This window comes from Sesamum indicum, linkage group LG3, assembly GCF_026168435.1.
Source record: "Sesamum indicum cultivar Baizhima isolate 11 linkage group LG3, ASM2616843v1, whole genome shotgun sequence".
NCBI classification, from domain to species: Eukaryota; Viridiplantae; Streptophyta; class Magnoliopsida; order Lamiales; family Pedaliaceae; genus Sesamum; species Sesamum indicum.
Genome location: NC_142659.1, coordinates 19,563,748 through 19,633,696, shown reverse-complemented (window position 1 = coordinate 19,633,696; position 69,949 = coordinate 19,563,748). Strand labels below are relative to the sequence as shown.

Genomic DNA, 69,949 nt, shown 5'->3' with positions numbered 1-69,949 from the left:
ATCACACAAAAGCTTATAATTAAAAAAATAAATGTGAAGACTATATAATAAATTTAAATAATATTTTAACTAATAACCATAAAATAATAACCTAAGATGATAATAAATTAAAAAAATGACTTTAAATAAATTTTTGAAAAAAAATTAAATAAAGAGCACTAATGAATTAAGGTACTAAAACGTAGAAGTAGAAACAAAGATAATTTTTTTTTGAAATTTCAAAAATTTAAAAAATTATTGGAATAGTCAATTTAAAAGAATAAAATAAAAATGCCATGTCACATATCATTACAAAAAAATATGATTCTCAATTCAAGGTGCACGATGGTCCTAGGTCTCTGAGTGGGTCCCAATTGGGTCCATTGTTATACTCAAACTCAGCCCATAGACCGGTACGATTCAGGTCTAAACCAAGCCCATATTAAGCCTGCATCAGTCCAAAATGTGTTTGTTTTATTTTTTATTTTTATGATATTAACTTCTTCTTATAAATAATTATTTAAATTTATAATTATTAAAAAAATAAATAAATAATAAATTAAATAACATAAATTTTATATATAAAAATAATAATTACAAATATTTTAATGAACTTAAATAATAATTTGATTAACAAGCTTACAATAATAAATTTAGATGATAATAAACTTAAAAATAACTTAAAATAAATTTTGAAAAAAAATAAAGATTATTAATGACATAAAGTATTTAAAATTTAGAAGTAGAAAAATAAAAATAAAAGTTTTTAGAGTTTCAAAAATATAAATAAACTATTAGAATAGACAACTTAGAAGAATAAAATAAAAATTATAGAATATGCATTATTGGAAAAAATGGCTCAACAGACCCGATCTAGGCCCGTTTTGAAATCACGTCGTCTTGGGTCACTAGACTGGGCTAGCCTCAGATATTGATTGTCAGAACCGATCCAGAATCAGCCCGATTCTAAATAGGCTTCAGCCCAACCAATCTATTCTTTTAATTCTGGCTTCAGCTCGGCACAGCGCATCTTGATTCTCAACCTATTCTCTGTCTCTGCAATCAAGAATCAAGCAGAAAGAAGAAAGGTAAAGATGGCAACACTAGCTCGTATAGGCAGAAGATTGCCCCGAGCCCTCTCAATCACTCTCCCGGGTCGGGCTTTCTCTGCACAGGCAGCCCAATCGGCAGAAAACCCGACCCCTCCAGCGCCAGTCATAAGGGAGTCGCCGGATCGAGTGAAATGGGACTATAGGGGCCAGAGAAAGATCATACCTTTGGGCCAGTGGGCTCCCAAGATCGCCGTCGATGCTTATGTGGCGCCTAATGTCGTTTTGGCCGGCCAGGTGGTGGTATATGACGGCGCTTCCGTGTGGAATGGCGCCGTTCTGCGTGGTGACCTTAACAAGATTACAGTTGGGTTTTGTTCGAATGTACAGGAACGGTGTGTTATCCACGCCGCTTGGTCTTCTCCTACAGGTCAGATTTTTGATTCCGTCTGTTATACACTGCGCATTGGTGGTTGTACCTTTGGTTTTACATTTTTGGTACTACTAAAGTTATGAGTGATTTTCGTTCTCTTTATTGGAGATTTAATTGCTTGTTTAGATTTTTGCTCTTGTAGTTTAGATAGATGGAGTACTGGGATTGCAGTTTCCAATATTCTTGATGCACAATCTCTAGCACCAAGACTTCATTTTCTCCCGGGAAAAAAAAAAAAAAACTTTCTTTAATTTGCTTGTTTGCTTCAAATATATTGTGGAAGCTATATGGAATTTATCTTTATGGATCCTGGTAGAAGAAGTTTTAAGATCTTATGGATGATTGCTGCATCTTTTGATCGTATCCTATGCTAAAGATGTTTCAACCCGACTTCTTCCATTGATTCCCTATAGTGGTTTAGTACTTTTTCCTGAGAGAAGTTTGAGGAGGCAGGAGATTAATTTGTGTTTCACCCATGGGAAGATGCAGAGGTTACATTACGAGGTTTATATTTTTCTGGATGATCGAAACCTTGTCATGGTTAGGGAAATATGAGCAAGTGGGTTTTACTTAGAATCATCTTATGCTTTTTAGGTGGCTTTCTTTTTTCCTTTCCTTTTCCTGTTGTGGAATGGGAAGGCATTGTAAGAAGAAAGAAAAAATAGTCAAATCATGCTTATTCACTGTCTGAGAGAGGTATATTGTAGCTTGATACTTGATTATAACTATAGAATGTATTTTGCTTATGGTTTTGGGTAAGTATTGGTTCAGGGTCTCACAACTGTATTTGGCATTTCTGAAATCAATTCAAGTTTGTAGATGTTTCCTACTTCAAACCCTGATCTTGTACTGGCATATACTGATATTACCCAACTTTAATTGGAGGGAACATCTGAAGAATGTTCCTCGTGGTGAGCTTTTTCCCCTTTTCTTTCTGATGTCTTTTAGGACAAAATGAGGCTGGATTTTTGGCTGAAGTTCCTTTGAGTTTGTTTCGGACTTGAAATGGTTCTATTGGTGAGATATGTAATTCTTGAAGTGTCCAACTACAGAGTCAATCCTTCTGCAAGAAGCCTCAGATTTCCTGATATGACTAGGATATTTGGTCTCAGTGTCAGAAACATATGTGTCATAACTACTATGTTAGGTGCTTCTTGAATCTTGATAAGAAGAGATTGATATTTAAGAATCTTGTAACTACTTAACAAAGAATGTGAACCAAACAAATCTTTGTCTTGGCATTGACTCTTTCATTAGCTTAAGGTAATATTTGCCTTTTCAATTGTAACATGTGTAAGGGACTGGACAAGTACTACTAGTTGTTGATGAGGGTTTCACACCATTGGAGGTTGAGATAATATATCTTGAGCAACATCACGAAGTTACCAATCAAACTTTATGTTGATGAGAAAGAGTATCCAGATAGACGACGTGTTGAAGAATATCTTGAATGATGAATCAAAATTGTACTTCATTGTGAATCCTCAAAACCTATTTCTTGTTCCAAATCCCTTTTCTAATTGGGTTTGTTAATCGCAGTGAACTAATGAATATACTTCTGATGGTCTTTAAGTTTGTTTATGCGGGTCGCACACCTTGCTTTGTGATTGAATAACTAGCTACTTATGACGACAACAAAATAGGATAATATCTTCAGCTGCTTCTTATGTTAATGATGGGACTGTAGTTTATTCATTCCCATGGTTTTTGGAAATGAAATGTGACTGTAAGGATTGGTCATATCCAATTTTCAGCTTTAATATGCTTTAACAGACCTTATAGAGATATATATGATAACTCCAGCAAAAGTGCCACTTTGAGGTTTTTGCTCATAGTTCTTGTATTCGTCTAACTACATAAGGAGTAGAATTTATGATGGTTTCGATTTTCTTAAAAGATTAGGCTACAAGAACAGCTTCTTAGGTCTAGTAGTTTGACTCTCAAATACACTAGATGATCTGGCCTTGATTACTTGCAGCATTATGTCATAGGATGACAGGGATAAGATTTACGTTTGAAGGATAACACGATTCTCAGTAGGTTCCACTGTGTGATATGGATTGACCCAACTAGTGCAGATAATGCTAATTTGAGTTTGAGTTTAACAATTTGTTTGTAAGCTTGAAAGCAGATGGAACTTTATCTTGAGCTTCAAATTTCCTTTCGTTTTCGCCTTGGCAGCATGATTTGGAGCCTGTAGAGAACTAGGGGTGAGAAAGAAGTATCTTATGTTTTCTTCTCTTTTTAATCTTTCTCTCCAATTGTAGGCTGTTTCCTTTACTACGAATATGAGTAGGCATTACTTTTCATATGACAAGCAGATGAGGGCAACATGTTTCGGTTGCTTGGGGCATAGCATAAACCTAAAACCAGTTGTATGCTTCATGTGTTGATATGTATATGTTAGAATATTAAGGGGGGAAGCATAGACTTAAACAAGAAAAGATCTACACTTATAGAATTTGTAAGATACTAATAGTGTCATTGCTTTTAGCATTCTAATAGAATAGTTATGGTCTGGACTTTTGTCTCAACTTTAAATAAAATTTATGATTTTTGTTTTAAAAAAGCCTATCCATGGGAAATTAGTTGAATTAAAAGAAAAAATGGGCATTACAATGAGAAGCAAATATGTTTTTCCCTAGCAAACCCCTGAAAAAAAAAAAAAAGAAAGATTAATGTTGAGGACAAAAGAAAAAAGTAGAAGAAAGATGAAAACAAAGACTATATTAGGAAAAAGGTATTTCAAAGGATAAGAAATGACCAGGAGATCAAAGTGCAGATAAACTTGAGGAGGATTTTCTCCTTTTAGTTTGGACTTAGATAAATTAGTGTACTAAATGGACCATTTAACTTTAAATTTGTGATGCACCCAACAAGGATGGCGCGGTAGGTGATAGTCTAAAACGAGAATCTAACTTTCATTTCAGGCCTTGTGATGCTTGCAAAGTAAGCATGCTCGTACAAGTTGGCATACACTCCAGAGTACCCAAAAGCACTTCCCGTTGAGATAATTTTATCAGCTATGCCTTGAGAGGTTCCAAGAAAAAGCCTTTTAATACCCTGTTCTGAATTTAAGTTAAGAAACTCATCCATTAGCAGTGAATTTTAACTGTGGTAGAAACAGAAGTCAGAAACATGGTCAAAGCCAAAAATCTATCCAGTGAAAAGGTTCAAGCTTAGTAATTTATGGGCCTGAAATTTTCATGTCATGAACAGAGAGCACAGAATAGGAGCTCCTCACATACTTCAAGGGGCATTGATTCCTGCAGGCCCTTCGTTTTGGTCGTGCTCAAGGAAGAAAAGTCAATTTTCAGAGCACTGATTTGTAAATTGATATGCAGACAATATTATGTGATGAAGAACCAGTTGATATGCACTCATAACTTAGTAAACTAACAGGAAGTTTATTCATACTTGTGCAAGTCGGATCCTGGGCAGTATTTTAAGAGGTGTTTCTGTGCATGGCTGAGGTAGGGAGGTTAAAAGATGCCTTGAGGTGTTGCAACTAAATGCTGTTATTACTTGGAAAAATTAATATTTTGACATGTTATCAATTAGAAAATGAGGTAGACCGTATTTTTGGTAATACTACCAATTTCTACTTTTCCAAAAAGGCTGCTCTAAGTCCATATGGTAGTTTTAAGCCTAGTCTGGCACAGAGTAATAGCTGCTTTCTGGTAGACTTTTCATTCCCCAAGGGCTCTCTAACATTAGCCAGACGTCCTTCCAATCAGGATCCTCCTAGAGCGCAAGCTCAGCTGTTCTCAACCATCACATACAGTCATCCTTTACCTTGAATCACCTGTCAAGAATTGGCAAAACTTTACATTCAGGTGCTAGTAAAACCTATTGTTTTTTATCCTAATAATAAACTTTCAAACTAATTGCTTTTATTAATGACTTTTCCCCGTTGAACTAGAAATTAATTATATACACCAAACAGGTCTCTCGATATGCTGCTTTTACTTTGGAATGTACACTATGTAATATTGAACTTGTGACAGTTTATTGTGTTTATGTTTAATTTGATTCATTTATTTGCAAGCGTTTAAGAGACATGGGCAGTGTGTGCTCCTGCTAAAATATATATAGATCGGAAATATGACAGGGCTGCCAGCAGAAACATCAATCGAAAGGTTTGTCACTGTTGGTGCATACAGTCTCTTAAGATCCTGCACAATTGAGCCCGAATGTATCATTGGGCAGCACTCTATCCTTATGGAGGGTTCTTTGGTCGAGACACATTCTATCCTTGAAGCTGGCTCTGTGGTTCCTCCAGGAAGGAGAATACCAAGCGGTGAGCTTTGGGCCGGAAATCCAGCAAAGTTTGTGAGGAAACTGACTCATGAGGAGACACTTGAGATCCCTAAACTTGCAGTTGCAATAAATGATCTGAGCAAAAACTACTTCTCAGAGTTTTTACCTTATTCGACTGTGTATTTGGAAGTAGAGAAGATGAAATCGTCCCTTGGGATTTCCATCTGAAGCTTTTGTAATGTTAATTTTTTCCATGTACTGCTGTTTCGTTTCGTGAAACAAAATAAGCAACGTTAGGACTGATGCAAGCCCTTCGACTCCCTGTTTTGGTTATAATCTGATTGTGACGAAGCTAAATCAGACATGAATTTGCCGTGTGAGTTCTTTATCCTTTCATTCTTGGCTTTAAATGTGTTAACATCCTACTGTTTCTTAGTGTTTTTGAGCTGCAATGTATCTATGTTAGGTGGTTCTGTAGGTTTTCTGAATGTACGAACCAATAAAAAAGGAGTAAATTAAAGAAAATGTTGGGCAGTGTGGCTATTGAATCTGAAAATGAATATGAAGAATACTAAAGAAATTTAGGACATGATCTTGAAAATAAAAGAATGCAATTGGGTTGGAAGCTGCAGATGCAGTTGTATGTTTATATTATTTGAAATAAAATCAAAGTAAATAGTTTAAATTGTCTTTATTTTGTTTGTTAGTTATATTATTTTTAATTGTAAATAAAAAATTTTAAAAGGTGAGTGATGATCACAATATTGCTTTTCAAAGTCTACCTAAGTCATTATCAAGCACATTGATTAACGACCAGCAACTATAGTTGGAGACAATTGGAGGAGCAAAGAAGGGTTGAGTTTAGGATATAGGCAAGAGGCAACGGCATGCACTTGTTTTATCACGACTAACAAAATCACTCTCAACCCAGTGTTGGAACACAATGGATCAAAGTTGATACACAAAATTGCTTCGAAAAAATAAGACCATGCGTCGGAAAATAAGACAATGAAACGAGAAATGAAGGGAGCAAGTAAAAAAATAGAAAAGCAATTATTTTTGTTGCAAATGTGGTTGTAAAAAAAAAAAAAAAGATTTTGCAAAGAATTGTTGCTAAAAAAATACATTGCAATTTTGAAATGGCTTCTGTTGCAAATGTCGTTGTAAACAAAAATGGTTTTGCAACGTATTATTATAAACTTTTTCATTGCAAAATTTATAACGAAATGTCATTGCAAAAAATTCCATTGCACTATTGCGACAACTTCCATTGCAAATGTCGTTGTAAAAAAGAATTATTTTGCAACAGGTTGTATAACATTGCAATGACTTTTTGTTGCAAACAAAAAATGATTTTGCAATGAAATTGCTATACACTTTGCCACAAATATACCATAGCAAAAGTCGTTGTAAAATATGAAAAGTCAAATCTTTTAGCAATTCATTTTGCAATAGAAATTTATCACGGACAAAAACTCGTGGAAAAATTTTGCAATGGTAAAAAAATTCGTGCTATGACAATAGTAATACCTATAGCGACAAATAATATTCCGTTGCAAAAGACTGTGGCAAATCTATTTCATGATGAATTTTTTATGAAACTCATAAAAATCCGTTGCTATGAACCTATATATTTGTACTGTTGTTTCATTTCCCTTTAGTACAAATTACAGTTTTGGGATATTTAAAGGGTAAAATACACTTTACAATTTAATGTTACATGACAAATAGTTCAAGGGGGCCAAGTGTATTTTACCCTATTTAATACTTCACCATAACAATATTTGGTGTACCAAAATTTCAATTTAATTAAATGATCTCAACCTGTAAACATTTTATAAATTTCAATAATAATTTAACCAAAACCTGATATTATCATTTAGTTCGTCGCAGTAGGCATTCTACCTATTTCTAATTTTTAATAACTAAAATTCCATTCTTGTGCATAAAATAGATGGTTTAAATACAATTTATTCTCTTGTATTATTGAAAAGGTATAAAAACGTCCTTGTGAAGAAATAAAGTACAAAAAAACTTCCTTATAATTTAAAAAATAATGCAATTTACCATTCTTGGAACATCATAATTCCCCTTTTCTCCCACTGAACCAAACGAAACCTTAAAGCTGTATTCTGCATTTGCATAGTTAAATATGAAATTTTGAATCCAAACATCACAATCACTTCTTCAAAAATTCATTATTTTAAAATCAATTATCAATTATGTAAATGATTATCTATAATCAATTATGTAACCACATTGGCAAAATGGCCTTAAGGTTAGTGTAGTACTTGCAATTTCCAACAAACATATCAAGATGTGTAGTAAAATATCCAGATGAAGAAACCATTGCAAAGTATGGCTCATCATTGGACTCTCCCAATTCTAGTGATAAGAGCAAAGAGATGAGAATAAGTGCACTTCCTCCATGTATATCAACCATAGTTACAGACGGAAGAAATAGCACATTCATAACAGGCGTCTCTGTTAACATCCTCCCGGAAATGGCGAAAACACGATTTTGGCCTAAAACTCCGGGATTTCTACTTTAAGAAACAGTCGATCTTTGCACATAAGTTCACAAGATCATACTAACACTCCATATGGTCTATCTACTTCTAAAAGCATTTACGAATTACACAGGAGCTCTATTTCAGGAGCACGAGAGAGAAACAGCACCGAACCTGACCAAAAGCCTTTAATCTGCAATGAAGCCTTCCCCACAAAACTTTATTGTTCTAGTGGTGGTGGGCAGTATGACATAACTAGGTAAACAGCGCTGTAAACATGCTGACTGCATTTGACGGAGCCGCCTTCTTCAATGCCTTGGTCATACAAGCTCAATTTCCCACGTCCGATTTCCCCAGCACAATAAGTTCCCCCAAAAGTAACCCCAGGAAAGTTCTTCAGAAATGGGGAACTATCAATACCGGGGTGTCCAAAGAAAGAGTCGCCACGACCACAGCAGGAAAAGATAATGCCTCCGAAGACTTGTCTTTTGTCACAATGGGTAACACTGGGACTTGCATGATTGTTCATGGAGTCACAATCTAATTTCAGATCCTTAAGCATATCGAAAACTCTATTGCAAGAAGACAGAGCAGCTCTGGAGTCTGAGATGTAAAAGCGAAAGGGGTCTCGAGTTTTGATGCCAACAGAATTGACAAATAGGTATTCTTCATCTCCCCTGAAGTACAAAAGAAGTTACACAATGGGTCGATACAATTGCAAAGGAAGAGGTAGAAGCCAAGAGAAGTAAAGATTTTAACCTGAAAAATAAAATGTTATTGAGCATTCATCGTGTTCAAGCAACTCAAATAATGCACTTCGTCACAAAGGTAACGTGTCTGTTTGTGAAGTTAGCTTGATAACTTTGTTATAAGACCTCTTTGCTTTCCAATGATTCATGTTTCTTTACTAAAGAAAGTAAATTTGAGAACCACAATGTAGGTTAAAAATGGATGGACAAAGTTTTCTAATAGCTGAAATGGTTAACCTCAAGTATTTTTGTTTAAATTTTCACCAGTAGTTTTACGAAGTTTTTGTACAAGCACATTGTGATAGCATATTCCAGTACAGAACTGTAGTTCGTAGAAAATTGTTGTGTACAGTCTTTATTAAACCATGATATGTCATGTGCCACATGATTTAGAATTGGCAAGAGGGAGACTCGATCTTCCTATCAGCTTATTTCTTGTCATACATTTTCAGCTTCACAATTTTTTCTCAACGAGGATTATTACAATTTCAGAAAATACTAAGTAGATCAAGATAGGTGAATTAGACCTTAGTATTCGAATAGCAATCGTTCAATCACAATTCACACATTACGTAACAGCATAATAGTACTTTGCTCCACAAGTAAATTGAATTTAGATCGAGAAAGAGAACTTGTAATAACAAGATTTGTATATTACCCCAGAACTTCATGAAACTCATGAAATTGCATCCATCTTGCTTTTTCCTTCACAAATGAGCACCGTCTTCTTTTTGTTACTCCAATGTAGAACGCAGGATACTGAATGCGATCGTCTAGCTGTCACAATGATCTCCTTCAGAAGAATAATTAAAAGAGTAGTAATGACAAATTTGGATGTCTAATTGCATTTCCTTTTACCTTTGGACATAAAGCAGTAATATATATAAGAGCAAGCCAGAAATTGATCCAGAAATACTAAGAATACTGTGACTTCTGAGTAGCAGTTCAGCCACAAAGGCAAGGAAGACCGCAGTCTTGACACTGTCTACTACCATTTAAATACCACCACGTGTGAATAGTAAAAGCAAAAGATCTCTTGATTCCTTTAGAGTGATTGTTGATTGCTGTTAATTAAATGCTTCAACAACGAACCATGCCAAAAATTGTCGAGTACTGACACAAAGTACAGAAGGGCCCACCTACTGTAGCTGAACCTACAATGCAAATCTATGACAACAACCTCACTAGGAGTGATGTACAATACAAAATAATCCAAGCTTCTAGTACAAATTTACCTACAATGCAGAACTATGAAAACCACCAAAATCTACCCTCCTCTTTTGTTCTCTAGCAGATGTAAGCTCGAATTAACAACATAATGGTATGTTAGGTTCAAACAGGGATACCTCTTCATAGATATCCTCTAAAATAGCTTGGCCATCAAGATGCTCACGAACTGTTTCTCTCGATGCAGTGAGCCAAGTTGAATTTTCATTTGATTTAACAGAAACTGCCTTATACATGTTACCAAGTGGTGATATGCCGGTTGATAACATGACATGAAATTTAATTTCCCCAATACCTGCAAGTAAATATACACCCAAAACAAGAGAGAGAAAACTATCAACTAAATAAAAAATAGAAGACAAGTTTTAGCAATCCTCTAATTGATACAATAGTTTTTGTTCATTTCAAGTCTGTCATGAGAGTTGCTCACAGGGCCAAAATGATGGATGAACTTACCAGGTTTGTTCCTATCCCTTGCAAATAATAGGGCAACTGCAGCACAAGTGGAACCTGGCTGCCACGTAATACTGTTTCCATTATAACTTTTATACAAGAATTGACTACCTCCATCACCCACAATGAAAGTGTCCTCAGAGAAGGCGCATTCTGAATAACACACGATAACAAAGAACTGTAAAATGCATTGGAATTTATGTATAAATTGTATATTCGAAGTTTCATTTGATTCTTAAAACTAAGTGCCATCAACATATAGCACTTCTCATCTTGTGGATAGAACTACAGATGTATGCCATTAAGCATTAAACACATTAATTTCATGTGCAAGCACAATGTCTAGATATAGTTACTCACCAATTGTTTGGAGAATCGGCTTGATGTCTGTTTCTCGGTCCTAGCACATCATGTATTCAAATATGAGAAACAATTGAAGAATGATATCTCTCAAAATACATAACATCTAAATATAGCATCTAAAACCCTCTTAAAAATTATCAAAACTTCCAGCTTTCAAAATATACTTAAAAATTCATAGCAAAGTGGAACGATAAAGAAACAGTCGGACAATCTTTTGATACCCAACATTTCCATATGCAGAGCTGACAGTTGAAGGGAGGAAATATTCAGAAACTAAAATGCCCAAGTAAAAGTTACCAACTAGTCTACACTCTAATAAGATAGAGGAGAAACACTAATCAATTTTTTTGGATAAAAAGTTTGAGAAGAAGAAAGAACATCCTTTAGAAGCATCATGCAAAAAAGGGCAAGAAATGAATAAGAAAATTTCACTCACAGCCAAAAGTATAATTCCGGCAGGAGATGTTGAATGAGAAACAGCTGATGCAGATTCTCTAATATCCATCACAAATTCATCAAGGAGAAGACTTCCAGGTCCCTGATTTTTGCATGCACCTCAAATTAGCTCCTTATACCACAAGTCAATGGTTCAAGTTTATACTACAAAACAATATTAAACTACAGATTGACCAACGCATAGAAAATTACTTCTTTTTTCTTTAAAAGTTCAAACAAAAGAAATCCATTGTAAAAGCTGATAGATAAAATTCAGGTTCCCCACCAACATTTTGTACAAGTATTGAAATCCATTAGACATGGCAAACTTAATAATGTTGTTTCTGAGAGCTACACAAATCCCATTTACCTTATCTCCGGAAAACAGAGGAATTATATGGGCCTTTAATCCAGGTAGAAACCCAACTGTCAATATAATTCCCCGGTTCACATTCTCCACCATTGATACAGCACCAAGATCTTCCTCTTCCATAGTTACTTCCCATTGTACCTACACCAATAAATCTGACACATCAGAGGAGTATTCTCAAAAAGGTAAGTGCCTTTGCCTCAACCTCCAATTAAATATTACGGAGACTAATTCAAGATCTCAATGATAGTATTTCAAAATTCAAGAGCAAGGAACAAGCACCACAAGAAAACCTACTTCTAAAGCTTCATGACTGAGTGAAATTGTAACAAGAATCAACATTTGGATATTACCTCTACAAACTGATCAGTTTTCACATCCCTACCAATGACTCCCTCAGACACATTGACAATTACAGGAATCCTGGAACCCAATTTCTTGTCAATCTGCAAAGTATCATCTTCTTAGCTATCTAATAAAAAGTAGGTACATACACCCCCACATTCCTATATACAAACAAGGAAGCAAGGAATCATACCAGTTGCAGAGCTGCTTGCAAGCTGAAGGATGGACCAATAGAGGCCAGCGCAAAATGAGGTCGAATGGGTTCGGATAAGACCTTTTCAAAAACCTCATTCACAGCATTCTATCACCACCACAGAAAAATATATTATTGTTGGAGAAGAGCCAAGAAAAAAAGACAAACATATCTTGAAAATGAATAAGAGAAAACAATGAGTTCTGTTTCATCCATGTACTTGCATCATGTGGCTGCACTTGAAATCTTATTTCCAACGAACCAGTTTTCATTCTCGTCTTATTTCTTATTGCTCTTAGATAGTTGTCTACAATCATACACATGAAATAACCAAGCCAAGATACAACTGCTTATCAGAACTTATTTGAAACAGGGCTCTTACGATTGGCATGAGTGATTTAGAAAAATAAAAAATTCTAAGGAACTGTAGGATGTGGATGTCAATCTGTAATTCAGCTATTAATTTAGTTTCAAATGATGATAAATCAACAGAAATAACACAAACCAGAAATATGCATACATATTATCATAACTTTCGAAATGCACATCAGTTGAAAACCTTAAAAATAAAAAATCTTAGCTAATGATTCATAAGAAATAAAATTCCCCAATCAAACTACAAGTCAGCAAACATGCATGCCAATGAATAGGAACCAAGAACCCTTCTCTACAGAACCCAAAAACGGGTAAAGGAACAAAATAAAATGTCCAAATACCCAATTTCAGTAAACCGTAGAGAATATAAGAATCATGAGCAATAAACAATCTTGACTTTCCCAGATTAACTAACTCCAAGAAAGAGGAAAACACAAAAACCTCAAGAGAAGGGTTAAACGAGACAGCAGAAGATAGCCTAGGAGAAGACAGGAGGCTACTGCACAGAGAATTCCAGGAGCGGCTAACACACGCTGCCGAAGCGAAGGATGAGGCCGGCAGCCGGCCGAGGATGTTTTGCATGAGATCATCTCCTAAATCATCGATTCCTGAGATATCTCCATGGGAGCCTCTCTGGGTTTCCTCCTTAGATTTCGCCATTCTTCTCAGTGATCGAATGGACTGTGCTTCCATGGCTTCCTGCTACATCAGAATAAAGGGCGGAAAATCTGCTACCGACTGATAAAAGACCGTATAAAAATACTTTCATTTATTTTTTATTCAAATCTCCTATACGCCTATTCAACTATGATTGTATTTATAAGATTGTAATTCTCAATATCTAATTTCTATTTAACTTGTATTTATAAAATATTTGTATCATTATAATTTAATTTTTTATGCTTCTATAATAAAAAAATATGTTACTTAATATTTTTTTTGTCACACACATGGTTACTAATTTTGTACGAGCATCGAGCATTTACAATCATTAATTATTATTGTTATAATAAAATCGTCGGATCGTTCTAACTGGTCTACTCAATTAGATCGTATTACAATCAACGGGTTAAAAGGTTGTTTGGTTTTGGATTGATTTAAAGAAAAAAATTGCATTTTGGAGATCAAGTTCAGTCGTATACAACAACAACAATAATATAGTAAAACTTTTATAAATTTGTGATGGACTTTGGTAATACACTTTAATGAAAATATCGTAGATAGTAATAGCAATTATTAGTAAATTCAGCTACCTCTATTAAGATTTATTATAATTAGAAATATCTTATTGTTGTTTGAGAAATACAAATACTATCTATAATTTATTGTCCGTCTAACATTAAGCTCATTTATTAGGCCCCATTAGGTTTTCATTAAATTTTTATAGTTGATCGGACAAAATGCCCTTTTGAATTATGAATCCCAATCTTACACATTCTTCATAATTTTCTAAAATATTTTTATGGCTTAATATGCTATATGAATTATTTATTTTGTCCAACCTCAAATTCGTTTATATTTTTTTTCAAATATACTTTTTTAAGATCGGCAAGGTAAAGTAGTAATTTCACCTCACCGTTTAGAAATTACATAATTATTTTACATTTAAGGAGGGTATTTATAATGTTACAAACAACAAACGGTTATTGGATGTAGGTTTACTTGTATTTACCCTGACAATTATGATATTTGATGATGTCTAACGCTTTTATTTTTCCAAGTCCAATGATTTAATTGAAGCCAAATCATGTTACAGTGTCAAGATCAAATTACTCAAACATAAATTTTCCATGCTGGCCCACTCACTATCAAGAGACTGGAGGACTGCTAGCTTAAGCAACCCAACCTTGTCGCCCTGTTGACAGGGCAACACTCAACTCAAGTCTGGTATCAACAGATCTAAGGTCCATCCACCTCATCAGACACATTAAATGCCACCTTATACTAAAAGTATGCTAGCAGGACACACATATCAGTTGGATTTGTGTGGATAAAGATCACATGTAACTAATCCCATGATTCTAGGCTATTTTCTTGTTGCTCTAGCCTCTAGCAAAATCTCTTCCTCTAAATGACATGACAAATAGGGAGATTAGCATAATTCCTCCAAATAGACATCTCAAGGATTTTTGGGATATCTTAATCTCCCTTAATCAATTTTTAAATTTTTTAGAACCTACTTAGATAAATAGGAGCACACTTAAGTCAAGAAGGTATACAAACTTATTTAGGAAGTCCACTTGCGTTCTCTTTGTTTTCTACTCTATTCACATGAGTTTGAACACTTTTTTTCAAAGTTTCAACACTCCACACTAGAATTACACAGTTTAGCTTATTAAATCTTATGTTTTATCTTAAGTTCCTTATTTATTTCATTCCAAAGTCATTACTAACTTCAGTCTCACAGTGGTTCTTGTTTTGCAAGTTAGTCCTTTGATAATTTTAAATTTTCAAGAGATTCTTGTAGTGCTACTGAATCCTAGTACACATTATTAGCATATGGGGTTTGAGGGGCTAGCTCTGGCACCGCCTGCTGCGTTGCAGCAACACAAGTTTAACCCTATTGGTCTCGCTAATACTAAAGAAGATCGAAAAGCGATTATGAACACATGGCATGCCTTTGCTAGAGAATGGACAGGGAACCCCCATTCGAGATAAGGAATCCCTTTCAGTGGGAGTAATGGTTGATGAACTCCTAGCTTATTTCAAATTACCCTCTCAACTTGTCACCCTATGATGATACTAGTGACCCTCTTGAACAAATAAATTCCATGTTGTTACACACGTATATCAATGGTATTAAATGCCATATTTTCTTACTATGCTAACCAAATTTTCCTCCAATGGTTTGACCTGCTCTCGCCTGGTTCAATACACTCTTTTGCAAAATTAGCTCTTTGTTTTTGCATCAGTTTACAAGCAACCAAAATTACTGAAAGACGACCATAAGCCTCTTCAAGCTTAAATAGGTGGAAAAGGAAACCCTGAGGCCTTACATACATCGCTTCAATCGCAACTCTTAAAGTAACCTCTGCTGATCAGGAAGTACTAATTAGCGTCCTCATGCAAAGCTTGGAAATACAAAGTTTCTCAAATTCCCGACCAAGAAACCAACTACCAGTTTTAATAGCTTATTGGTCCAAACTGAGAAATATAACAACCTAAAAAAACCTCACTGGTGAGAAGGAGTGGTACTTGCAAGAAAAAGAGGGACCAAAGAAGGGAAGATGTGTTACTCTCTCTACGAGACCCAAAGGGAAGCCTAGAAATAGATCTCAATCCTCCATCGTACGAATGAACATTTCACCTTGCTCATCACAAACATTGATGCTAATGATCATAGATTGACCCTCTACTGCCCAGTGGCCTAAGATACTGAGAAACGTCCACAACTTTCCAAATATTGCTTCTTTAGCAAGTACCATAGGGAATGTGGACATGACACCAATAAGCGCCGCCAGCTCCTCAAGAAAATAGAAAGCCTTATCCAAGCGGGCTATGTCAAGCAAATGGACAAACCATCCCACAAAAGGGCCTCCAGAAGAAGCAAAGAAAGACCAGTTGATCCTCCTATAAAGGAGCACAAAAGGGAAAAATGTCCATCATAGCTAAAGGTCTAATCCACGTGATAGCAAGAGGACCCACTGATGAGGACAAGCAAAGGGCCAAATATGCTCATGCCCACACTATTGGAATGGTGATTAGGAATTGACCAAAAAGCCCTAGTAGGGGATTCCAAGATCCAATTTGGATTTGTTGAAGCACAGAGAGTATACTTACCTCATAATAATGCTCTTGTTATCTTTGCTACCATATGTAATTACATTGTACAACACATATTTGTAGATTGTGGTAATTTTGCTGACATTACTTTTTACAAGGTTTACTAGGAGATGAAACTTGGGAGATATCCCGCTTTAGCTAATAGATACATCGCTCTCAGAGTTGCAATGGATGTGGTCCACCCCCAAAGATAGATTTCTCTTCCCCTCTCATTGGGGATGAAACCTAACAAGAAGACATTAGGGTAGAAACCTAACAAGAAGTCCAAGATGATCCTTCTTCATAGTGGACATGTTTTCCATATAAAACATCATTCTAGGGAACCCTCTGAACATTTTCCAAGTTATGGTATCTACTCACCATATGAAGATAAAATTCTTCAATAGAGCAGGAGTTGGAGGAATATAGTAACCACTATGTAGCACGAAAGTGCTATATTGAATTGATCAAGGGAAGAAGTAGGAAGGACATGGAGGGACACTTGCCTCAACCTAACAAGGACAAGGGCAATCGACCAATGTAGTATGACGAGCAAGGAAATGCGATCCTCACTCAAGTACGACTTTCTAAAGATGTCAATAAGTTAGTTCTAAGTCAATTGGGATTAAAAATAAAATGTGTACCTTTTTGTCTTTTTAACTTTATACTTTTACTTTTTCACTCAATTTTGAACTAAAATAAAGTTGGACACAGGAATGATTTTATATATCCAATTTTACTTCCCCCGTCTATTCTCCCTAACCAAACACCTAACTTTTTTCTTATATGTCCCATTTTACTTCCACTTTTATACACTCATTTTTCACTCCAACCAAATAAGTTCTAAGTAAGAGTTTTATTAGTTCATATATTTTACAAAATTTATTTTACAAATAAATTCAAAGTGTTTGAATAAAATAAGATAATAAAATTGATAAGATATCAAAGAACAATTTTGGGATTAATTTGAAGGAGTTTATCTAAATTTTAAAAATAAGTTAGTAACTCCTTATTTTATTAAAAGAGTTTACTAAAAATTCTTTGCATCTTACTTTTTAAGTTATAAACTTTTTCTTTAAAAAGAATTTTAAATACTTTCTAATTCTTCATCCAAACACTCTCCAAATTACACGCACTATATTTGAAACTAAGTGTCTTAGTAAATTATATATGCAAGATATATACTTACTATACACTTTATATATTCGGGGTGTTCAAAGTTTGATTAACATATTAAAAATTGATCGAATCGAAATTTCGATTCATATCAAAATTTGAACTGAAGAATCAATACAATCCATCGATATGATTTGGCTGAGTTATATTATATTATAACATTATAATATAATTTTTTTCATTTTTAAATTTAAAACATAAAAATAAAAAACTGTTAAACTAATTGATGGAGGCCAATAAGATATTTTTTTGGTTATGAATTTAGTAATTCAGTAATTACCCGCATTGAATCGAAAAAAATATTCAATTTTTTTTTGTTACGAATTCAGTTCGATCTTAGATACGCCATTTTGATGTATCAAATTTTCGATTAATCAAAAAATCAACTCGATTCGGCTAATTAAACATTCCTAATATACATTTTGTTTCTACTTTATAAATTAACAAGTTTCAATAAGATAAATTTAATTGTTCATAAATAATGTTGGAACGCATCCCACATCCAATGGTACTGACACTTGAGTTATAGTCTGTTACTGGACTGGACTGGGTCAAAGGTCAGCTTTGACCCACCAATTCTTATTTATTTATTTATTTATATTTTATGTTGTTATTGTTGTAGCCCATGAACTAACTACTTCATGATTGCCATAAAGAAACCACAGCAGCTTGAAGCTTCTAAGGAACACACGCAGCTGCAATATTACCACAATTTTCCTTAACTCCTGCAAAAAATAATTTCTTCCATTTTCCCTTTAAGACACTTTGGCAGTGTTTGGATTCATATTTTTGTATTTTATCAGATAAGATAAAATATACTTAATGTTTGTTTTTGTGTTTTTATACCTTATATGTGTACTTTTTTATTTTTCAACTTTCTATATATTATATATATATATACATTTAATAATATAAAAGAGACATAATTTGACAATAAATAGTAATTTTTTTCTATAAAAAATACAATATTAAATATATAATATTTATATATAAAAATATATATAAAATAGATATGATTTGACAATGAACAGTGATTTTTGTCTCATAAATCCCAACATCAAACCTACATAACTTATTTTAAAATATTCTAAATTACCTCAAATCACAAATTCAAACATATGATCTATTTCCAACACAAACTTACTTATTTCTATTTTTCTCTCTTTATCTCCAAAACACAAAATAAAACACTTAAAACACAAATCCAAACATAAGGTTACTCTCCATCATTTAACATCACATAGTTCCACCTTTCATTTAGTAAAAAAAAAAAATTGTTCGATCTGTAATTTTCTCAACCTAGATTATAATTCTTCTTAAAATTTCTATTGCTTTTATCTTTATATTTTTTATTGATTTTTAATTTATATATTTTGATTTTCAATCAATTTATTCTTTTATTGGTTTAAATAAAATAAATTATAGTTTCTTCCTATTGTTATATTCTTCTTTCTGGACAAATAAACAAGCTTAGATATAAAAAATTGATTATGAAATTTATGGTTACATATATATAGGTTTTAATTTTCAGATAATGGATAAATTTAAGATTAAATGATGAAGAAACAAGACCGGACGTGAAAAGAAGAATATATATATTTCTAGTTGTTATAAAAGTACAATAATCCAAAAAAAAACTCGTGTCAAGTTTTAATTCAAATGAGATTGTTGATGATCTTGATTTTTGAAAATTAATTAATTAGATTGATATTTCAATTAGATATAGGCTTAGGAGAGAGTATTTGCTAAAAGGTGCGCATCGACCAACTAAAAAGAGTAACATGGTGTTAACATGTTAGCGATACTTCAACATCTGTAAAAGGAGTTTTTTTCGCAATGAATATCATCAAAATTGAATTGCGAAATAAAATAGATGGCAGACTTGACTGAATAACTTGATGATTTGTTATATTAGGTTGGAGATATTCATTGATACAAAGATGGAGTGATTTTGCAGTATTTTCAAGATATGCCGACTCTTATATTTCAACTCGCCTCTCCTTGTCGGATGAATGGTTATAAGTATCAGTTCAATTTATGCCATTGTATGTATTTAATTTGCAATAATGTTGTATTAATTATTAAATTTTCATAGGACTAAACTATGTTTCTCGCTTCGCCACTGCCCATATTGGTTACAGACAAGAAGCTTGTATGATTTACGATTTTGAAGCGAACAATACCTCATGTTACAGGCCCGATCAAGTTACATGCTGCAAGTTCAACATTGTTTGTGAAAATGAAATTGTAGCTCCGTTCAGATAAATTCGTACGGCTTACAACTCCCAAAAAATTTTTTCAAGAACAAAACAATAAAAATTGGATTAAAGATAATAATACCTTATATTATAGGACCCATAAATATAATTAAAAGAATTATTAAAATTTGAAATAGATTGAGACAATGAAAATAAATTAGAATACTCAAAGTAGTAGATCCAAAACCAAACCACACCCACTCTTTAAATCATAATCCCTCTTTTCTTTATTAAAAAAATGAATTCCACGGTCAAGATATTCCAAAGTCCAAACCCTATAGGTATAAGGCAAGTACCACGTAATTAATTAATCTTGTTTATTGGTATAATACTAATTTAATTCCCAATTTCCGGTTTATCCAAATCTGATTCCCAACCGCCCGGCGCTAATTTATGAAATCAAGCCGGTCTAAACCACCTCCCGAATTGATTACACCCTAAAACCAAACGCCCCCCACGCGGCTTTTTCCTTATCCCGATTCCAATTTTTTTCCGATTTCCCAAATCAGTCAATCAATCGCCAAACAAACAGACGGAGTAGAGAAATGGACAGAGCAATTGCTTGACCGAAGACGAATTCCCGTCCATTTCGCCCCCAAATTCCAAACCCTAATTCACCCAATCTCAATCTATATACTGTCATATACACTCTCACTGACAGAGGAGACAGTGGAAGAGAAGAAGATGGCGGCGACGATCGAAGGCCAGGATAAGGTGTTGGCCACCGCACAGCGGATTGTGCAGTCTCTGGGGAACACCTCCGACGCTGACGATATGCTGTTGATTCTGTCGGCCTTTGACAACCGCCTCTCTACTCTCTCGTCCTTCGTCTCCTCAGACGAGAATTCCTCCTCCGGCGCCTCGGTTGCCCCATCGTCGGCAGTGGATCCCCGACTTGAAGCCGCTGAGCGGATCATTTTGAACGAAGCCGATTTGTCTTCGTTTACTGAATACTTGAACGTGGTGGATGAGATCATTCATTTGGCCGAGGAATTGAACCTCAATGCCGTTGACGCCAGTGATGACGTCAGGGACCGTGCGGAGAATACCCTGCAGCTCGCCATGACTCGGTTGGAGGATGAGTTTCGTCACGGGCTGATCCGGAACACCGTCCCCCTCGACCCTGACCGCCTCCACCGCTCCTCACTTTCTTCCTCCGCTGCTGCTATAGCAATTGCTGCGACTGAGTTCTTGAATGACGAGGAGACGAGTGAGAGTCTTGAAGATGTGAGCAGCGCGCGCTACAGCCACCACAGCCATGGTAGGGGTGTGAGCTTTGGGGGGGATGAGATGTCTCTTGAATTGATCCACCCGGATGCTGTGATCGAACTGCGTGAGATTGCGGAGAGGATGATTCGATCTGGGTATGAGAAGGAATGCTGCCAGGTCTATTGTAGTGTTCGTCGTGATGTTATAGATGAATGTATGGTGATTCTTGGGGTGGAGAAATTGAGCATTGAAGAGGTTCAGAGGATTGAGTGGCGATCTCTGGATGATAAGATGAAGAAATGGATTCAAGCTGTTAAAGTAGTTGTTCGGGGTCTTCTATCTAGTGAGAAACATTTATGTGAGCAGATTTTTTCTGGGTCTGATTTGATTAGGGAAGTTTGCTTTCTAGAAACATCAAAAGGTTGCGTCATGCAGTTGTTGAATTTTGGTGAGGCAGTTGCGATTGGGAAGAGGTCTGCAGAGAAACTGTTTAGGATTCTTGATATGTATGATGCGTTAGCTCAGGTTTTACCTGATCTGCAGGACCTATTTATGGACGAAGATGCAGGTGATATGGTGTGTAGTGAGGCCAAAGGTGTATTAGATGGGTTAGGCGAGGCTGCTATTGGGACTTTTGTGGAGTTCGAAAATGCAGTTCAGGGAGAATCTTCGAGGAAGCCAATACAGAATGGTGAGATTCACCCACTTGCGCGATATGTTATGAATTATGCAAAGTTGCTTGTGGATTATAGTGATACTCTCAATTTACTTCTGGAGAATGTGGAGGTTGTGTCAGACAAGCCAGAGAGGGAGAACACTGATAATCCAGAAGAGGAAACCATGTCCAGAATTGCCCGGCGGCTGCTGGCACTGATTACTTCTTTGGAGTCAAATATTGAGGAGAAGTCGAGAATGTATGAGGATGCTGCAATGCAGTATATATTTTTAATGAACAATATACTTTACATTGTAAAGAAAGTGAAGGACTCTGAGTTGCGAAACCTTTTAGGTGATAACTGGATTAAAAAACGGCGGGGACTGATTCGACAGTATGCTACACAGTACCTTAGAGCATCATGGAGCAAGGTCTTATCTTGTTTGAAGGATGAAGGTATTGGTGGGAGCTCAGGTAATGCATCAAAGGTGGCTTTGAAGGAGAGATTTAAGAATTTTAATGCTTGCTTTGAGGACATTTACAGGATTCAGACAGCTTGGAAGGTCCCAGATCCTCAACTCCGTGAAGAACTTAGGATATCCATTTCTGAAAAAGTGATTCCAGCTTACCGCTCATTTATGGGAAGGTTTGGGAGTCAACTAGAAAGTGGAAGGCATGCAGGAAGATACATAAAATATACTCCAGATGATTTAGAGAATTATTTGTTGGATTTATTTGAAGGATCACCCCTTATTCTGCATCATATGAGAAGAAAAAGTACATGAAATGCAGGACTCTGGCTGCAGGTATGCTATTTGTCTTCATCGAGGAACAGAGCGACTTTGACTTTCAGCTTGGTGATGTACTCCTCTTGTTGGTTTGGATGTGTTGGACACAAATTTTCGTGAAAGATATCCACACCCTGCTACACATACTGTAATAAGTTTGTAAATGTACCTTATTATCTGTGTGGAACTAGATATGTGTCATGTATTTACTTCATGAATCACATCTAGAGTTTGACTGGACGACATCTTGGGCACGATTTGTCTTTTCTGAAAACTATTTTACTTTTCTTCATGTGTATTGCTTTATTGCTGTATATGAATATGATTCTGTTGTAGGCTGATAGTTGGTTAGTATTGCTAGAATTCTTCCAATCCTGGCTCTCGTCGCCGGTTTTCAGGAGTTCGACTACCTGGGGCTTGTTTCTGTTCATGAAAAGGAACTCAGGATATATTTACTGAGACCTGTTCCTCGTGCTGTTTAGCCTGCACCAAAATCAGACTACTTTGTTTACTCATTTTTCTTTACTAGTGCTTTGGCTGGATAAATTGTGTCCTTGATTGAAAGTGGAAGAATATTGCAACCAGTATCCAGATAGCTCAGTTTGTCTCTGGAGCAAAAGCTCCTGTCTAATTTGGCTTGGGTTCTTTATCATTGCTTGCAGCTGTTTGCTTGGTACTTACTTTCACACAGGTAATTTCTTTCATTTGGTGAAAACCTATTATCATAATAGAATGCCATCTTTGTATCTGCCCCTATAAGTAGTTCATTATCCCATATTTTGCTGGATCCTAGCTATACAATGCCCTGGGTTGGATCCTTAATGTGTTTTGCCATATTTGGATAGTGGAACAGCCCAGGCTATAATTTAGAATCTTCTGCTACAGGATTTAGATTCTTGGTTCGTAGAAGTATTCATGGGATCCAATATGAAGATATACTATCAACTCTCTGATACACTTGTGCACTCCTGATAGGTGTCAAAACTTCGGGATAGTCTCTCCGTAGCGAAAGGATAGTACATATAAAACACATGTACAATATTGATAACTGGACAGCATATTTGATAGTTTTATACTTGTCAATGGTAATAGAATGTGTATTTGGTTATGCTGAAGCTTTCTCTTGTATACTTATGATAAGGTCACAAACACAAGGTTTAAAATTTCCTTCACAATATTTCGTTCTCTTTCTTGTCACTTTCTTGCTACTGTAATGCCAAAGGTTTTGTTCAGAAATGAATACTGTATATCTTCTTTCGTGTTGCATATTCTTTTTGAAGATGACGGATTTGGTCGGTTTCAAAGAAGATACGTGTAGTTTGAGGGATTATTCAGGAAACATGAAGGAAGAGGTGTATCTATCTTCTTTCTGTTTGAGTTACAAATCCTGAGATTTTGATCTCTTTCAACATGCTGCTGAAACTCCATTGCTCGAACTTGTTCTCTTACGGAGCAATGTTCAAAAGGCTACCGGCTGCATAGGATCTGTGCCTTTCACCAACTAAACGCTACTCTCCTTTGACAGATTACAATCGTCCTTAACTAGGACTTGAAAATGAACCAAATTACCAATTAGAGATCGAATTTTAAAGACACGTTTGAGCTTGATCTATTAAGTACAACGAAACTAAACTTAAAGACCATTTCCGTCTAGTAAAGCCTATTAGCCAATTTGAACTCGATTTCATGAGTCAAAAAATGATAAATTATGTATAAGAATATAATAACCCAACTCATGTTTGGCTCGATACTTCCCAAGAAGAAACTAAGCGCTGAACAAATTTAGGACAACGATGCAAATCATATGAGAAGACAGAGCACAGTCATTCAAGAACTCTTCCTTCTTCTGTCCCATGCGCATACAAGAGAGTGATAAAACAAAAAGAAACAAAAAGACCTTAACCTACAATTACAAGAAAGGTCTCACATCAAATCAGTTAAACTCCACTTATTGATTAAAACGACAGAGCACTTGCCTCCAAACTGCAATGTCGGCCGGGAATATGTTTATTCGCAAGTGGTTTAGACCCTACTATTGGCGGGCAGCGGCAGGACGCCGTCGAAGAAGTCTCCAAAATAACCACGAGGCTCGTGCACCAGCTTCGAGATTATGTCTCTGAGTGTGATGACTCCCTCCAGATTTCCAGTTTCGTTTACCACATAAATGCGGTGGATCTTCATAGAGTCCAGTTTCATAATGACTTCTTTCAGTGTGTCGTTCCTGCGGCAGGTCAAAATCCCGCTGCGCAACGGTGACTCACTCTGAGTCTGCTCTAGATAGCTTCTAACTGCTGTCAGGAAGTTCTTGGCTGTGATAGATCTGGATTAAAATGCCAAATGAGAGAGAACAAAGAAGGTTGTTGACTTTGTCATTGATTGACTAGACTGAGAACTTTAAATGAATGAGCATTGGATGCAATATTGCCACGACACTTTCAACTAGGTAAAGTACCATAAGAATAATCACAAAACTCTCGGATGCGTAACTAACAAAAGTAGAAGCACGCAACAAAAGAAAAGAACATGTAAATTTCCTCATCAACGACTAGACCATGTGATGTTATGTGTAACTTTCTGTTACTGGAATAATTCATCTGGCAATTCATTTTCCATTCAATGCCGATATTAAACTGAAGAGCAACTAATCCTCGAATACAAGGAAACTACAGAATTTTAATTCCTTATACTAATAAGATGAATAATTGAGATTCAAATGAGTGATTACGCACACATGTCTACATGAATAGCATCCCACAGCATCAGAACTTGATGACTTCAATCCCCATTGAAGATCTACATGAACTACATTTATTATGACTTCAAATCGGTATTTAAATTTGCAATAATCAAGCATGTATGTTAGCTGTGTATGTAGACCACGGACCTGTATTCCTTGTAGATTCCGGGCGTGATGAGAAGGAATTGGATATCTCTGATGCTTATATTACCAATGGCCTTACTTCCATCACTTGCGACAACAGGTACAGCTCCAACTCCATCTTGTCTCATTAGTTTAAAAGCCTGCAGCACCGGCTCATCCTCATATATCTGCAGATGGCAAAGACAACACATGCACAAAAAGTCAGTTAAGAAAGCAAGTGAATTAGATGTGAGGTTAAAGTGCAGTAAGGCAAACTAGACAAGTCACTAAAAGGAGATTTTGCCAACAAAACCCCCATAACCTGACGGCCCAACCCCCACAAGCAGATGAGCCCCAAGTGGAAATGAATGATAAGTTTATTTTCATCTCATTGCTTTATAGCTGTTGATTATTCGATGTCCTCTCATCTTTCTTGAAAACACCTGACCATATTTGCACATAGCTGCATTTGCAATTTAAACCAATCCAAGCTGCAGCAAAGTGTAATAAGGAACAGATTACCCTGAAATCTAACCCTAAATGTCTATTTAAGCTATCGTCAACTCAAAAGAAAAGATAACACAAAAAGAACAGAGAAAAGTCTCTTGGTGCGGGCACGTTTAAGCTACCAAATGACACATGAAAGAGAAAAATGTAAGTTAAGTTACAGTAGATTTGGACACGAAAATAGAAGTCAACTTATACTATATATGAATTCATTTGGTAAACAGAAAGCAGAATGTTCAAGTACGTCTTCAGGTTGACCAAACAGATTACGGTAAACTTTATCTCAATCAGAAAATGATTATGTTTAGAATGAGAGCTGCAATAATAGAACATTACCCTAATACCCAACACCTGGAGTCCAGTTAAAGCCTCAAATTAATGCATAGAGTAAATAATATCTAGATAACCTTTATCATGTGGCTTGGTTTCATTAAGGGGAGACCTAGTTCAGACAGCTTTTTTGAACCCCAGCTTTCGAACCAATGAAGCCCAGCACATTCTTCTAGCATGTGAATAACGGCACTTTGAGTGATAATGGTATCAATCTTAGCATCCCCTAAATCAATCACCGGAACGCTCTTCATTCTGTACTTTGACAGCAGCAGCAGCATTGTCAAAAAAGAGTTAGATTTCTGCAAAGCAAGAAATGGAGCCCAGCGAAACGATCCTGAGATATCTCCAACCTGTTTTTCATTAATAAATAGTGACTCAGTTCAGGCAGCAAAATATTGGAATGTGAAATGAACTCAATTCGATTAATGCGAAAAAGCAAGTTGAAAGAGTAACCTTTGTATTTTTGTAGAAGTCAGATGAAGTAAGAGTCTCAAAAAATTTTCCACAAGTGGCAGTTGGAGAGTCAGGGTGCATGCTTCTGAACCTTGGAGAAGAAATTCCGCTAGCCGCCGCAGCGACAGCAGATCCAACATCATGATCTAAGCCATTCATGGCTGAATCAAATGCTGAGCCACCTTCCATCTTTTCAGACTGAAGTAGGAGATAACAATCAGAATCTTAACATAATTAGAAAAGTAGAATCTACTCGATCAACTTTACAGGCCCATCGTAGACTATAGATAGACGATGAGGTATATAATAACAGCAATAATAATGTCTCAACTGATGTGACTCTCATCCCTCATCATTGAGCTGATACATTTCTATTTTAGTCAAGACCAGAACAACTTCTACAGTTGGTATTATAGTGCGATTAACCCATCGTAGAATCTTCCACATAATCAGAATGAGAACAAACACAGAAGAGGACAGAATGATTCACAAATCATAAACATAAAGAGTTCAAGAAAAGTGCAATCTGCCCAAACTAATGCTTTGTATCTGTTACATTTTCTAATTTCATGAGACAGATGAAATGACAAAGGTATAAGTAGTCCTTTTTTAATTCAACCTTAATCACTTCATAGGAGTCATTAGGAAATGTAATTCTAGCCATCTAATCAAAGTTATTTAAGAACTTCCAAGTTCAATTATTATAGGGGAGCGGACCTGATGCAAAATCCATACAACAATGCCAGCAAACTCTACAATGCCTATGTATCTGTCAATCCAAGTGGCATCTTCAGCTGCTTCGACATCCACCACAGGAACACTAAGTATTTTGTGCCGGGCCAGTAGCTTCACAGCATCTGCCAGACTTGTATCGGATCTTATCTCAATAACTGTACCGAAAAACTCCACAGGATCAGGCTGAGATATCTAAATAATAGCTCAGCAAAGAGAGAGAATTATACAGAAAACAGAGATCAAATAACTTGTCAGACCAACTTCACAGAGAATTTTTAAGGCATTATTTGCTCAATATACAGAAGTACAAGGAGTTCACCACACTAGTCTATCAAAAGGAACCAATCAGCCAAGAAAGCCGCAACAGTGTAGGATTTCTTGGGTGAAATCAAATGCTGCTATGAGATAGGTTTCTACAAATTTTAAAAGAACACGCTTCCAACTGTCAGGAGTACATCAGAAATGATTCTTGATGCAGCTCTGACCTATGCACAACAGATAATTTTTAGGCGAATTATACAAACACAAAAGTATTTGTTTAAACCAATTTTCATTCTTTCTGTCCTCAATATATTTTCCCCCAACGAATCTTTGATCGATCACCTCAATTTGCCACAACCAATCTACCCCTTTTTAGTGGGTAATCCCAACTCTTTTTCTTGATCACCTAAATCGTCATAAGATAATGCACCAAACACACACACACTTACACACAGCGAAACAAAATACTAGACACCGAAGCCCACAAATAATATAACAATCAAGAACAAGAATCAAGCCAAATTCTTGCATAAAATTAATCAATTGATGGAATAGAAATATTGCCTTGTGATGGATCAGGAGGGAAAGCAGATACAGGAATACTCTCAAAACAAGCATTGAGCTTCTCAGTTGGGCTCAGCTGCGGTTCCTGCACATCCCATAAATCCTCCACTTGCATCCCCAGCTTAGCTTCTGGGCTCCTCGGCGTTTCACCTTCTTCCACAACCATATTTCTTCTTCCTGTCCACTATTTTCCACACACAACCTCTCACTCTCTCTCTCTCTCTCAAAAGTTAGACCAGAATGAATAAAATCTGCCTACTACCACAGTGACAAAATTTGGGTTGCTTGTTTAATCACTCTCTTGAAAGTTGACGCATACCAAAAACCAATCATGCTACCGATATCATAAAATAATATAAGTATACTTGTGCGAGGATTCTTGTTCTGGTACCACTCTGGTGCATGGTTATTCTATGGTCCAGTGTTGAATGATTGATCTTGGTCGTTTTGTCTTGATCTGTAACACGTGGCGACATGGGCCTGCAGGTTGATGGGATTTGGCGCAGTCAAAGTTGGACACGGTGAATTCGGGTCATTCCTCAGTTCTTATCCATTGAAAGCTCTACATTGAAGCTCAGACTTATCCGAATTTCCATTAAAGCCACTTGCAATTAGTTATAGACAAGTTTGAGGATGTCTTTTTCATTATATTTTTTTTATTTTTAATTTGGTTAGTGTGATGACTCAGCTTGTAGATCTTTTTTATTTTAAATTGAATTGGAGACAGAGGGTGAGACCAAAACTTGAATACAATATGGATAATGCTAATTCAATTATTGGAAGTCAATTCAAAGAGAATAAAATTTTTAAAAGAATTAATTTATTATTGTAGCATCATCTATATCAGTATGTATACTATATAATTATTGATCATCATTACTCTTTTAATATTTTGATCTATTTTTTTATCTGCATAACTAACTTTCGATATTTTCTCTCTCTTTTAAATTTTTGTTATGCATTTTTCTATCTCTTTAATATACTAAATTATTATCTTATTTTGTGAAAATATATATTTTATATTGATCCGGTTGAAATCCATGACCTCCCTGGTCAGATGAAATGATCTTCTAGGGCATTTGAGATTGTTATTCCTCCCAAACAAATGCAAGGACCCTGAGAAAAGAGAAACATATCGTTAAGCTTGCTGGGGTGGTCCCTAACTAAAATCCTCCGATGCTTAGATCAGTGTTTGGTATCCAGGTTTTCAATATGTAGGTCATTAGCAAATAAGCGAGCTCAAGCAATCTAAAATAGAATACTGAATGTAATTAATGTCTTACCATAAATGCAATGATCATGGAGTGTTTATAGCGTAGGAGGGGGTTCAGTTGTCCAATAGTTGTTCGCTACGTGTATCGGGTCATCGGGGTGGGTCGCGAGTCCCGATCCGATTGGCAATCTGACCCTATTAAAAAGACACGGATCCTCTGTGTAAACTTACAATTTTAAACTCCTTCAAGGGCAAAATAGTCTTTTTAGATAAATTTAGGATTATACTCATCATATATATACTTTACTGAATAATAAGAATTATATAAATATTTTATTTTGAATAATTTTAAAAAAACACACACACACACATATAGTGTACTACAGATTACCAGTTATAATATAGCAGATCAATGCCCTGCTAGTGTTTGGTCTGTAAATAACTATCTTATCAGTATATTTGATAGTCTGTTTGGTCACCTATTCTAGTAATGAAATCCTTCGGTTGATACATATAAATCTCTTTCTCAAAAAGTTGTTGAGGAACATTATTTTTACATTCATTTGCCATATTTCGTAATAAAAAATACGTTGCTAGGCAAGTAATATCCTAATGGATTTGGTCATGACTACTAGTGAATAGGTTTTCTTGAAATCCACCCAGGGTCTTTGGGTAACCCTTTACCACTAGTCTTGCCTTGAAAGTCATTACCTCCCCATCTACCCCAAGTTTCTTTCTGTAGACCAATTTGCACTCCACAGGCCTAACACCTTTAGGTGTATTTACCATGGTCCATACCTTGTTGGAATACATGGAATCCATTTCGGATCTCATTGCCTCAAGCCATTTTTTCAAATCAATGTTGGAAGCCCTTGAATCATTATCCAACTGATTAGTCAATCCTATCATATCGCATTTCTCAGACAGAAGAGATACTCTAGATATCCTTTAGAGGGTTCGTATCTCGTCAACACAAACCTCAAAAGTTAATGATGAAGTCACTTCTGCTTGAGGAGTTGCTTCGCTTGATTCTTCAAGCAATAACTCTTCCTGTTGAGTATTCGATAGAAAATATTTTTTGAGGAACACTGCATTTCTCAAAGCAAATACCTTTTATTCTGAGGTATTATAAAAGAAGTATCCCATAGTTTTCTTTGAATACCTAATAAACCTTCATAAACTAGATCTTGAATCCAACTTATCTCCAATTAATCTTTTAATGTATGCGGAACTTCCCATACCCCACGATATTCATAGGAAGGAGACTTGTCATGCTATATCTCCATAGGAGTCTGGGTTACAGTCTTAGATGGTGTTATGTTTAATAACTTGGCAGTGGTCTCAAGTGCATAGTCCCAGAACGATAGAGACAATTCAATAAAACTAATAATAGATCGAACCATATTCAACAGGGTTGGGTTCCTCCTTTCAGGAACACCATTAAGTTGTAGCGTTCCAGAAGAGTCCATTAGGAGAGAATCTAATTCCCTTTTAAGTAACCCAGAAAATCACCATTTAAGTAGTCACTCCCTTGATCGGATCGAAGGACTTTGATTTTGCGACCAGTTTGATTCTCTACTTCAAGTCTGAACTCCTTGAACTTTTGAAGGCTTGAACTTGTACTTCATTAAGTAAACATAATCATACTATAATCATCATAAAGGTTATAAAGTAGTTGTTAGACTCCACCAACTTCTTGATCTTATCTTTGGATATATGACCTAGTCTAACATTTCAAGTTTGTGCTTTTAGTTGGTTATCCAGCTTTCTTTTCGATTGAATATTTATAATCGTATTATGGTGTGGAACAATATATAAGACATTATGTAATTTTTCAAGCATAAATGAGAACTATTCTTCATCAAATAAAAGTATTTTTCATTAACAAGAAACTTGCGGTCCTCCTAATCAAGAATGGGGATCGAATACAATATTCCTGATCATGCTATGTACAAAATAGAATTTGTTTAACACTATCCTAATATCAGGGTAACAACTAAATGGACTTCTCCTAGAGCTGTGGCAGCAACTTGTTTGCCTTCTCCTAGCTAGAGGATCATATTCCCTTTATTTTTACTTCTTGTCGTCACCTGCAAATAATTGCAAATGTGAGCTCCACACTTGGTATCCAAATACTCAAGAAGTATTGTTAGTAACCATGTTAACTTCAACAACAAAAATAACTTGGACAAAAGACAAGGTACTCCGTGCAATTCCTCTTCTAGTGTCCTTTGACATGGCAGAAGGGGCATTCATCTTCCATCTTTTTGGCCCTTCACCACCATTTTTATTTTCTCTTTGCCCTTATCTTGAACTCCTTTACTTCCACTTAAGCCCTTAATCTTTTTTTTTTCAATCCAATATTGGGTTTTCTTTGCCCTTGGACTTAGAAATCAATGGTCCCCCAAGCATGACAAGAGTTGGTTTCTTAATCGTCGACTCATATTGAACCAACATATTGATCAGTTCAAGGATGAACTTCTCAAGTCCATTCATGTTGTAGTTAACAATAAACGGATCGAACAAAGGGGGAAGTGACTTAAAGAACACATTGATATGTGTCATTGTCCAATATCATGTTCATGCCACGTAGTTGCTCAACAACTGAGAGCCACTTGACACAATAGTCATAGACGTATGGTCCCTCAGTCATCTTCTCCCTAAAGAACTCCTTAGATAGCATGCTTTTGGGACTTATTCCTAGGTACACTCTCCTATGACTGTTGCTGATTTCCGCCCTATTTCGTGTTGCAATATTTTGTATAAGATTATTGCAAAACTACTTGTCCAAAGATTGAAAGTGGCGTTGGACAAGTTAATTAGTCCTTGTCAGGCTGCATTCATACCTGGTAGAAGTATTGGGGATAATATTATGTTGGCACATGAACTCTTTACCGGCTACAATCAAATGCGGTTACCACGGAGGTATGCGTTAAAAGTGGATATTCGCAAGGCCTACGATACAATAAAATGGAATTTTTTGTTAGTTGTGTTGCAACTCTTCTGGTTTCCAGTGGTATTCATGAAATGGGTTGAGGAGTGTGTCACCATTTCATTCTCGGTGGGGATGAACGGAAAACCGTATGGTTTTTTTGCAGGTGCTCAGGGCCTTTGACAGGGCGATCCACTCTCGCCATACCTATTTGTACTTGTGATGGAGGTGATGCACCTGGTATTCTTACAAATGATCGACGAAGACGGGGGCTTTACCTTTCATTGAAAATGTGAGCCTTCTCGTATTTTTCAGCTGGGGTTCGCTAATGATCTCTTATTGTCTGTCGTGCTGACATTGACTCTATTAGAGTATTCAAAGACAGATTGGATCGATTTGGGACGTGGTCGGGACTACGACTTAATGTGGAGAAGAGGCATCTTATTATCTCCCAATCTGCACATGGACTAAAAGAGCAGATGTTAGCGGTGCTTGGATTTCAGGAGGGGCTTCTATCGATGAGGTACTTAGGTCTTCCTTTGATCTCTTCTAGAGTGTCTATTTCTGACTGCCAACCTTTACTGAAAAAAATTGATGAACGTATTGCTGGTTGGGAGGGCTTGACACTCTCATATGCAGGGAGGGTGCAAATTATTAAATCTGTACTCACGGCGTTGAGTGTCTACTGGGTTTCGGCATTCATACTACCAAAAGGGTTATTAAGAACATTGAGAAGCACCTGCGGACTTTCTTATGAAAGGGAACGGGGAATAGTGGTTACGCCAAAGTGGCGTGGAAGGAAGTTTGTAAACCACTGATTGAGGGAGGACAAGGGCTGAGGAATATTAGCACAATGAACCGTGCTCTAATATGCAAAAAATTATGTGATGTCATCCGGTGTGATAGGACTTCCATTTGGGTTGATTGGCTATACGAGGGACGACTATGTGATGCTTCAATATGGACTGTCCCTGATCATAGAGGCTCATGGAGTTGGAAGAAAATGGTCCATTTGCGAACGTGGCTGCGACGAATGGTGGAATACCATATTGGAGATGGATGTGACTTTTATCTCTGGAATAACCCATGGCATCATCTAAATCCTCTTATGGAGAGATTCTCGAGGGGGCTGATCACCCTTAGTCTTCGTGAATCCATCAGGCTTAGCTCTGTCATCCAAGCAGGTCAGTAGCAGTGGCCTCTCATTACTAACATAGAGTACTTGAAGATTACTCACATGCTTCCACCGATTCATGGGGATAATGATCGAATTATTTGGAGATTTGCCGGTGGAATCCCTACGACCCAGGCTCTATACCGATTATTTGATCCACCAGGCCCGAAAGTAGGTTGGACTTCACTACTTTCGGGCGCTTTGAAGATACCTCGCCACATGTTTATCTTATGGCTTGCTATATTGGATAAACTACCTACGACGAACAAACCATGGTTATCTCACTTAGGTAGATGTGTATTATGTGATGAGGATGAGGTGGAAACACACACACACACACACCTATTCTTTCGATGTCGATACAGTCGCCGATGCCTTCACACTATTAGACGAGTTGTACGCTTAATGTGGCCTAATAGAGATTGGACGACGGATGTTGAGTGGGCTGCAAGGAGGTGGAGGGGTAAACATATCGTCAATGTGGCCTATCGCGCATTACTGGGTGCATGTATCTACCATATATATAGAGAGAGAAATCTTAGACGATTCAAGCACTGAGCGGAACCCGAATATTGTAACTAACTTAATTGTGGAAGATGTTAGACAGCATATACTTAGTATTACCTTAGCTAGCTCTATTAGTATACATGCACTTTATAGATTGTGGCGTATCTCTTGGCCTGTCGAAGGAAACACTACCTGATTTATGATTGTTGTACTATATCTTTTCCTTTTTATGAAAATTACAGTTACCGAAAAAGAACTCCTTAGACACCGCATACATAGTATACCAATCCTATATTGCATATAACTCTTCTAGGCGGAGGTGGACCACAAAGGTGTGGTCTAAGTGAGTGTGTTATTTCTATATCTCGTCGATCATGGTTGCTAACATTAGGCAAAATGTGCCTGACGGTCATCACTATGCCAATGTTTGAACTCTTTGCGTTACACATTAGTAGAAACCCTTCAGGAAAGGAAGTGAGGGGAAGTCTATCAATCACATAGGTGCGATTTTTTAAATTCAAAATAATTTTGAGATTTTAAAGCTAATCGGCATAGTTTGTTTTGATATGAAAACTATTCTCAAGTGTAACGGAAAGCGATTTTTTAAACATATTGATCTACATCGAAATAAGAGAAAGCGAAATTAACATTATGGATGGAAGATTTGGATACATCGAGCCCATGCTAGATCATTGATTAATTTAAGGGATGCAATTGATAATATTCCTACACTGTTAAAATGTTTGCATTTCATACAATCATGGACCTAGGTCTCCTTCAATTGGACTTCCACCAATGGCCTCTATTTCTGTTACTTTCTCCACCAATTTATATTTTAAAATAAAAATTAAAACCTCACCCCTAATCTACTCTTATTACAACTTAAAATAAAGAAAACCCAATCATAAGTTGGGTGAAGGTAAACCTTATCATTCCAAGGCAATAGATAAGATGGAGTGAATTAAAGAGACATATAGACCTCATCAAATACACAACAATAAATAAATAAAATAATCACATGGGTCTAAGGGCTTCGTGATCATCCTTGTCTATTATTCATCACATTAAATAACAAATATATATCATATATCATGTATGTAATATAATATCTTATATTAAAGCATATATCAAATATCTGTCAGTATCCAATATCATACACATTCATTTCATATACCAAAGCGCATGCAATCTCAACAACTTGGACGTTCCAAATAGAGTGTTAATTACAAATACAATATAAAACTCTAAATTTTTAAAACAGACCACCAAGTGGTGCATTGGTGGATGATTCCTTCCTCCATTGTGTAGACTTGGATTTGAAACATAGTTGTGCCCCAGGATTTGGTGCCTATTCGCAGGACCATTCTATGCACGGTTGGGCGGCCAAAGCCAATGGTCGTACCATTTCTTTTTTTTTTTTTTGTTTTTCTCAAAAATAGAAAATTAAATTAAGATTTAATATCTTGATCATGCCCAAAATTGAAATCTCAACAACCACAGATTTTAGCCATATAAAATAAACATAGGACAATAATAACGAACATGCTATTAAATACAGTAAAACACATAAATGTACATAAATCAACTATCCAAGTATACGAATCGGGCTATGGTACCACTTTAAAGAATCAGTAAAAGCCCAAGACATTAAATGAGCAACAAAAGCGATAAATAAAATATTAAAAGGGACCATATTTTACATAAACTGTGTTATTCGTGCACTTGCACACCAAGTTGTTGATGTGGTTAAATACCTTTTTGGGAATACTGGAGTGTCCTAGCTTCAAAAGTTCTCATTCAACATGGTGTCTTGCTTTGTCCACACAAGAGCTAAACAAAGCTCTCTCTAACAAGTTCACACAAAACACCAACTTGTTTTCTTTGAACCTTATTAGAAATTTAAGAGAGTGGGACCAAAACAACACTTCCATAGAGTAGAAATGTTTTGGGTTCCTAGGAGATTCTTGAATGAATTTCAAGCTCTTGTAGAAAAGAATGAAAAAGATAAAATTCTTAAGAAGTAGAGAGATGCAAGAGAGTGAGGGAGAAAGATGTAGATATACACATCTTGCAAGCTCATACAAATGGCCAACCACTCCCGCTCTTTATAGAGACAGTGGATTGCTTCCAGTCAAGAGTAGGTGAGCTCCAATCAAAAGGATGCAAACCCTTAATCAAGGGTCTTTAATGTATGGTAGGTCTTTGTGGTCCCTTAAGGCTTGATCATAATTTAGATTAAACACACTTTAACTTTGGATTAGTTTGTAATTAATTCAATTAATTAATTTTAGGTCCACATTAAATTTTTATTTAATTTTTGGATTAAGATTAACTAATTTAAAAGTTCAAATATTAAATTAGTTCAATTAATTAATATTTTGTGTTTTCCATCACATAGGACCTCAATTGATTAATTCAATTATTCCATGATTAATTTAAACTAATTTAAATTAATTCTCTCTCTCTCCCTCTCTCTCTCTCTCTCTTTCTCTCTCTCTTCTAGAAATAATTTAATAATTAATTTTCATCCGGAATTAATTCTTGAATTAATTTTCTACAATATCATTAGTATTTTGTGTGTAACCCTTATAGATCCACATTCGACTAGATTTGGGTGTATCACACATACAATTTAATCCGATAATTGTCTTGCTCCAAATTAATTGAATCATATACAATTAATCACTTTTGATCAACTCATTAATCCAAGAATACCCGTTACTATAGGTGTTCATCTAGCAAGGGTCCATAGAGCTAGTGAATAGGTGAATTGGTGTGAACCTTTAATTGCGGATATTATACAGATTCGATACTTCTATCAAGCTATCTCCCTATCAAAGTCTAGGGAAATAGAATTCTAAATCAGTTCCCATACTTGATCCTGATAAATAAATATCCACTCTTGACTGTATTTCTCAGCAATCAACATGAAAAAATATTTTCCTATTGATTAATAGTTCTTGCCACAAACTTCTAGAAAGTAACATTGTCCATAGGACATAGGAGATCACCATTATCTCATGATAGACGAATCTTCTGAAAACACATGAACTTTCATTTATGTTCTGACTACTAATGCAAAGCTTTTAGCAACCACACAATACAACAGTTACATCAGCTAGAACCAAGATACAATAGCCCGATACACAAGGTTACTGTGGCTCTTCAAGTTGGAAGATTACTTTCCATACTGATTTTGCCACAAGAGTTTCCACATAACAACTTCTGCGAGTCAATTCAATTAATTTGACAACTACGCTTGTCAAGAAACCAATAAAGCGCATAGACGTCACACATCCATCGTCGATGAAATGCGACACTCATCACACGAATGCGCACCACTTAGTGGAAGTCTCGACAGAATTCCTCGATACTCATTCTTGAGGGTTCTTGACTTGAAATATTTTAGACAAACTCTTGAAAGTTATTTTCATAATTGCCATCAAATACACAACTCGATAAATATTCACATGCAATCAGAACAAATGTAAGAGGTAACACACATCGACAATCATATTTCATACACAATGTTATTGTTTATTTTCTTAAAACTTACTTATTCAAATTGGAGTATTTCTCATATAGTCTTTGCTATCATCATCTAAATTGCAATATATATATTTTTCTTCATACACTCTCTCGTTAGAAATGAAAATAGTTTAATTATCCTTATTGGACTTTAATCAATACATTACAATAATAAGCCCATATACATACATATCATAGTCTGTATATTGTGAATTTCATTTGACTCTTTTTCTCTCCAGCAGTCTCTCTCTCTCTCTCTCTCTCTCTCTAGAATCTTATTAGTAAATTTGTACATTTATTTTCTTCAAGTGAAATTAGAAGGCGCCATGGAAGGTGGCTCCACCGCATCTCCGCCGTTCGATGCGAGCAACCCGACGGCTGGCTCCAGCGGCGGAGCCTCCAAGTTCCTCGCCAACCTCCCCTCTCGCGGCCTCTTATCCTCCACCATTCTCTCCTCGAACCCGGTATTTCTCAATCCTCTAAAACCCTAGCTTTTTTTTTTCTTTTGTAACGAAAAATTTAAATTGATTGCTTCATATCTTAATATTTGTTTCAACAAATGCAACTGTTTCTCTTGTGTTATTTGTTGAGAAATTCATGATTAGGGCTTCAAATATATAGAGCCGGTGGGTCAGGCATGGTAAATTGATAGAACTGTCTGGGGTTTTCTTTTCTGTCAATCGTGTAAGGAAGGTGTTGTTGAAACAGCTGAATGCAGTTATCCACAAATCCTTTCAGATTTTGCTCGATTATTGAATTCACTAGGAGAGAAATAGAAGTTTATCTAAAAGAAAAGGTGACTGAAAAATCTTTTCTCTGTCATTTGAAGCGAAATAAATGATCCTTATTCCAGTTCAGAATGTTGAAAAAATTGAAAGTGAATAATGCATTTTGGAATTAAAGATAGGATTTGTAATTTGTGAATTGTTTTCCAGAGGAGAGGTTTTAGTGACAGATTTGGTATATGCTTATGATTCAAACGTCACCAGACCTTTCATGTGCTATCATGGCAGCTTATAAACCCTGAGTTTGCTTTCCAAAGTTGTTGGAACCTGATATTATTGGGCATTTATTGTTTATAGTTTCTGACTGCAACATTTAATATGCTCTGGTTGAGTCAATTTTCTTTGTGGAATGTGGACAAGTAGTTATTTGGACATTTGTTGAGGGTTAGTATGCTAGCTTCTAGCATGATACTGGAAAACTGTAGGAGAATGGAAAGGTTCTTTTGTAGCATCTAACACATGTCGGATTCTTCTTTGACATGTAATGTGCACTGATCAACTTGAGCTGACTTTTTGTTTTGATGAGAACATTTTTATTTTCTTATGTTTATTGTAGGTTGATTGAGAAGACTCAAAGCTTGTGTTGCTTAAGATTATGTTGAATATAGAATGAAGCATTAAAAGTGCCTGTGAAGTGAATTATGAGGAAAAAATTTAACAGACAACCAGAGTTTCACATACAGTAATCAATGGATCTGATTACTCTAAATATCTCCATCCTGATATTATGTTGCATATGTATCCACTTAGGCCAGCAATTTTTTGGGGTGTGCATAAAATGGCTATCTTGATCTCCTTTGAGAATGTTCTTGTCTTTTCACTTGTTCATTTATTTTGTTTTACTCGAATTATGCAGGGAGGGATGCGGGTTTACATTTGCGATCATGACACATCACCTCCAGGTTCTTAGAAAAGATGTTTAATAATCCATCTTTAGGTTTGCAGATAAATGTCATATTCGTTTTAAGTTGCTCATTGGGAAACAGCGGTGTCTTAACTTGTACATCTATAGTACTCAGTTGTCCATATAAATGGATTCATATCCAATATGCACAACAATTTGCTCTGCGACTTTGGTTATGCCATGGTCTTGCTGTATCCTCCATGGTCCTAAACTAAGCTGGATTTTTTTTATCTGTTTGGATCATGGAATTTGTGAAGCAAGTGAGGGGAACAACAAATCATTGAAAATTAAATTTATCCATTTTCATTATAAGAAAATGTTGTTCTTAATCCTTTTCATTGTAGTCAAGTATCTTGAAAAATTGAATCAAGTAGTATTAAATAACATATATATATATATATGCACGCATTTCTATGCTCTCTCAGCTAGAGAAAGGAAAATGGCTTCCTCAGTGTTTCCTTTCAATAAAATCCAAGGTCCAAACACTGTGTTAAAAATATTTTTATTTCCTTGTGGACAAATCAATGTCTCAATATGCATCTTCGTGCGGCGATTATGCAGTTTTTGATCGGGGATAGGTTGTACATGCTCTTTGCCTCCATTTGTGTCCACTATTTTGAGATGTTCCAATTTATAGATAGGTGATATGCATAGTAGAAACTTCATTAACAGTATACCCGCTCTTCCATATTATATCATTGAGTTATTTTGTCTCATAATGCTTTTGTTTCTTGGCGCTGTGTATAATGGAAGATCTCAACTTGATTCTGTTGTATCAGAAGACCAGCTTATAAGGACCAACCAAACAAATATATTGATTAGGTCTCTAATGCTTAAGAATCAAAAGGGTGATACAAAAGATGGGAAAGGCACTTCTTCAAATCAGGGTTCCAGGAAAAGGTAAATTCCATCTACTGTGGGTTAGCAGTTGGGTTATTTTGATTCTGAACAATTTAGGCTGCTCTTTGCAATGCTCTGGTTTCATGTTCTATTCAAGTGTCTCTCAGGGCTGCTGAGAAAGCTTTGGATAAGGCTGCAGGAAAGAAGGCCATGTCCAGTACTCAGCTTGGTGCTTCTCAAGGTGAGATATGTATCTTGTGCTGTTTTATTGCTTATACAACAAAGACTATCTTTCTTCCATGTATTAAAGATTTCTGGAATTTCATTCGATTCTTCTCCCTTGCGTTCTATTAGTCGAATTGGTTTCTCTTTGCAGTTATTACTATTTTAAATTTTTTCTTGTTATCTATCAGTATCTTATCTCTGCAGAGTTTTCACTATCTTAATTATGCAAAGGCCTTGTCAATCGCCTCTAAGCACAGACTCTTTGGGGTGATTGCTACCTGGTTTACTGATAAATTTAGGCTATTGAAGCTTGTTTTGAAAATGGGTGAAGTCGTTGAAAGTTCTTCTAAGATATCATGTTTCTTTAATCATATTGAGCATATTTGTAGCTAAATTTAAGTGGGCCTTGGTTTCCTTAGTTGAGCTTGACCCAAGATAAGCAGCTTTAGAGCTCAAAGAAATACATTTGCAGTTTCAACTCCTGAGCTGGTCTTTAACAGGTCTACTTGGGGCAAGCTGAATTCAGCCAAGTGTACCATAGCCACGACCTAATTAAGCATCCTTACCAGTCATCAAATGTTGTATCTTTGTCTCTGAAGGTGACCAAGAAGTAGATTTATGCTATTGTTTAAGCAAATAGAAAACAGTGGTAACCATTTTGCATTTCACTGCTTTTTAACTCTCTTTTACATGCTCTTGTTTTGGTATGTGGTGCAGCTGATATTCTATAATGAACTGAATTCCTTTTCTGATATCTGATTTTGTTGGAGACTAAGCTTGTTTGCTTCCATAATCCATGAATATGTAGAGGCAGCATTGCGCGTGCTTGACAAAGATCTACAGAGCCTGACAGTAGAGAGACTCCGTGCTCTTCTTAAGGAGAGAGGCCTTTCGGTGAAGGGGAAAAAGGCAAGTTCCAATTGTCTATCCGTTAGCTCCATCCTCAGCTATTCAGTTGTTGGATCAATCTGTCCGAAAATGGCATTGATCAAGACCTTCTATAATCATGCTTTGGTTGCCTTTGCTCCACAGTGTATATCATTAACTCGTTATTTCATTTCTATTAACAGGACGAGTTGATTGCCCGCTTGAGAGGTTTTAATGGCTAGAGGGAGATAGAGCTTGTGAGGTTGAGAGGCTAATTCCTCAATTCTGTATCAACATCACATCTAGAAATCTAGCTGTAATGAGGAACTTGGACTAAAAAACATATTATATTTTGCTGCAACAACATTTTGTATGTTGTGGTAATGCATGTTTTAATGGCTAGAGGGAGATAGAGACTTATGAGGTTTTGAGGCTAACTGTTCCAACTCTGTATCAACATCATATTTTGGAAATTTAGCTGTTAAGTAGTGACTATGTACCTTTGAACTATAAAACATATATGTTTTGCTGCAACCACATTTTGTATGTTGTGCTAATGCATGTAGTGATGGGTACAGGGAGATGGAGACTTGTGAGGTTGAGAGACTTATTGTTCCTAAACTCTATTAACATCACATTTTAGAAATCTAGCTGTAATGTGACTGTGTACCTTTTGACTAAAAAGCCACAATATGATTTTGCTGCAATGATATTTTGTATGTGCCTTTGGACTAAAAAGCCATTATGTAGTGACTGTGTAGTTCTGTATTATGTATGTGTGATAGAAACCAAAGCACATCCGGTAATAAGTGTGGCACGTTTTATCTGTGTGTAATTTTAAAAAGAATTAAAATAAAATAGTTATATAAATTATATTATTAATATTTGTAGAGCAAAAAATTACCTAAAATATATATATTGAGATAATAAATTAATATGAATATTTTGATTTATAGAAATATGTTGACAAACAAAGATAATAAATAATGTTGGAGAAATTAAAAAAACTAACAAAAAGTAGTTATGGAAAATAATGATAAATGGAAGTTAAAAATAACTAATTAATTAAAAATTTAAAAAGTAAATGATAATCAAAATTAGGCGATACCCAAAAGAGTGCTCTAAGTTAATAATAAAGTATATATACTAGCAATAATTGCACATTCAACATGAACAAAATTTGCAATTTTAGTACCACGGAATATAGGTATTTCAAATCCCATTGAGTTTAATATTAGTCCCATGTTTCCTTAAAAATGGTGGAGTTGGCCCAAAAATGCTGTGATGTTGATACTGTTCAATTCTGCCATTCATTTTTATCGACAGGAGACACTTGATATTCCCTTTCACATTAGTAGCATAGATTTGGAGGGAAGAAGGATGACCAAGCATGAGAAAAGGAGGGAAAAGGAAAAAATGTCTTTCCCTCATTCTAAAGGGAAGAACTCAACTTTTCCTCCATTTCCCCACCTAATTGCTTTATATTTTCTTAGACGACCAAAATTAGAACAAAATAGTCTTACATCCTTTAAATGCCTGAAATTGCAAGTGTAAGTTTTCCCGTGGGAGAGCTGCGAGGCTTCGGACGTCTTGAATAAATAAAATCCCAGAAGAAAGTTCCACACTTATGCTATTGGAGATGGTGATTGTGGTTTTATTGTTTGAGAGGACAATACAATCTAAATAAGGGCCAAAGCTATCATACCTGGTTAGCTTGGATGGTCGAACCAAGCAAAGCAACATAATGTAAATTTTTGAGTAGGAGGAACCGATTGTGATTGTCGTAGAACGCATTGTTACTGTCATGGTACATTTTTAACCTTAATTGGTTGAACTTGTGGGGTTCTTTTTTTATGTTGGATATTGTATTTGTGTTAGAGGGATGTAATAGTTATGTTATATGTTAGATCTTAGATGATTGGGTTAAGTTATTGGATGAAATGAAGCCCCGCTTTCTTCCTTTTAGTTTATAATTATCATTTTGATTGATAAATTTGCTTCCTAATGACCAAAACGTATTCATTTGCCGTACAAGCATGGAATAAGAAGAAAGAAATGAAGATGAAAGGAAAAAAATGCAAGAAATTTCACTGTGATGATACAAATAAACAAATTATTTTTTATAAAAAATAAATTAGCAAATGAGCAAATTATCCCTATGCAAATTAGCAGTTACCCCTTGAGATAAGACAAGTCATTGCACCGTAAAAAAAACTTCATCAAGAAGCTAAGAAAACCTACCCATCACTATTTATGCAAGGCATTCTTGCATCAAACCTAATAAAAATAGGATAACTTACAATGACTTCCTTTACAATTTGGCGTAATTACGAATTCTCTATTTGAAAAATTACAAATACCTCCCTGATATTTGATGAAATTATGTAATCTTTAGATGGAGGTATTAAATTATCAAATTTGTCAATACTGTCATCACTTAATGACTACCAGCAAATGATGTGATAATTGCTGAAATTCAGACTTCTGAGAGTTGAATTATACATATTGGTATAAGAAGAACACTAAATAAGCCCTCGAACCCCGTGGGCAAACCTGAAAGCAGAAGCAATTTGATAAAATGCAAATACAAAAAGAGTAGATCCATTAAACCAACAGCCTTTTCTCAAAGATAGATGTGTGAACTAATCCATTACTATCATAAGAATCCACACATCACTTTTACTTCACCAGGACATAATCAGTCCATGCCGACAGTTGATGACAAACCTATATCTTACATCATTGATAATCCACCTATAGTTAAACTCATTGCTAATTTACTGGCATTAGTTGTCAAGCCATTCCTCCACTTGCCGCAGTACGGATAATCTGAAATATAGCTGGTAAAAGACGAAGTGAAACGGCAATCAGAAAAGCATGTAAGAGTAATAATGTCTGCAGTTGCTACTAAATGAAGATCACCAGTCATGCAGAAGACAACACGAAGATCATAAAATAAAGGAAAGAGAGTAAGCTGACTGCACTCCCCAGCTAATCAACCAATATGATTTCATCTCAGCAAGTGACTGAATGAGCACTATGTTAATGAGTGTGGAAGTGAATATTTTAAAACAGCTTCACATATAGCACTCAGTTCACTTATGTTTATCTCCTTATCGAAAGCCAGTGCAGAAAACAAAGTGATGCACAAGAATGTTACTATTTTTCTTTTGTGTTCTCGTCACTCAATCCCTGGAGTTGCATGATTATTTCATGAAGTGCATCTCCAACTCCAAGATTCTAGACTTACTTTAAATAACATCAACCACATATTCTAGATAAATGTATGTAGACACAAAATGCACATAAGCAGCATTTAAGCTTCCCTGCGAATCTACAGCACAACGTAAATGATATGGACAAATGAAGAAAAAAGCACTTTGTGGAACCGAAGAAGCCATTGTACATAATGCCAAAGCCTCAATGATGCCAATAGGAAAGAAAAACTCCAGCTATGGAATCATGATGATGGCAACTCACAAGATCCAATGACGACAAATATGAAGAACCCAAGCACCACAGGACCCACAGGATAAGAACTGCCTTTCTTCTTAGTTGTTTCAGCTGTTGCACCTCTCTTCTTTATGTTCTTCTCAAACTTCATCACCTTCCTATCTGACAAACGCCTTGAAGTTGTCTAGAGGATGCAAACAGAGTAGCAAATAGTCAGTTACATATCAAGGGTGCCTGGAGTTGGCAAATTATCAACCTTATCAGAGGTATATCTATTCTCTTTACAATAGCTCAGGCCCCTGGAATAACTGATTTGGAATGTCAAATGTATAATTCCTTAAATACCCTTAAACCACCTCATTTTCCTATCAAGGTAATTAGAAAATTATCATTTTACTATCAAGGTAATTAGAAAATTATTGTTTTACTACCATTTTCTTATTGGCTTACATTAAATTAACTTTCTTTTGCACTTATATAGTAATGCCCCTAATTACTTAAGCTAAGTACTGAATAAATCGCTGCTCCAATTTTGTACACACATTGGTGTGCCCATCCGCTAGTACTGTATATATGCTAGTACGCAGTATAGTATTGTGATAACATTTTACCAATTAACACGAGAGATATGGGTCAGCTGTTGCCAGTTTAAACTGCCTCACATACAGCAGAAACCTTGAAAGCTGTGATTACAGGCACTAGACATCGCCTTTCCAGGCGAATAACATGAATTAGAAAAGACAAGCTAGCATTCCAGATCCATTTCCAATTACATGTCCATAAAGAAGAAATTTTATTCCCTGTAGAAGGCAGCGGCCATGCATTACAAATATTTTTGCTTTTCTATTCATTATTAAACAAAACCGAAAGCAAAACATACAAAATCTCGACCAATTATAAGCTATTAAATTCAATATCACCTAATAGTAGACTACAAAACTGAGTTTTGCATTCAAGATCACAAGAAATTCATACGCAAGTTCCCAAAAAAAAAATTCCTTTTTTATCAAACAGACAGAAAATCCATCCAGCTCAAAATATGCGCCACAATCATCCAATTCAGCTAATCAGAACATCAATCTCCGAAGAACCGGAACTGAAAAATAACAAACTGGACGGACTAGATGCACGCAAATCTAACACAGGCACAGGACAAAAAGAACTACGAAGAAGATACAATCCCTATACCTTCTTTTTCTCCGGTAATAATTGAAAAAATAATCCAAATACGTTCTCAGAAATCTCCACATTCGCAAAGATTAGAGACTAAACAACAGAAACAATCGAACTAGAAAATACAACTTTTCAGCAATCTTTTGAAAAATAATCTTAACCGGAGATCTTACCATGGTTGGTGAACAATTTGCAGGCGGAAATTGGAAAAAGTCGATAGAATATCAATTTCTTTCGCAAATATATTGGGTTTTTATCTAATTTTTTTTTTTTTTTCCAATCTTTTCCTCCCTCAATATATAGCATTTGGCGACAATAAATGCGCTGTTAATGTAGTGCGGGCAGGGGCCGGTGGGAGGCGGTCGGTTCCAAGTTCCAACTACACAAGTTCTTATTATTTTTTCTCAAAAGAATTGGAATTTTAATACCGAAATTCAGGATACCTTATAATATTAGTACAATGATTTTACAAAAAGGGTAATTATATTTATACTCTTTCTAAAAACTAAAAGTTATACTTTCTCTAGAAAAGTTTTGAAATTATTATTACATTCCTCTAGGAATTTTTTTTTACACTCGATATTTTTTTATCAAGTAAAATGCTATTGTTAATAAAAATTATATAAATTTTTTTTTTCTTTATTTAATATTTTCATGTATTTTTTTATACTTAGAAAGGCGTAAATGTAACATATACATTTGGAGTAATGTTAATATTATTAATTTTTTTTCTTATAAGTACAAAGTTAATACATATATGAAAATGTTAAATGAGAGGTAAAATTAAAAAAAAAATATTTTTTTTTTGCTAATGTCAATATTTTTTGTCCAAACCTAATTAATGTGGCTTGCGACTGGTGCCCTGTTGCACGAGGTATTGTTTGCCCTAACTTCTTATGATCTTCACGGGTTTGTCCTGAAAAGACATCTCGCTAAGGAGAGGACTTGGGGCTTATTAGCCACTTATGCTCCTCGTCTACAATCAATGTGGGACACTTGCCCACATTGATTGCATACGAGGAGCTTGAGTAGCTAATAAGTCTCAAGTCTTCATTTTCCTAGCCAGGCGTTTTTTTAGGACAAAATCGTAAGGTTCATATGAAGTCAGAACGGACAATATCCATACCACGGGGCACCAATTGAGTCATAAGCTACATCATTTGGCACTGTCTGCGGGAATGAGGTCATGTGCCTCTCCCAAGCCCCTCGTCTGTAGAGCTGATGATGTAGGCAAGCGTCCCAAATAGGTTGTAAACGAGGAGCTTGAGTAGCTAATAAGTCCTAAGTCCTCCTCTCCTAACGAGGCATTTGTTTAGGACAATCGTGAGGCTCATATGATGCCAGATTGAATAAAACTTCGCGCAATGGGGTACTAATCAAGTTGTAAGTCGCATCATTTGGTGTCGTTTGTAGGAATGGGGCCATGCGCTCCTCCCAAAGGCCTCGTCTGAAGGGTTGATGATATAGGTAAGCATCCCACATTGGTTGCAGACGAGGAGTTTGAGTGACTAATAAACCCTAAATCCTCCTCTCCCTAGCGAGATGCCTTTTCAGCACAAACTGGTCGAGATGAGGTGCCTCGACCCACGACTGCGATGGCGCCAGCGCCATTATTTTGGTGTGGCACCATGGCCCCTTTTCCCGTGACAACCTCCCGCGAATTCTCTCCCTCGACTCGATTATTAGACATTCTACCAGTTGGATACCTAATTGTTTCCCAAGTTTTTTTGAGTACTCATGTTCTCAGATATAAAATTTACAACTAAAAAGAGGAGATGAGGAAGGGCAGTACGCTATATACCAGAACTACCTCTCTTAGACATATCAAATTATCTAAGTCAGAAGCAACCTTTAGAAGGATAACAATGAGAAGACGATCAGAGTGCCATTCAGAATTTATAAGCATGTCAACAGAAATCCTAATGAGGAAATAAGTGGGAAGAGTCCGCCTTGAAGGAAACTTGCTTATTTAAACTCTCAAATATCACCTCTCATACTTAGGAGTTGGGGGACTGCTGGTGAAGACAAGAAGCTAAATCAAATGATGGTCCAAAAAGAAATCAAATTCTTTACATAAGCGGCAATAAAAGATCATGGGTCTACAATTAAAATTATTTTGTAATTACTAGATTAATCCTTATATATAAATTGTAACCACACATTAGTGATAAGTAAGGGGGTAAAATTAATTTTACACCACCTAGCATTTACTGCTAGCGTAGTATAAATACCCCTAATTTCATTGTAAGAAGGACTTTTGTAGGGAGAAGGAATTGAAAAGAAAATGATTACTTTCTAACTTGTGCAAGAGTTTGACCTACTTAAGTCTCAAGCTACATTTTCCCCCATCACTAAATAAAGAGAGTCAGATATAAATAGTGAATTTTCGAAAAGGGTATAAGTGAAATTTTAAAACTTCCCTTGATGAAAAGTATGCCCGACAAGTAATTAAAGAAGAGTGGTGAAAATAAGTAGAAAAGTGCTTGAAAATAAGGTTGGACCCTCCGATTTTCCTTAAAAAACAATAAAATTTCAATTTCAAAAGTACCATTTCAAGATTTTTTTTTTTTTAAATTATGATACCAATATTGCAAGATACCCTATATTAGGGTATTGGAATTGTAATTTTTCTCCTTTTTCTTTACTAACGTGGTGACATGCCGTCATTGTGTGCATATAATAAATAATCATCTACGCTTTAAAATATATTATGAGTAAAATTAGAATATATAAACTAACACACCATATTTCAAAAAATAAAAAAAGAAAAGAAGAAATAAATAATTAAATAAAAAAAAACCAACTTAAGGACGTTATTGGCACGACAAAAAAATTGATGTGTATCACAAAAATTAGGGGGCAAAATGCAAATAACCCCATACATTTGGGAGTTGTCTGCATTTTACCCTAAAATATAATTAATTATAAGTTTTAAAAATATTCAATAGAATATGTATAAATTTATCCATACAAAAAAAGGAGTTAAATACATTCTGCCTTCCTCAACTATTATGTTCTTGAAGTAGCATTTACCCCCTTAAACTAATAAGTATAACACTTATCCCCACCCTCACGACTAAATATTTGGACAAGATTGCCCTTATTATAGTACAATGGTTTTTTTTTTTAAATTTAATTATTTTTCCTTTAATTGAAAAAATACATTTTAATTTTCAATAAAGTAAAATGTAATTAATAAGTTAAGTAGTTTAAATTTTATAGAGTAAAAGTGAACTAATAAATAAGTACAATAAATAGACAAAAAAACTTTTATGTAAAAAGTTATTATTAGTTTGATAACAAAATCAAGTTATTAATTATTTAGTTTTTAAAAATAAAATGAGTAGTTACACATCCGTTTTTCAAATAATTTTCTTTTGAAAATATAATAAAATATATTTATTTATTTTATCCAAAAGTGTTCAACTTTTGGTTAAGTATACTATCTATTTCTTTTGAAAAGTATATATGAGTCATTGAGGATATTGTTTTGTACCTATTTGAAGTCTCCATTTATTAAATACATTATATATCTTGATTTTAAATATTTATTTTAGTTAGAAAATAATTTGGTGATATTTAATATGCAAAAATATTAAAATATATTGAGAAAAATATAATTATTCATGGCATGAGGGACAATTTTGCCCATTTAATCAATTTAAGGAAAGTAAGTGTACATTTTTCAGTTTAGGAGGGGTAATGCTACCTGAATAATAATTGAGGGGCGCGAAGTGTATTTAATAAAAACAAAATTGCAATAAGAGTGTAGATTAGGTGAGTTTATAAACTTTTAAAATATCTTATAAGATGCTAAAATGTATTCAGTTAAAAAAAGAAAAAAGCTAATAAGCTCTAAAAATAAGACGTTAGGAGGTTAAAAGCTCTTTATCAAAATATAAGGAGTTGCTGCTTTATTTATAAAATTTTAATAAATTCATTCAAATTAATAACAAGTTTGCCACTACTAACATCTTATAAGCTCCATAATTTTATTTTGTTCAAATACTTCGTGAATTTATATTTAAAATAAATGCAACATATTATAAGTTTTAAAAGCATGTTATAAAATATAGGATTAAACATATTTAACGTACACCCTTTAAGTATGTCATCCTCGTCAATTACCACCTTATATCAAAGAAATATTAACTTACCCTACTATCTTTAAGATAATCCTTTAAATTAAATGTAAATAGATAAAAATACCCTTCACTATTAATAATATGATATATTAATTTTAATGCCTAATAAAATATATTAATCAATTTGACTTCAAATTTTATTTAACTACGTTCTTAATAATACTAATTAGTATAAATTAATTAACTATAAAATAGTTATTTCAAACTTAATTGTATAAATAGTTGTATTGACTCAGCAAAAGTTTATAAATTCAATAATTTTAAAATGATGATAAAATGCATTTTGGAGTATTATAGTTTTCCCTATACAGATACCCATACCCAAGGGTATTCTAAGGTATAGACACTTCAAAAAATTTATTTCAATAAATATGAGTTCGGTTTGGATTTAATGCAAAAATATTATATATGTGTTTGGATAATAACTATCATAATGGTGGGTTTAGATATTGTCCACCCGTTAATAGGCTTAACATGTTAGACCTAGGGCCAGATTAAGGGGTGAAATAGAGTTACTACTACGAAAAAAGAAAAATAACCTCATTTATCGTCAAATTACCTTACTTGACATTTGGAAGCCAAAACAACAGCCCAGCTGGCCACTTGCATATTTTTTTTTTCACCAAGTGCTTGAAAGAAATGGTAGAACCCGGGATATCAAAACACAACAAAAATGAAAGCGAATAAACATAAATCAAGAGGAATCAAATCCCCTTTACAGAGTTCACCACTTATTACAGTGGCTAGATAAAAGAAACAAGAGGGACGAAAAATGTAAACCCGATTTACTTCTTCCGAATTAAACCACGTCTACCAACTTTGTTCCTTTCCTCGTTTCTTTAAGCAGAAATTAGGACAAATCTCCTCTACTTCGTTCACACCACATATACAGATTGTCTTGTATAGAATTCTACTAGGAATCTCTTTGTGCTCATAAGATCTAGATCAAACCATTTGATTTAGTGAAGAAATAATTGAAACCAATCAAGATACTATGAACTAGTGGATGGCTAGGATATGTAGTGAGTGAGATATATAGATATATTTACAATATGCCAAAGCAAGTATAGGTGTATAGTAAGTAGTTGACCAGTATTAAGGCTTGGAAAAAGTATTATTTTAGTTCGCAAAGTATACCTAATTTTAATTTTAGTCCGATAATTATGTCCATTTTTGTTTAGGTCCAGTAACTTACGAAATTGCTTACTTTTAGTCCTTTGACAGATTTTCGGATGAGTTTACCCCTATGCAACTTTTGAAAAACAGTTTTAGTCCATATGCACTCATAGGGATAAAATTATCCGAAAATCTGCCAGAGGACTAAAAGTAAGCAATTTCGTAAGTTATTGGACCTAAACAAAAATAGACATAGTTATCGGATTAAAATTAAAATTAGGCATACTTAACGGACTAAAATAGTACTTTTCCCTTAAAATTTTTCAAAAGCCCTACTCTGTCAACCACTTCTAATTGTGGGAAGTTTCAACTTCCTTGTAACTTTCCTCTATATCTCACTTACCTTATGACTCTTGACCAAGTCCAAGGTGGCTTTATAGTAAAATTTTCATCTAGACTTAGATATGTATAAATATATAATTCAACTAGAAAATATTTTACTATAGAGGGAATTAAAGTGGATATATCATCATAATACTAATAATCATATTTGTTCTGATGGTACTGATGAAATTCATGATCATCTTTTTCCGCTGCACTTATTCGCGTGGCTGTTTGACGGTGATTCGACGCACACTTCGATTTGATTGGTCAAACTAAGCTTGGGCTACTGACGTTTTATGGGATGCTCGCAGAGAGCAAACACTATGTTTCTACGGCCTACCGCGTTCTTTTGGCCTCGTGTGTGTACCATATCTGGCGTGAGCGCAACATTAGGCTATTTGATGGAATACATAGGGATACACGCACTGTGGGTGCGCTGATGGTTCGAAATGTGCAGTAGATGATTCTTAGTGTAGAATTACCTACTGCTATTAGCACTTGTATGTTTTACCGCTTATGGCGGATTCCTTGACATGTCAAGAAAACCGCTTAGATTAAGTAAGTTGTATTATACTATTATACTTTTTTTACTTAATCAAAATTACTTTTACCGAAAAAAAAATACTAATAATCAAAGATACTTTTTTTCTTTCGATTTAATTTAGAGGAATATCATCTCAAAGATACAGGATAAGTGGAAGTTTCTTTAATTCAAGGGATATTTGATGAGAGTGATATATCTTTTTTTTAAAAAAAAAAAATATATCGATAATTTTAAATTAATTAATATACTATTATTACAATATTCAATACGTAATATACCAATATTTTAAAATTAACCAAAACATTCAAAATAAAAAAATATATATACTATTATTAAAAATAAATTAAATATCTAAGTGGATGAGATTCGAATTCAAGTGTTTATATAAGCGTATAGCAATTATATTTAATTTGAAAATATATAGACTTATTAAATATTATGTAGGCTATGAATTGAACACAACACGTGCTTAGGCCATCCTATTCCCTACCCACTTGCAAATCTGTTTGCGCCGTCCTTCCCATAAACTACAAAACGCAGTGACCCCCACTCAGCTGCCTCATCGTCAATTCTCCATCACCACATAAATCAAGTGGACACAGCCGCCAAAACTTTCCATTTGGAAGGGCAATTCCGACATTTCCGTCTGCTGCCTCCTGAATAAGTTCCGCCTTCCAAATCAAACGTGCTTCCCTTTTCCTCGCCACAGAAAACCCTAAGGAGCTACAGACCCGCCGTCGCCGCCGATTTGCATTCTCTAACGTCCGTCGGAAATGGCGGCCGCTACTCCTGCCTCCAGCTCGTCCACTGTGTGGAAACGCTCTTCTTTCTCTAATTCGCCGAAGCTTCTTTCTAGATTTACCGTCCCGTTCCCTCACAATCCTCAGAAGCCCACAGCTGGCGTCATTTCGCGACGCCGTCCGCTGCAAATCTCAAATGTGCTGTCTGCTCCCAGGGAACAAGTGCATCCTGAGGAGGCGTTTGTTTCCCGATTTGCCGCTGACGAACCTCGGAAGGGCTGCGACGTTTTAGTGGAGGCGCTTGAACGAGAAGGGGTCACCGACGTCTTTGCTTACCCCGGAGGCGCGTCTATGGAGATCCATCAAGCGCTTACCCGCTCCAAAATCATCCGGAACGTGCTCCCGCGCCACGAGCAGGGAGGTGTCTTCGCTGCCGAGGGGTACGCCCGCGCTTCCGGTCTTCCCGGCGTCTGCATCGCGACATCTGGCCCTGGTGCCACCAATTTGGTCTCTGGCCTCGCCGATGCTCTTCTCGATAGCGTACCGCTTGTGGCTATCACAGGCCAGGTTCCCCGTCGTATGATCGGCACTGATGCTTTCCAAGAAACCCCTATTGTTGAGGTAACTAGGTCGATTACCAAGCATAATTATCTTGTTTTAGATGTTGAGGATATTCCTCGGGTTGTCAAGGAAGCTTTCTTTATCGCTCGGTCGGGAAGGCCTGGCCCAGTTTTGATTGACGTTCCAAAAGATATTCAACAGCAAATGGTGGTACCAAATTGGAATCAGCCAATGAGGTTGGCTGGTTACTTGTCTAGATTGCCTAGGCCGCCTAGTGCGATGTTGTTGGAGCAGATAGTTAGGCTGGTATCCGAGTCCAAAAGGCCGGTACTTTATGTCGGTGGTGGGTGTTTGAATTCAAGTGAGGAGTTGAGGAGGTTTGTGGAGCTCACAGGAATTCCGGTTGCTAGCACGCTTATGGGTCTTGGTTCTTATCCTTGTTCTGATGAGGAATTTGCGCTGCAAATGCTGGGTATGCATGGGACTGTTTATGCAAATTATGCAGTGGACAAGAGTGATTTGTTGCTTGCTTTTGGAGTCAGGTTTGATGACCGTGTGACGGGTAAGCTGGAGGCATTTGCCAGTCGAGCAAAGATTGTCCACATTGACATTGATTCTGCTGAGATTGGAAAGAATAAGCAACCTCATGTGTCCATTTGTGCCGATATGAAGTTGGCTTTGCAGGGTTTGAACTTGATATTGGAAGACATGCTGAAAGAGGGTAAGAACAATGTCGACTTTTCAGCCTGGAGGCAAGAGTTAAAAGAGCAGAAGATGAACTTTCCTTTGAGTTTCAAGACATTTGAAGATGCCATTCCACCTCAGTATGCAATTCAAGTTCTTGATGAACTGACAGGAGGGAATGCAATCATTAGTACTGGTGTTGGGCAGCATCAGATGTGGGCTGCACAATTTTATAAGTATAATAAGCCACGACAGTGGTTGACATCAGGTGGTTTAGGGGCAATGGGTTTCGGACTTCCTGCAGCAATTGGAGCTGCTGTTGCAAGACCAGATGCAGTTGTAGTGGATATTGATGGTGATGGAAGTTTTATAATGAACGTGCAGGAGTTGGCCACTATCCGGGTAGAGAACCTTCCTGTTAAGATTATGTTGTTAAATAATCAGCACTTGGGTATGGTTGTCCAGTGGGAAGACCGCTTCTATAAGTCCAACAGGGCACACACTTATCTCGGAAATCCTTCCAAAGAGTCAGAGATTTTTCCAGATATGTTGAAGTTTGCAGAGGCTTGTGATATACCTGCAGCTCGTGTGACAAAGAAGGATGATCTCAGGGCAGCAATACAAAAGATGTTGGATACTCCTGGGCCATATTTGTTGGATGTCATTGTACCCCATCAAGAGCATGTCTTGCCCATGATTCCCAGTGGAGGAGCCTTTAAAGACGTGATCACAGAGGGTGATGGAAGAATTAAGTATTGATGTGAAGTGCGGCAGAGCTGCCATTTGGTTGTGAAAATTAGGTCGCAGCTAAAGGGGGTCCAAGTTTATAGTTTTGGCTTGTAAGTTGTGTTGTGTTCTGACATTTGCAAGGTCTGATTGTAGTACGTCTGCTCTTTATGCTTATTGGTATTCAGTGATACCTATGTTCATTTATCACATTCTGTTTAATCTATTATAATAACGGTTGGATGATCGGCTCTATTCATGTATTTTGATAATTATGTAGAGAAACGCATCCACCTAATTTGTTAAGGGGCTCAATTGGTATGCTGGTTTGGATATTGAACTACAAAAGTTATGCTTCCAATATATGATGCCATGTTGTTTGGTTGTATTTTTTATTTCGGCACATCCCACTCGAACTTAATATGGTATTTGGTTGGTTGGACTAATATTCTTTCCTTTTCCTGGATTGAAACTATGTCCATATTTTTGAGGTTTGATGTCTTCAAGGTGAAAGCAAATTTTGGTATTACACGAGTAAATCAAGAGGGCCACAATTTTTGAGATTACTAATCTGGCCCTGGAGGTCTAATCCACAATTAAGCTTCTTGTAGGCTAGGTTATTGGGCTTCACAATAACAATGAATCATAGAATGTTTAAACAAACATCAACTCAACCTGATTGTGCATCCTATTATGCACCGGAAACTGGATCAACCGGGTCCTAAGTGCATTTCAAGTTCAGGTTCTACTGCAAGAAGGTATTCCGAGAAGCAGCTATTTTGTTGCTGTACCCCAACTAAACTAGAACTTACATTCCTTACAACTTTGTCCAATTATTGTGTTTCAGTGCTTGACCTACTTAGCATGACTGCAGTTTGAGAAGTCTTCTATTGCTTTCAAGTCTTTCAATAGGATCAATCACTTTTTACATTGTTTATCATAGACTCATGGTGCTTAACATCAACTAAGAAATGGTTTCTTTTCTTGACAACATGATTGTGCAGGAGACTATTCAGACTGATGCTATTGCCTCGTCAAATTTGCATCAAATGTTCAAGAGTTACCAAGAGAAAAGGCATTTCTAGCTGGTAGATATGGAGTGCTTATGAAAATTTGGCATCATTAACACGCTATATTTGGATCCGTTATTTGGCTCTGCAGTCTACATAAATTTTCAGTAAAAACCTTTGAAGTAGAACATATCTTTGATGCACTGGACAAGATTCCTTTTTACAGATCTGTTACCCTTGAAATCGTGATTAGTTAACGAGGCAAGCAAGAAAATGAGGAATTTGGCGACTGGTGGGAACATTGTGTATTCGGTGGTATCACAACTTCATTCGTGTTGTGTAGTAGAGGATGCGGACATGTCGAAGGATTTTCTTCTTACCAAGAGACAAGTAACCTTGGAAGCATGCGCATTATCAAGACTGCACAGCACGAAATCGGGTCTATGGAGTGCGAGATTGAGCCGATCTTCTCCCACCACGAATGCAGTAGCATCAAGCAGAACGTGCCATGAGTTGCGATGGGCTTCTGATATCCAATGCATAGAATACCGAGTCCCGTTCACTTCAGCCGGGTACGAGAAAAGTCCCTTGGGAGTGTGCTTGCACTTCCTTCTGAAATAATGGCTGAGTTGTGATCCCTTTATTCTCAAATCCAACCAACTCTCTGGCGCCATAATCACTCTCGACTCCTTGTAGCTCGCAAATTCCCTCACGTAATCAGCTTCTTCCCCAATAATTGTCAGATAGTAATTCCCCTTGAAAAACGGGTAGCTTTCTCCAACCAACATCATTGCATCCTTGTAGCTTTGAGTGAACAGAACAAGATACTCCTCATCAGGTAGTCCACAGTGTTTGAGCACCTTGTTTCGAGCTTGAATTTCAGGAATCGAGATGAAGCTACCGACAAAGGAGGATTTCTTTGTGAGGATACTAAGCAATCTTGATGGTTCCAGCTGTGTGTTCTCAAGATCAGGATGGCTGCTCCCGAAGGAAGGCGTAAATGATTCTCTGGAGACTCCTCTAGGTGATTTCTTCCTGTCATCTGGCTGGGGTTCCGAGAGCTTTTCTTTAATGCAGAGGTCATAGAGATCAGTCTTTTCTCCTCCTTCAACAAGGGCATTTGAGTACTCCGGGTACTTAGCAAGGACGTATTGTTCCACATATTGCATTTCAGTAGGAGTTATTGGCCCAGACCACCTAAGGTCTAGACCGTGGAGCGTTGATATGGCTTCGGCAACTATGTGAGCAGGAATTACTCTATGGGTTCTCTGTTTCATTTTTCAATGGCAACAAAGTCAGATCATAGGGTAATTCTTGGATTATTACCGGTTGCTGAAATGAGGTGAACTGTTGCTCTCACCTTAATAACCAGGCTGCTCGGTCTGCCATTTTCTGTTACTGATTTTGCTGACGGACCGATTAACGTGGTTCTCGTATCTTCTTCTTTGGACCCCTGATTCATAAGTAAACTGAAACTGGTCAAAATTCCAAGAATCTTACTCTTGGTAACATAATCAGAACAAGCACATTCGATCTTACCTCCATTCCTCCATTCAGTTTCTCATTGTTCTTTGCCATGGTTGCTACTGATTTTTCCCTGCCCATAAATTGAAGGATCCGTTTAGGTCGATAAACAGCACCAAAGAAGAGACGAGCACGCTGGAAACAGGAGATGAAACCGAAGAAAACACACAACAACTCTCATAACAACATCAATTCAAGACCAGGCATGAGGCATGAAACAATCAAAAGTTTTTGCTGAAGAAGAAAGTCGAGCAAGAAATGAACTTTGCAGCAACCAAACTATAATGGAGAATGAAAACAGGAGCGTAGCAGAGATAGTAACGGCAATAACAATGTTTTCCGAGTCAGGAACGAATAGAATCGCATCGTTTTCTCACCAGATAACCTATGGTTTTTATTACTTGTTTGGCATGTGAAGTGAAGTCACCTGGTTTAATTTGCTCCTTGATTGTATAGTATATAGATTTTACGTCTGAAAACGACCTTAAACGCGGGTTGACAAGAGAGGTTGCTCGAATTCTCGAGTAAAATATTTAGCATCAGAAAGGGACATGCATGTTTGATTGGAGACTCAAAGTTGGCATTTGGATTTAAAATCTGAAGCAGAAAGGGACTGATGGAAGAGCAGTTGAGAACGATGAGCTAATTGGGGGTGATTAATTTATGAGAAAATCAGTAGCAAAGTAGTATTCAATGTGGGAATTGGCATCAAACAAGTGGGAATATTTCCAGCATCGGAATTTCCGAGTGTGAGAAGCATTAAAGAAACTTAAATCTGCTTCTGGTGATGAATAAAATAGTACAGATGACATCGTTACAAGGACTAAGTCAAAGAGAGTAGCAATTGATCATCTCAAGTTCTTCCATTCTCCAACAACTCCCAACCCCTTGAATTGGAGTAGCATTTCAATTGTTTCTCTGACTTGATCCATAGTTCATCTCCTTCATTTTTATGGTACTATTGGCCATTGTTGAATACCGTTTTTATGTATATATAATAAATAATTATTTATATTTTAAAAATATATTATATAAATAATGATAAAATATTAAATCGATACGTTACATTACAAGAATGAAAGAAAAGAATTGACAACTAATTTACCGATTAATATAAAAATTGAAAGTTGAATAAATTAATTATCTTATAAAAAAAGATATTTTTGGTTCCACAAAAAATTGATGTGTCAGTGTCATTAACTTTCATTTGTGAGTGTGAATAAACTTTTTTCTTTTTATATTAGTATATATGTACTGTGTCATTGCGGAAATATATAGAGTTAAATTTAATTTACTCCCTATGATATGAAAAATGTTAAAAAAAAATTCTTGTGAAAAAAAATATCAATTTAGCTCCCAGTGATTTCAATAATGAAGCAAAAAAGCCCCTACACGAGAGAAGATATTACATATGCTACTTTCTTTCTTTCTCTTTTTTTTTACTTTTTTTTTTAATTGAAAAATCGTTAAATCTTGAATCGATATAAGATTGATGGTTGAGATTTTATCAAAAATATCTATGGTTCAAGTTTGATCATTTAAATCTATAGCCCAAATTTTATCAAGCCAATCAAAGGCCCTTCATCTCATATATATTTATTGATATATAATAAAATAATATAAATTAAAACAACAGAAAAAAATTAAAAAAAAAAATTATCTTCTTCCCCCAACCTTGCCCCCGCTGCTTCACCCAATGCCCCCCGATCATTTTCTTCCCCTGCCTCTCCAGCCTTGCCTCCACCTCATTGCCATTTACAAGGGCACAAGTTGGGAAGGGGGAGGGGAGGTGGTGGGCCGGGAGTTGGGCAAGAGGAAGAGGGTGGCGATGGGCAGGGGTTGGGGAAAGGGGACGGCTCAGGTGGGCAATGGTGTGGTGGCGCCGGTGACGACGATGGGTGTCTCGTTTTCCAGCCAAAACACAACTCTTGAAATGGACCGTTCGATCAAAGAAGTGCATCTCAACATGTTTGATCAAGGGCGCGCCTGAAATTGGGGATAATTAAAAATCCCAACTCCAGACGATTTTAAAGGAGCTAGGGTATGATCAAATTGGAGATTTCTCTGGCAAATCGTATCTGATCCGACTGAGATCGCGGGTCGCGCTGTACGTCGTCCCCTTCAGCTCCGACGGATCCTTTATAACCTGACAACAGAACAAACCTCACCTAGCCGGAGAAGATACCGGCGTAGATGCTCCGACGCTCAAGTCAGTACTGAGGATTCTCTCCAGTAAAAAATATAAGTTCTAAATATTATGAAAAAGTGAAATTGAAAACTAGACCAACCCCTTTTTCTCTCTTCTTCCTCCTCTTTATACTCATTCTCTTTAGTGTCCTCTGCACGATCCTTATGCCCGCTTCCACGACCGCTCATCTCGCTATCGTGGCCCACCTTTTGTGGGTATAAGATTGTGCTCAACCGTCCTTAATATTAGCCCACGTAAATAATAGGTTTAATCCCTATATTTGTGCCTTTATCCCTATCCTTCATACTAAGGGTATATTAGTCTTTTGTTATTCCCCTTCATCATTACTCCCCCACTTTTTGAAGTGTCGTCACTTCAAGAAGTTGAACAGCTCTGTCCGACGGCTCGCTTGACGCTCTTGGTATCCCTGCGATTGTCCACGTGTCTCTTATCGAGCTGTACCTCGATTTACGTTCTTCGAAGGGGCATCCGTCGTATGCTGATTGGGTAACGGTCATTTCTACACCGCCTTCCCAAATATATATATATATATACAGAGCCATTTCAAATTGTTCTCTCCCTTCCGCTTTTTACTCTAGTACCGTTGCTGTGAAGCGTTCCATCTTCAAGTGTTTTTCTTCCTCTAGCTGGCTGTTCCTTCTTCAACTCTTCTTCTTCCCCGAGTCCTCCAGGTACCATGTCTTCCTCTAATACCTCTAACATAGGTTCTAATTCTGCTGATATCTCTTCGTCCGCTCCTTCCAACATGCTTCTTAGGGATTTAGTTCCTCCTAGGCGCAGACCTCGTTCTAAGCGTACTAGTAATCCAGATTTAAGTATGGCTCCTGCTCCTGAGAATCCCCAACCAGTCTTACAGCCTACTCCCTGGGCCGAGATAGTTAGCACTGTGAGGTTACAAATACAGAAGATAAAAGAAAAATTCTTCATTCCTTCTAGCTATGAGATAATAATTCCTCTATCATCCGATCGTATGCACCGGCCCCCCCCCAGGTTTTGTTCTTTTTCTCTGCAACACTTTGAGGCAGGATTACGTTTTCCCTTGCCCCCTAGTGTAGCCCTAATCCTTCGCCGCTTGAATCTGTGCCCTATGCAATTATCCCCTAACTCCATACGCCACATTATTCTGTTCATCATTATTATGCGTGTACATAGGTTTGAACCCAGCTTCGAAAATTTTTGGTCGTTATATTCTTTCACGACCTCAGTACGGTCTGGAGATAATGGTTTCTTCTACTTAACCTCCCGAAAGGAATGTAGGTTCCTCGACCCCCTTACATCCAATGTTGGTCCCTGGAAATCCCATTTTATCTTTGTTAGACCCCCTCCTGGTCGTGAATGGCCCTTCTCCCTAGATTGGAAGGTAGATAAACCTACCCCTCTTACTGAAGGTGAGGGTTTAGATGGGGATCAGATAAGCAGCATTACTACCTACCGGTATAATCCCAAGAAGATTCTAGTCGAAGAGATACTTTGGCTCGCACATCTAACTCCTGCCCCTCTCCAGGTGGAGGGTACCTTAGGTGATCCGATTTCCTATTCCTCCTGCTTACTTTATCCTACGACATTTAACCGGATTCTTCTTTTTCCATCTCTGCAGTTTCCATGGTGAGTCAAGCTCGTATTAACAAGCGTTTCGAGCTCAGATTCAGGCTTGGTCTCAAGCCCAAGCTACTATGCAAATTGCCTCTTCCCAACCTGTGGCAGCCGCTTCCTCAACACCAGATACTACTACTCCTCCTTGTCAGATTCCCATCGACGTAGGTAGTGAAGAGACTCAGGCACGCAACCTCCTTCCCCCTAATCACCCTGCCGCTCAGTCTCCTAGCTGGAGATTACAGGATCATGCTCTAAATGATGGAGATTTTGCTGAGTCCTCCCGGAAGAGGAAGTCCCGCGGCAAATCACCCTTCCGTCCTAACCTCCTAGGGCCTACTCAATCTCAATCTGGTGGAGGATTACCTTCGGATGGGACCGGGTCAGAGATCAGGCGGAACATGGATGTACTACGAGGTCTCACGGATTATTGGAGGAAGGCTCGATCAGACCTTCGAGGCCCCGATCATCCTGTGGCCCAAATGGGAGGGGATAAATGGATCCCTGATTGGCAAATCTCTCCTAACAGCTCAGTATTTCGAACTCGCTCAGGCCAAGATTCCTGGGAGCTGTATGATGCTAACTGCCTTCCTCTCGATCAGGCAGCTCTTTTGCAAACCTCATTCACCCGAATGGAAGAACACTGCGCCCACTCACTTGTCCAGGTATCTTATTTCACGCTTATTATTTTTGTTTGTCCTTGAATTTCTCTGACTGTTTGCTGTTTAGGCGTCCAACTTTGTACGAGGTCTCAGTCTGGAGTGTGCTGGTTTTCGCCACAATCAAATGGCAGCGGACCGTACAATCCATGAATTGAGGGCTCAACTCACTCGTTTTTCCTCCAAGGAAGAAGAATGGTCGAGATCGATGTCGACCCAGGAGGCTCGAATCAAAGAACTGGAAGCGCAGGTGGTCTCTGAGGCTTCCAAAGCAGCTGCCGAAGGAGAAAAACGAGGTTTTGAAGCAGGTCATGCAGCAGGCAAGATCGTGGGCGCTGCTGAAGGCCGCGAGATCTTTTTGAAGTCGGAGGAGTTTACACAACAAGTTCGAGGAATTCGCCTCCAAGGTGTTCGGGACTTTTTAAAGACCCCCACCTTTGACTCTGCTGTGGAAATTAAAGCTGCCGACTACCTGCTACAAGGTTTTGATCGCTGCAAGTCCCAGATTTCTCACCTTCAAGGATTTGCTCCCAACTTTGATATATCTCGCCTCAATCCCAGTTTGGATGCTAATCTTCACCCCTTACCTGAGGAGGATGATACGCCCTCCCCTGAAAATGATGAATTTTCTGTCCTTATGGATGAAATTGAAAATATGTAACTTCTTTCTTTACTGCCTTTTTTGAGACTCTGTTCGAGGTGTTGATAATTTGATCTTTTTCAGATACAATTTAATGCGATCGACTTGCTACTTGTAGAAAAACTTGAGATAGATGGAGCTTTAAAATTGAAATGATCTTTCACAGATAAAGGAAAACTAACTTCAGTGACCTTTTTCAGGCCATACCATAACCTTTCACAGGTTATTATTTACATTAGTCTTTTTCAGACTAGACATTCATAATCTTTCCCAGATCAATCTTCCTATGATCGTTCTATTCGAATGTAACGACCTTATCCACATCCTCCAGTATTTGATTAATGGATAGAGGTTTTAAACATAGAATCTCTTGAGGTTTTGAATATTCCACGGTCGGGGTAATTCCTTGCCTTGAGCATCCTGTAACTTGTAGGTGCCTTTCCCGACGATCTCAACAACTTTGAAAGGCCCCTCCCAGTTGGGATCGAGTTTTCCTACATGCTTCGAAACCTCGACTTTTCTCAATACCAAGTCCCCAACCTGTAACGATCTGGGCTTCAAGTTTCTATTATGACCTCTCAGCATTAGGCTTTTATGGTGCAACATCCTTATTCGCGCTGCCTCTCTTTTCTCTTCCAGTATGTCTAGGTCGAATGCTCGTTGTCCTCCATTCCTCTCTGGATCGAAGTTTATAATCCTTTGCGATTCTTCTCCTATCTCTGCAGGAATTACAGCTTCAGAACCATATACTAAAGAAAATGGAGTCTCACCTGTTGAAGTTCGAGGAGTTGTTCTATAGGCCCATAGTACTCCTGGGAGTTCGTCGCTCCATTCTGTCTTCGAACTCAGCCTGGCTTTCAGATGTTGCAATATAGTTCTGTTTGTGACCTCCGTTTGACCATTCGATTGGGGATGTCCTACTGCCGTGAAATTTTTCTGTATTTTCAGCTCGCGCAACCACGCAGTTATATTTTTTCCTTGAAATTGGGTCCCATTATCGGATATCAACACCCGAGGTATTCCAAACCTGCAGATTATGTTTTTCCATATAAAATTTATTGCTTCTCTTTCCGTGATTTTTGCGACAGCTTCTGCCTCCACCCATTTTGAGAAGTATTCCACAGCAACTATGACAAACTTTTTCTGAGCTCGAGCTGGAGGAAAAGGTCCCATTATGTCTATACCCCATTGGTTGAATGGACATGTAATTGAAACAGGGATCATCGGCACCGCATGGGTGTGAATCTGTGAGGCGAATTTCTGACACTTCTCACATCTTCGTACAAACTCCTTGCAATCCTTCATCATGGTGGGCCAAAAGTATCCTTGTCGGGTTACCTTCTGAGCTAAGGATCTGGCCCCCGAATGATTTCCACAGTTCCCTTCATGAATTTCTTGTAGAACATACCTGGCTTGTGCGTCCTCTAAGCATTTGAGGAGGGGTCCCTCGACTGTTCATTTATACAATTGTGTCCCTATTAAGGTAAACCTTAAAGCTTTGAACTTAATGCGTCTAGCATGTCCGGCATCAGTAGGCAAGATCCCCTCCCTCAGGTATGTCGCTATATCTTCTATCCACAGACATCTTGGAGTTACCACATTGGTTTCTATCCCTTCTGAGATCGCAGATCGCTCCTTTACCATCACTGTGATTTTTCTGTCCTTTATTCCTACTAACATAGCCCCTAATTTTGATAACGCATCGGCTCTTTCATTCTCACTCCTGGGGATTTGTTGAACATTGCACTTGGAGAATTTCTGCATCCCCTCCTTTGCTCTCTTCAAATAATCTGCCATAGATCTTTCTTTAGTTTCATATGTTCCCTCCACCTGCATAGCGACTAGCTGCGAATCAGTGTATACTTCGAGAATCTGCGCTCCCGCTTCCAGTGCTAACTCCAAACCCAAGAGTAAGGCTTCGTATTCGGCTTCATTATTTGTAACGGGAAAGGACAGCCGAACAGCGACCTCAATCTCCATACCTCCTGGTCCTTCGATCAGTATTCCTGCTCCACCATTGTTTGCATTGGAGGACCCATCCACATGCAACATCCATGTTTCTATATCTTTTTGAGCACCGGATATCTCCACCATAAAATCAGCCAATATCTGAGCTTTCTCTGCTATTCGACTCTGATAGGTGATGTCGAACTCTCCCAATTCAACCGCCCACTTTATCATTCTACCCGAAGCCTCTGGTCGGGTAAGAATGTTTCGGAGTGGATGATTAGTTCTTACCACTATCCGATGCGATTGAAAGTATGGCCTTAGCTTCCTGGCCGTCACCACCACCGCCAATGCTAACTTTTCGATCTTCGCATATCTAGTTTCCGCTCCTTGCAACATCTTACTTACATAGTACACTGGGTTCTGAACCTTTCCCTCCTCTTTTATCAATACCGAACTAACCGCATCATCAGAAACAGCCAAATAAAGATATAACACATCCCCTTCTCTAGGGTTCGCCAAAAGAGGCGGCGATCTCAAATAAATTTTTAACTCCTGAAAAGCTTGCTCGCATTCCTCGGTCCAATTAAACCCTTTCACTTTCCTCAATATCTTAAAAAAATGTAAATTGCGATCTGCCGACCTAGAAATAAAGCGATTAAGAGAAGCAATTCTACCTGTTAACTTCTGAACCTCTTTGATGGATGTAGGAGACTTCAGATTCAGTATGGCTTCTATCTTCTCTGGGTTAGCCTCAATCCCACGTTCGCTGACCATGTATCCAAGAAATTTGCCCCCGCCTACTCCAAATGTACATTTGCTGGGATTAAGCTTCATCCCATGTTCTCTCATGATCGCAAAGGCTACCTTCAAATGCTCCAAATGTTCATCTGGTTGTTGGCTTTTAACCAACATGTCGTCCACATACACCTCCATGGTTTTTCCTATTTGCTGAGCAAACATCTTGTTCACCAACCTTTGATATGTTGCCCCTGCATTTTTCAATCCAAAAGGCATAACATTATAACAATAAATCCCACGGTCAGTTACAAAGGAGGTTTTTATTCGATCTTCTGGTGCCATAAAAATCTGATGATACCCCTGATACGCATCCATCATGGAAAATGTCCTATACCCGGCCGTCGAATCGACTAGGACATCGATCCTCGGTAGTGGGTAGGGGTCTTTCGGGCACGCCTTATTGAGATCTGTAAAGTCTGTACACATTCTCCACTTACCCCCCGGCTTCGGCACCACGACCACATTGGCCAACCAATCCGTGTATTGAACCTCGGATACATAACCCGCTTTAAGTAATTTATTTACCTCTCCCTCAATGATTGCGTTTTTCTCAGCTCCGAAGGTTCGCTTCTTCTGTTGGACAGGTCGCATGGAAGGGTCCACATTTAGCCTGTGTACTATCACCTCCGGGTTTATACCCCGAAAATCTGATGGATCCCATGCAAACATATCCACATTACTTCTTAAAAAAGTAATCATGATTCCCTCGAACTGCCCCAAGTTGGTTCCTATCTTGGTGACCTTGGTCGGGTCTCCTTGTATCAACTCCACCTCTTTGTGATCAACAGGTTCTATTCTCCCTGCTTTCAGTGCCTGCCAGTCTTCGTTCTTCACACACTGAAGTTTTCTATTTTCATTTTTCTCATTCTTTCCTAGAGATAAATTATAACACCTTTTGGCTTCGATCTGATCGCACACGACCTCCCCTATCCCGGATAGAGTAGGGAACTTCATCTTGAGGTGATATGTTGATACCACTGCCCTGAAAGAATTAAGCCCGGGTCTCCCCAGGATAACATTGTAAGCAAAGGGCATATCAACAACTAAAAATTTTACCATCAATGTTTTGCGTTTTGGCTCTTCTCCCAAAGATACAGGTAACTCCACCGTCCCAAGTGATGCGACCTCGCTTCCCCCGAATCCTACCAGTGGAATATTTACTGGTTCCAGCCTTATATTATCAAGCCCCATTTTATTCAATACTTCCTTAAATATTATATCTGCTGAACTCCCGTTGTCTACCAAAACCTTATGGACTGTAAAGTTTGCTATGTCCATTCGTATCACCATGGGATCATTATCTGTCACGATCCTGGTTCCTGCATCTTGATCTCCAAACACGATCTCGGGGTTGCTTGTTACATGCACCCCTTGTTTACGTCGCTCCCACCTAGTCTCTTTCTCGAATCTCCTTCTAGCTTTTCTCGACCATCCCTCTGATCCTCCTGCAATAGTATGGATAATGCCTTTCACAGGCGCGTTCTCCGCCACTGTCTGGTTCCTTCGTTCCTCTGCCCAATTGGACCTGCGATCCCTACTGCTCGATCTGCCCCTCCGATCTTGTCTCCTTTCTTCAAAATTATGGGGGTTCTGTCTCCTGAAAAACCCTTGTCGCACCAATCGCTCTATCTCATCTTTCAATTGATAGCATTCCTCTGTATCATGCCCTCTTTCTCGATGAAACCGACAGTACTTATTCGAATATCTTTTGGCTGGAGTAATCCTCGTATGCTTCGGCCACATCAAAACTTTATCTTTTTCCACCAGCATGAGGGCTTTAGCCCTGGTCATATTTAGAGGAGTATACCTGTTATATTTCGGCTGGTAAGGTGGTTCCCTTTCTTTCTCCTTTTTTGGTCGCATATCCCGATCTCTGGTGAATCTTCCATCTCTTGCTCGTTCTGATGTAACTCTCCACTCCTCATCCTTCATTGCATTCATCTCCTCTTCATCAATGTACTTTTGCGCCATTGCCATCAACTGCTCTGTATCTATTGGCGGGTCCCGTGCTAACGCCGATGCAAAAACTCCTTTCTTCAATCCATGGATTAGGATACTAGTCATCATGTCTATCCTAACATCCTGCACCTCCAACGTTTCGTTATTAAAACGCCCCATAAAATTTTTCAAACTTCCATTTTCCTCCTGCCGAATAGTAAATAAGTGCGTAGCTGATCTCTTTTGTTTTCTCTTGCTCGCAAAGTGGAATGCAAATTTTTGTGCTAGTTGCTCATACGAATCTATGCTGCCTGGGGGCAAATTTGTAAACCATTCTTGGGTCTTTCCTGTCAGCGTGGTAACAAATAATTTGGCGACTATGGAGCTTGACTGTCCATACAAATTCATTACCATATCGAAAACAGCTAGATGTTCTTGTGGATCCCGAGTTCCATCATACTTTGGGAGGTCGGGCATCCTAAAGCTCGGATTGACCAGTTCTATAAGTATCCGGTTAGCAAATGGCGAATTACGATTGTGGGCTACTATTTCTCCTCTCTTCTTAAGTTCATCTATTTGCTTTCCTAACTGTGCTATCTGCTTACTAACATTATCTACTTCAGCTCGAGATATGGCTGGCCCTCTAGGACGACTAATGAAAAAAATATATTATATAAATAATGATAAAATATTAAATCGATACGTTACATTACAAGAATGAAAGAAAAGAATTGACAACTAATTTACCGATTAATATAAAAATTGAAAGTTGAATAAATTAATTATCTTATAAAAAAAGATATTTTTGGTTCCACAAAAAATTGACGTGTCAGTGTCATTAACTTTCATTTGTGAGTGTGAATAAACTTTTTTCTTTTTATATTAGTATATATGTACTGTGTCATTGCGGAAATATATAGAGTTAAATTTAATTTACTCCCTATGATATGAAAAATGTTAAAAAAAAATTCTTGTGAAAAAAAATATCAATTTAGCTCCCAGTGATTTCAATAATGAAGCAAAAAAGCCCCTACACGAGAGAAGATATTACATATGCTACTTTCTTTCTTTCTCTTTTTTTTTACTTTTTTTTTTAATTGAAAAATCGTTAAATCTTGAATCGATATAAGATTGATGGTTGAGATTTTATCAAAAATATCTATGGTTCAAGTTTGATCATTTAAATCTATAGCCCAAATTTTATCAAGCCAATCAAAGGCCCTTCATCTCATATATATTTATTGATATATAATAAAATAATATAAATTAAAACAACAGAAAAAAATTAAAAAAAAAAATTATCTTCTTCCCCCAACCTTGCCCCCGCTGCTTCACCCAATGCCCCCCGATCATTTTCTTCCCCTGCCTCTCCAGCCTTGCCTCCACCTCATTGCCATTTACAAGGGCACAAGTTGGGAAGGGGGAGGGGAGGTGGTGGGCCGGGAGTTGGGCAAGAGGAAGAGGGTGGCGATGGGCAGGGGTTGGGGAAAGGGGACGGCTCAGGTGGGCAATGGTGTGGTGGCGCCGGTGACGACGATGGGTGTCTCGTTTTCCAGCCAAAACACAACTCTTGAAATGGACCGTTCGATCAAAGAAGTGCATCTCAACATGTTTGATCAAGGGCGCGCCTGAAATTGGGGATAATTAAAAATCCCAACTCCAGACGATTTTAAAGGAGCTAGGGTATGATCAAATTGGAGATTTCTCTGGCAAATCGTATCTGATCCGACTGAGATCGCGGGTCGCGCTGTACGTCGTCCCCTTCAGCTCCGACGGATCCTTTATAACCTGACAACAGAACAAACCTCACCTAGCCGGAGAAGATACCGGCGTAGATGCTCCGACGCTCAAGTCAGTACTGAGGATTCTCTCCAGTAAAAAATATAAGTTCTAAATATTATGAAAAAGTGAAATTGAAAACTAGACCAACCCCTTTTTCTCTCTTCTTCCTCCTCTTTATACTCATTCTCTTTAGTGTCCTCTGCACGATCCTTATGCCCGCTTCCACGACCGCTCATCTCGCTATCGTGGCCCACCTTTTGCGGGTATAAGATTGTGCTCAACCGTCCTTAATATTAGCCCACGTAAATAATAGGTTTAATCCCTATATTTGTGCCTTTATCCCTATCCTTCATACTAAGGGTATATTAGTCTTTTGTTATTCCCCTTCATCAGTATCCAAATTGGGCCGACAGAGGGACATGTGGACGGCTGTGGATGCGCGTAGCTGGTACTACTGTTGAGTTGCTGTTTTTTTTAAGTCCTTTGTGAAGAAAAGATCAAAAAATCGCGAGCTGAAGATGAAGGACAATGCGACATTTTTTCTCAAGTTTTTATTGTGATTTCAGATTTTTTTACTTTTATCATTTTGCTGCAACTTAATGTAAAAGCAAAGGAATGTGAAAAAGGGAAAAACATTATTGAATGAATTAAGTTCGCATTTCCCTCATCTCCTCTCTATTCTTCTTCTTCCCACCGCTCTTCTGTTTGTGTTTAAGTTTTCAGCAAATTTCACCTCTATTCCTTATATTTGGCCTCAAAGCCACTCAATCCTCGGACTTAAATACACACTAAAATGGCTGACGGAACAAGATCCATGGCCCTTTGGATCAGATGATGGAGGTTCAAGAAGGGCTGAAACTTATGTTCTAATTGTGGAACATAGCTTGCTGACCAACAACAACTCCAAAGTTCTGTTGAACAACTACAGCAATATAGTAGAAACAAATTGATATTAGGAGAGAGCGTAACTGCATCTGTGGAGAAGAGCTCAACCTCAAGGATTGTTGTGCACAACTCCTTTAGGCAGGAGGGTAGCAATGGTT

General features: G+C 37.1%; 8 protein-coding genes and 1 long non-coding RNA gene across 11 annotated transcripts; 5 read left to right on the top strand and 4 right to left on the bottom strand.

The window, feature by feature from the left end:
* Positions 1 to 993: 993 nt before the first annotated feature.
* Positions 994 to 6,117, top strand: LOC105158138 (gamma carbonic anhydrase like 1). Its single transcript, XM_011074777.2, has 2 exons — positions 994 to 1,458; positions 5,573 to 6,117. Exons 1-2 carry the CDS (start codon positions 1,074 to 1,076, stop codon positions 5,947 to 5,949), a joined length of 762 nt encoding a protein of 253 aa, XP_011073079.1. The 5' UTR covers positions 994 to 1,073; the 3' UTR covers positions 5,950 to 6,117.
* Positions 6,118 to 8,127: 2,010 nt separating this feature from the next.
* LOC105158137 (F-box/LRR protein) lies at positions 8,128 to 13,527 on the bottom strand. 2 transcript variants are annotated; one of them, XM_011074776.3, is made up of 10 exons: positions 13,183 to 13,527; positions 12,367 to 12,474; positions 12,182 to 12,274; positions 11,829 to 11,969; positions 11,460 to 11,561; positions 11,021 to 11,060; positions 10,664 to 10,813; positions 10,327 to 10,502; positions 9,639 to 9,757; positions 8,128 to 8,908 (listed from the first exon to the last, which is right to left on the bottom strand). In XM_011074776.3, the coding sequence occupies exons 1-10, from the start codon at positions 13,432 to 13,434 to the stop codon at positions 8,452 to 8,454; spliced, it is 1,638 nt and encodes a 545-aa protein (XP_011073078.1). In that variant the 5' UTR covers positions 13,435 to 13,527; the 3' UTR covers positions 8,128 to 8,451. The 2 variants fall into 2 exon arrangements, with proteins under 2 accessions (XP_011073078.1, XP_088735362.1); XM_088879236.1 differs by having other exon boundaries at positions 8,768 to 8,908; positions 9,639 to 9,773.
* A 6,874-nt stretch (positions 13,528 to 20,401) lies between these two features.
* EXO70F1 (exocyst subunit exo70 family protein F1) lies at positions 20,402 to 22,881 on the top strand. The gene has a single exon (XM_011074775.3). The coding sequence runs from the start codon at positions 20,622 to 20,624 to the stop codon at positions 22,584 to 22,586; it is 1,965 nt and encodes a 654-aa protein (XP_011073077.1). The 5' UTR covers positions 20,402 to 20,621; the 3' UTR covers positions 22,587 to 22,881.
* Positions 22,882 to 24,392: 1,511 nt separating this feature from the next.
* Positions 24,393 to 28,691, bottom strand: KING1 (SNF1-related protein kinase regulatory subunit gamma 1). Its single transcript, XM_020692648.2, has 6 exons — positions 28,303 to 28,691; positions 27,460 to 27,632; positions 26,743 to 26,940; positions 26,364 to 26,639; positions 25,474 to 25,637; positions 24,393 to 24,909 (listed from the first exon to the last, which is right to left on the bottom strand). Exons 1-6 carry the CDS (start codon positions 28,466 to 28,468, stop codon positions 24,612 to 24,614), a joined length of 1,275 nt encoding a protein of 424 aa, XP_020548307.1. The 5' UTR covers positions 28,469 to 28,691; the 3' UTR covers positions 24,393 to 24,611.
* Positions 28,692 to 32,231: 3,540 nt separating this feature from the next.
* On the top strand, positions 32,232 to 33,639 carry LOC148788777 (uncharacterized). The gene is made up of 4 exons (XM_088878138.1): positions 32,232 to 32,440; positions 32,614 to 32,739; positions 32,818 to 33,091; positions 33,208 to 33,639. The coding sequence occupies exons 1-4, from the start codon at positions 32,232 to 32,234 to the stop codon at positions 33,637 to 33,639; spliced, it is 1,041 nt and encodes a 346-aa protein (XP_088734264.1).
* Positions 33,640 to 37,869: 4,230 nt separating this feature from the next.
* Positions 37,870 to 41,811, top strand: LOC105158134 (SAP domain-containing protein). The gene is made up of 6 exons (XM_011074772.3): positions 37,870 to 38,120; positions 39,298 to 39,343; positions 40,125 to 40,245; positions 40,353 to 40,426; positions 41,219 to 41,319; positions 41,481 to 41,811. Exons 1-6 carry the CDS (start codon positions 37,983 to 37,985, stop codon positions 41,517 to 41,519), a joined length of 519 nt encoding a protein of 172 aa, XP_011073074.1. The 5' UTR covers positions 37,870 to 37,982; the 3' UTR covers positions 41,520 to 41,811.
* A 2,016-nt stretch (positions 41,812 to 43,827) lies between these two features.
* Positions 43,828 to 46,277, bottom strand: LOC105158133 (uncharacterized). Its single transcript, XR_847505.3, has 3 exons — positions 46,077 to 46,277; positions 44,758 to 44,914; positions 43,828 to 44,117 (listed from the first exon to the last, which is right to left on the bottom strand). It is a non-coding gene; the product is annotated as an uncharacterized LOC105158133 (long non-coding RNA).
* Positions 46,278 to 52,704: 6,427 nt separating this feature from the next.
* On the top strand, positions 52,705 to 55,013 carry CSR1 (chlorsulfuron/imidazolinone resistant 1). The gene has a single exon (XM_011074771.3). The coding sequence runs from the start codon at positions 52,866 to 52,868 to the stop codon at positions 54,834 to 54,836; it is 1,971 nt and encodes a 656-aa protein (XP_011073073.1). The 5' UTR covers positions 52,705 to 52,865; the 3' UTR covers positions 54,837 to 55,013.
* Positions 55,014 to 55,948: 935 nt separating this feature from the next.
* LOC105158131 (uncharacterized) lies at positions 55,949 to 57,785 on the bottom strand. 2 transcript variants are annotated; one of them, XM_020692825.2, is made up of 4 exons: positions 57,715 to 57,785; positions 57,353 to 57,410; positions 57,174 to 57,266; positions 55,949 to 57,081 (listed from the first exon to the last, which is right to left on the bottom strand). In XM_020692825.2, the coding sequence occupies exons 2-4, from the start codon at positions 57,389 to 57,391 to the stop codon at positions 56,140 to 56,142; spliced, it is 1,074 nt and encodes a 357-aa protein (XP_020548484.1). In that variant the 5' UTR covers positions 57,392 to 57,410; positions 57,715 to 57,785; the 3' UTR covers positions 55,949 to 56,139. The 2 variants fall into 2 exon arrangements, with proteins under 2 accessions (XP_020548484.1, XP_011073071.1); XM_011074769.3 differs by lacking the exon at positions 57,715 to 57,785 and having other exon boundaries at positions 57,353 to 57,612.
* Between the last annotated feature and the right edge of the window lie 12,164 nt (positions 57,786 to 69,949).

What these genes read in the sequence shown, in the direction of transcription:
- LOC105158131 (XM_011074769.3), bottom strand. Translation starts at nt 57,418, where the DNA reads ATGGGCAGGGAAAAATCAGTAGCAACCATGGCAAAGAACAATGAGAAA. An exon ending in AACTGAATGGAGGAATGGAG is followed by an intron (nt 57,267 to 57,352) that starts GTAAGATCGAAT and finishes CTTATGAATCAG; the next exon opens with GGGTCCAAAGAAGAAGATAC. An exon ending in CGAGCAGCCTGGTTATTAAG is followed by an intron (nt 57,082 to 57,173) that starts GTGAGAGCAACA and finishes AAAATGAAACAG; the next exon opens with AGAACCCATAGAGTAATTCC.
- LOC148788777 (XM_088878138.1), top strand. Translation starts at nt 32,232, where the DNA reads ATGACTGTTGCTGATTTCCGCCCTATTTCGTGTTGCAATATTTTGTAT. An exon ending in CTTTACCTTTCATTGAAAAT is followed by an intron (nt 32,740 to 32,817) that starts GTGAGCCTTCTC and finishes TGACTCTATTAG; the next exon opens with AGTATTCAAAGACAGATTGG. An exon ending in CACTCTCATATGCAGGGAGG is followed by an intron (nt 33,092 to 33,207) that starts GTGCAAATTATT and finishes TTCTTATGAAAG; the next exon opens with GGAACGGGGAATAGTGGTTA.
- LOC105158134 (XM_011074772.3), top strand. Translation starts at nt 37,983, where the DNA reads ATGGAAGGTGGCTCCACCGCATCTCCGCCGTTCGATGCGAGCAACCCG. An exon ending in AATCAGGGTTCCAGGAAAAG is followed by an intron (nt 40,246 to 40,352) that starts GTAAATTCCATC and finishes AGTGTCTCTCAG; the next exon opens with GGCTGCTGAGAAAGCTTTGG. An exon ending in TCAGCTTGGTGCTTCTCAAG is followed by an intron (nt 40,427 to 41,218) that starts GTGAGATATGTA and finishes ATGAATATGTAG; the next exon opens with AGGCAGCATTGCGCGTGCTT.
- EXO70F1 (XM_011074775.3), top strand. Translation starts at nt 20,622, where the DNA reads ATGGCGGCGACGATCGAAGGCCAGGATAAGGTGTTGGCCACCGCACAG.
- CSR1 (XM_011074771.3), top strand. Translation starts at nt 52,866, where the DNA reads ATGGCGGCCGCTACTCCTGCCTCCAGCTCGTCCACTGTGTGGAAACGC.
- KING1 (XM_020692648.2), bottom strand. Translation starts at nt 28,468, where the DNA reads ATGGTTGTGGAAGAAGGTGAAACGCCGAGGAGCCCAGAAGCTAAGCTG. An exon ending in CCCTCCTGATCCATCACAAG is followed by an intron (nt 27,633 to 28,302) that starts GCAATATTTCTA and finishes TTTTCGGTACAG; the next exon opens with TTATTGAGATAAGATCCGAT. An exon ending in AACCAAGCCACATGATAAAG is followed by an intron (nt 25,638 to 26,363) that starts GTTATCTAGATA and finishes TGCCATCTGCAG; the next exon opens with ATATATGAGGATGAGCCGGT.
- LOC105158138 (XM_011074777.2), top strand. Translation starts at nt 1,074, where the DNA reads ATGGCAACACTAGCTCGTATAGGCAGAAGATTGCCCCGAGCCCTCTCA. An exon ending in CGCTTGGTCTTCTCCTACAG is followed by an intron (nt 1,459 to 5,572) that starts GTCAGATTTTTG and finishes GAAATATGACAG; the next exon opens with GGCTGCCAGCAGAAACATCA.
- LOC105158137 (XM_011074776.3), bottom strand. Translation starts at nt 13,434, where the DNA reads ATGGAAGCACAGTCCATTCGATCACTGAGAAGAATGGCGAAATCTAAG. An exon ending in CGTTTAACCCTTCTCTTGAG is followed by an intron (nt 12,475 to 13,182) that starts GTTTTTGTGTTT and finishes TGGTGGTGATAG; the next exon opens with AATGCTGTGAATGAGGTTTT. An exon ending in CTCTGTTTTCCGGAGATAAG is followed by an intron (nt 11,562 to 11,828) that starts GTAAATGGGATT and finishes TGCAAAAATCAG; the next exon opens with GGACCTGGAAGTCTTCTCCT.